This window comes from Trematomus bernacchii, unplaced genomic scaffold (assembly GCF_902827165.1).
Source record: "Trematomus bernacchii unplaced genomic scaffold, fTreBer1.1, whole genome shotgun sequence".
In the NCBI taxonomy this organism is placed as follows: Eukaryota; Metazoa; Chordata; class Actinopteri; order Perciformes; family Nototheniidae; genus Trematomus; species Trematomus bernacchii.
This window is the reverse complement of record NW_022988050.1, coordinates 14,963,677-15,026,056: the sequence shown is the minus strand read 5'-3', so window position 1 is coordinate 15,026,056 and position 62,380 is coordinate 14,963,677. Positions and strand designations below refer to the sequence as shown.

Here is a 62,380-nt window from a genome sequence, read left to right as displayed (position 1 = left end):
GATTATAAATGGCCTCATTTTATAAAATAAAAAACAATGATTTTGTGTGAGAGCTCTGGATTGAACAGTAGCTACAGTAACAGATTGGTGTAGTCAGCACACAAAGGTCGAGTCTTGGCATATACAACATGGAGGCGCGGGGGACTAAACAGTGCACCCTTGTGCGCTGCTCTTTCACTGCCCTTGCTGTGGCCTCTAACTATCTCTCACACACACTCACACACACACACACACACACACACACACACACACACACACACACACACACACACACACACACACACACACACACACACACACACACACACACACACACACACACACACACACACACACACACACACACACACACACACACACACACACACACACACACACACACACACACACACACACACACACACACACACACACACACACACACACACACACACACACACACACTGGGTGCAAACTTTTACACCAAGTACACCGGCACAGTGGAATAAGTGACGCTCAGAAGTGTTTGGGAATGTTGAAGCTATAATCAGGACAAGGTTCTTTGTTCCTTCTTTCTTTCTTTCTTTTTCCTCCCTCCCTCCCTTTCTCCTCTTTGGAGAGTTGCCTAATGCAACAGCTGCCACGAGCTGTGTGGCTGAAGATGATTGGATTTATCCTGGAGAGAGTTCACTGTGGGCCAGGTGCTGCCGTGGGAATCCTTCTCGGGAGGAAAATCTCCCTTTCACAAATCCTCATGTGGTCATCAGTCTGTGAACTGCAGGAGCCACTTCACTGACTGCAGGACATGTGTTTCTTTCCAGGCACATTCAAAAGTGATACAAATGTTGTTTTGACAAGAAAATGGTTCAAATGTTTGTTGAGATAAGCTTATCTGCTTTCTTCTGAGAGTTAGACTAAAATATCAATATCTCACATAATGTACCTATACAATGAATATGAAGCTATTGCTAGCAGCCACTTAACTTAGCTTAGCACACAGACTGGAAACAGCAGAGCAGGCGGCCGGTTAGCATAGCCTAGCAACTCATACTACAAAACTATCAGTTTTTCAGATATTTATGTACAATGCTTTGGTTTATCACTTACATTTACAACGCAATACATGTGCAGAAACGTAGACATGGGACATATAAAAATGTTACACTAATAAATTAGTAACTGGAGCTGTCAACCAAATGAAGTGGAGCAGAAGTAAATTGCTAACAAATGAAAATACTCAAGTAAAGTAAGTACTAGTACTTGTGGACAGCAAAACTGCCTCAACAAGTCTGGAATCAAACACTAGAGGGAGATATTGCAGCAGGAGTTTCAGTCTCACTGATGCGTGAATTCATCCTATCATTCTGTAAAGATGGTTTAATGTACTGTGTCATGCATATTATAACAAATTAAAATTGTTCACTAATGCCTGACATTTCTGTAGCGTAGGTGTTATCCCTGAACGAATACATTTAATTTGGACGCCAGACAGAGGAATATTTAATATAGCCAGCTGTCAAAAAATGATATGCTTAAACACGCAGAAACAGAGGGATAGCCCGGTGACCTAGCTCCTGAAGTTTGCAAAGGAAAAAATAATAATCAACCAATTCACTTTCAACATAAAATGTCTGTATTTTTTAACCCCAAATAATAATCAGTACATTAAACAAACAACTCATGTCACAGACCATTTACCAGACAAACTTAAATCCAGTAGATACAAAAACACAAACAAATAAGTCACATTAACTCTCCCAATTGAGAAATCAAGAAAATATTCGGTAGATTAACTGATAATAAAAGTAATTGTTAGCTGCTTCCCAAAGGGAAATGTTGAACTGTAAGTGTTTAAATGTTATATGACAGATTAAAGAATCACTTGATGTCTTCCATATGATATGGACTCACAGTAAAACCATCAGTAAGGCAAGGCAAGGCAAGGCAAGTTTATTTATATAGCACCTTTCAACACATGGCCATTCAAAGTGCTTTACAACAATGAAAGACATTAAGAAAATGGCATTTAAAAACAGTCATTAAAAAGCAAAGATAATAAAATAAACATTAAAAGAAAAAATACATGAATGAAAGTTACAGTGCAGTTTAAGATATGAATAGTTCAATTAAAAGCAGCGGCAAAAAGAAAAGTCTTCAGCCTGGATTTAAAAGTAGTCAGAGTTGCAGTACAGCTTCTCATCCTGCAGTACTGCAGGGTTTCACAGCAGGTGTTGTTTTTCTATTAAATATTGCATTATATAAACTACAAATCATGGCATGTGGAATAAATAAAATAATTAAACTTAATGCAGATTTTAAAACTTTGACCGACATGTTTTGATCATGCAATGGTCAATTTTAAGAATTGGGGAAGGAAAATGTTGCAATACACTTTAAGGCATTTATTTTACTTACTTTGTCTCTATGTGTCGGTTCATTTCTCCTTAATTTACTAATAGTTAACATTAGATAAAATAAAAAATATTTGTCTTAGTAATCACCTGGGGAAATGTCATGGTAATATTTATACCCGATTCATCTAAAGGAGTCTGTTATAATGTGTACAGTGTGCTGCATTAATATTGCAGTGAATTGAAGTCCCCTTGTTTTCAGCTTTTCCTCCTGCTGTTCAGTTAGTGTCGTGCTGCTCAGGTGATGTCATCCTCTTAACAGAGATGTTTGTTTTACAATGCTTCACATCACTGCAGCTGCACAGAGGAAGCAGTTTACCAATCCTTCATTTGACCAAAACCTTAAACAGATGCTTTTTATATGATGGACGACGGAGAGCGATAGTTTGTTTTACACTTGACTTTTGAATGATTGAAAGATGGACTTCAGTCTGACTGCTGCCGTTTACCTCCTGGTCATCACACGCTACATGGTAAGTTTGCAACTATCAAAAGGAAATATTGTACAAAATCTGCAACAGTTACTATAAACCGTTATTTATGTATTTGGGAAATGTCCCTAAATTATAGTTAGAACAACCGTGGGTTACAGTGATGCAGGGGGATGAAAACATGTATTACCATGAGATACTGTGCATAACGTTTTGTAGAATGTAATGAAAACTAAGGTGAGCATCAATTCAATTAACCTGTTTTTTTTTTTGTGCCCATTTTTTTTTCTTTCTATCAGGCGATGTCAACTCATCCAGAGTGTTTAATTGTTCTTTATATACAAAATAAAGAAAATGAGTGTAAACTACAGATGAACACGGATGCTTCACTTCAGCCGAGTAATACAAGTGCAGGTAACTGATCCAGGGACACAAATAAATCAAGTTCAAAGCATAATAGAAAGATTTTCTCAGTGATTCTTTTGTATTTGAATGTTAAGGTTGTGTGACGGAGTGGGACGGAGTGAGTTGTTGGCCGTCTGCCTCTGAGGGACAGATGATCTCTGTCCACTGTCCTCTGCCCTTACTGAAGCCTGACACTCCTCCAGGTAAACGTTCTATATCACACACAGACACCATCAAGTCTGCAGAGTCTAGTTAACCTTTAAAAAGGGATTCTAACAAGAAAATGATAACATTTCAAAGACTGCGTCAATACTAGATGCAATAAAAAAAGTCAGTTAAAATGATGTTAAATGAATGAAACATACATTTAAAGACACATTTTCGGCATAAATGCTACTATAATTAAAATAACAATTATTCATCTGAATGTAAAGTCAAGGTGTCGGTCTGTTGTCTGAATACTGTCCTCCTTACTTTGCATGGGATAATTATAATAATGTTTATAAGAATATATTGTATGTCTATCTCCCCACACAATACCATATTATTAACTTACTTATTTAATTTATTTCAATAATCTAAAAGATATTTTGTGTTGCAGAAATATATACAATTCACAATTTCTCTCTTATGTAGTAATTTGATTCAGTTACCTACATCTAATAGCATAACAACAATGCTTCATTTCTTTCCAAGGATTGTTTTAGAAACAATTTTTTTTATTTAAGACTTTAACATCCTAAAGTATGCTGAAACGTTTCCCTCACAGTTCTCATCACGAGGCAGTGTACAGACCGAGGATGGAGTGAGCCCAGCGTGCCGTATTATACAGCCTGTTACTATGAAGGTGAAGAGGAAGAGGAAGATGGAGACATGGGCAAAGAGGTACAGTGGAGAGAGTTCAGCATGCCTTATGATCCGATTCAAATCCCTTTTGGCAGCAGGGAACCAGAGATTCAGTCCTTTAAGTCTCTGATTAATCAATATTTCATATTTCCCTCCAGAAAAACTACTTTGATACCCTGAGGTTGATCTACAGTGTCGGGTACGGAGCGTCTCTGGCTGCTCTCTTCATCGCTGTTCTGCTCTTCTGCTGCTTCAGGTTGCTTTATTTTCACATCATAACAACTTAAGAGTAAAATCTAGTAATTAAAATGTAATAACAAAATGTTTGTGACAATATGTCTCCTCTCAGGAGGCTGCTCTGCACGCGCAACTACATCCACCTCCACCTGTTTGCGAGCTTCATGCTGAGGAGTCTCGCTGTGTTCGTCAAAGATGTCGTGTTGTTTGCCGACAAAAGCACGGACCACTGCACCGTGTCCACAGTAAGAACAGTGGGGGGGTGGGGGTCAAATGAGGGCGTTTTATTTATGAAGAGTATTTTCATTATCGGCAAATGTGTCTTTGTGTCCTACATTTTGTAGTCATCTATACAAGATGATTATTGGTCAATCTGCCAATTGTTGTGTTTTTTGAGAAATTCAAAATGGCCATGAGCCCAAGATGACTTGATGTCTTATTTCGTCTGGGAAAAGTACAATCCCAAATGATTTTGTATGGCGCAAAAAACCCTCCTATTTCAAAAGTTTTAATCTGAAAATGTTTTGCATGTTTGCCCTTTTTTTATTCAGTAAATGACTGAAACGATAAGAATTATACAATTTGCCAAGAAGGTTTTTAAATAAAAAACAATTGACTCATAACAAATAACAAAGTAAGAGAGCAAGTACTGCAAACGCCTCCAAACATTCATATAAAATAGAGTACTTGACAATAGAAATATTATAAGGGTGCTAGAAATAAGTATGTGCAAAAGCTCACAGTGTAAAGTACGTAATGTATAAAGTATAATGTGCAATGTAAAGAGATCATTGTGAAAAAGATATGCATTAGTAACCAATTGAGATTTGAAGTGTACGTTACATTTTGTGAACGGGCGAAAAGTCTATCTCATAATAGATTCTAATCATTTTTTTGTCGATTGACTGATTGAAGTTGAGTTTGCATTTAAACGGGCCTACTCTAAACAATTAGATCATTGTTCATAACCATATCGCACTTAAAACCGACCTTGATGTACAACATATTAAAAAACACTTTCGTGCTTTAAAAGGTCTCCTGCAAAATGCAAAATACACTTTTTGATGTCCTTTATACATAAATATGTGTCCCTGACAATACAACCTTCTCTCTTTTCCTCCTTACCCACACCACACAACCCGTGAGAGAAAGCATTTGAGCTCCATACTGTTTCAGATATAATCCTTGATGTGGTTTGGAACATAATATGGCGTTTAATCATGGCAGCATTTAGCTGAGTATCTGGGTAGAATTCTCCTGCATGAGCTCTCGTCTCGGCTTTCTTTATTTATTTATTTAATCTACGGACCCAGAATCAGCATTTCTTTAACAGGGCTGAAATAGAGGGGTATGAGGCATGGCTAGAATGGGTGATCTGTTCGGTATTTTGAGCAAAACACTTTATAGACATGTTTTTGTATATATCTGAGACCTATGGTATATGCCTAAAAATAGTATAATAGGAGACCTTTAACACTTTTATGCTACAACAGAAGATTTATACGATACGATACGATAATACTTTATTGTTCAGATCAAGTCTGAAATTTGACTTGCATCACAGCAGCTCCATGTGTAACATCAACATAGACAAATGTCAAGACACAATACATGAAAAACAAACAACAAACATTTAACATAACAGCACTATCACTGAGAGAAAACATGCTCAATGACCCTTGGCGTGCATTTGATCTGGGATCAGCTCTGTATTTACTGTGAGGATTGACTGATGCACAAAGGAGTGCTTCAGTCTGACCTTATTGAATCGTGGGACCCTGTATCTCCCATTAAGATGGTAGCAGTTCATATTCACTGTTCAGAACTTGGTTTGGGTCAGAGATGGTGTTGTTGGACAGCCTCACTAGGTTATTATGGTATGCCGGGTCATAAAGTCTCTGACAGGGTTGACCAACAATCTTTGAGAAGATTTTTAACAGATACATTACATTAATGTAAGGCACAACTTTTCGAAGAATGATAAATGCTTTGATTTGAAACTGTTCTGTAATGTTAAACCCTTTATCTCTCCTCAGCTCTGGTGCAAAGCGGCTGTGACGTTCTTCCACTTCTGTGTTCTGTGTAACTTCTGCTGGCTGCTGGTGGAGGGTCTGTACCTGCAGAGCCTGCTGCTCTTCACCTTCTCTCACACCACCAAGCTCTTCAGGGTCTACGCCATCATCGGCTGGGGTTTGCAGTATTTAGATTTATACTGACTGTATTCATGTTTATCCACCTGTATTGCTGATTAAGGATCTGATTTTATAGGTACTCCCTCAGTGACTCTTGTAATCTGGGCCCTGCTGAAGAATCAGCTTGATGATGAGGGGTCAGTATTGTGCAAATATCTCTCAGATTTTCATATCATTATTTGATGTTAATGGAGGGTCATTTCTGTATGTGCAGGTGTTGGGATAACCTGGAGAGCCGCTTGTGGTGGATTATCAAGATTCCCATCCTGCTCTCCATCTTTGTAAGCACATGTTCAGCACACATATCTCCAGCAAGAACTACATTCTGGGATTGAACATTTCCTCTTTTAACGGTTTTCTTATAGCAGCTTGGAAGTGACAATATATCCCCAGAGGAAGCTTTCTTGCTTTCCTTTTTAAAGGGATAGCTCAATATTTTTGGGGAAATAAGGCTATATGCTTTAATCCCAAGAGTTACACGAAAAGATTGATACCACCTGTGGTGAAAGAAGCACTCTCTTTTACTTGCAGAATAAGTAGCAAAACTATAAGGTAAACATATTCTGTCCTTACTTAGGAATGCATTCAAACATCTGAGCATAAGGAAACTCAAAGTATTCATTATGCAGAATTATCAAAACTAATATGCCCATTCCAGAATAATATAGACTAACATTTTATGAATGAGTTGATGCGTTCATTCACTTTCACACTGCTGGAAGATTTTCTTAATATGCTGCCCAGTTACTTAAAGGTGGGGTATGTAATTTATTTCAGAAACACTTTTTGTTATATTCCATGGAATGCTCTTAACATCCCGATAGCAATGAATATATTAAATGCTTTGACAATAAATACATAAAAAATGTCATCTGTGGAAGCCGTAGCGCTGTAAAAAGCACGACCAATCATTTTAGCCGGCCCGGCTAAAATAACTGGATGGCCTACCTGCCTGTCAGCCTTCCATCTGTGCACAAACTTATCCCGTGCCCTCATTGGTCATGTGCGCGTTCGTGTGTGTTGGAGGAGGGGCTCTGTAAGGAAGTGGCAGATTTTTTCCGGTTGTGTACAGACAACAAACATGTACAGTTAAAAAAAAAACTAAATTAATAACGAGTGAGCTTTTGAGATTGATTGTTATATTTGGACATGATGCTTGCTGTTTCCCCCTTTTTCCTGTCTTTATGCTAAGCTAAGTGACTGGCTGCTAGCTGTAGCTTCATATTTATAGTAGGTTACCTGAAAGTGGGAACAATAATCTTATCAAACTCTCGGCCAAAAGTTTCACCCATACCTTTAATCAAATGTGTTGATTTGTCAGACTGATTTTTTAATGGACATATTGTTTTTCATGGATAAATTATTCCTACAGAAGACATTCAATATTAAACAAATGACCATCAAATTGGTGGTACATGTCTCATAATTTTAAAGAATTTAATCCAAAACAAAATGTACATTAAATGGTCTTCAACGTTTTGTCTTCAGTAATTGTAATGTTATTTAAAATGCCTGTTTCCTTGTTTCTTGTCTAACATTTTAATTCATGGTCAACTATGCGCATTTAGCTGCTGTAATGAAGAGTCATCTCAGACTTGAACTGAGGAAAGAGTAATATTGCATCGTGTATTGAGTCTGCAGTAACTGTGATAAAATACTCAACAGGTAAACCTCGGGATCTTCCTGAACATCAGCAGGATCATCGTTCAGAAGACAAAGGCCACACATGTGAACCAAAGTGACACCCGGCTGTACAGGTAACTCTCTCCACCCTCCCATCTCTCCTCTGTCAGTGTGTAAAGTGTCCTCTGCTGTCCTCTGTCAGTGTGTAAAGTGTCCTCTGCTGTCCTCTGTCAGTGTGTAAAGTGTCCTCTGCTGTCCTCTGTCAGTGTGTAAAGTGTCCTCTGCTGTCCTCTGTCAGTGGGTAAAGTGTCCTCTGCTGTCCTCTGTCAGTGTGTAAAGTGTCCTCTGCTGTCCTCTGTCAGTGGGTAAAGTGTCCTCTGCTGTCCTCTGTCAGTGTGTAAAGTGTCCTCTGCTGTCCTCTGTCAGTGTGTAAAGTGTCCTCTGCTGTCCTCTGTCAGTGGGTAAAGTGTCCTCTGCTGTCCTCTGTCAGTGTGTAAAGTGTCCTCTGCTGTCCTCTGTCAGTGGGTAAAGTGTCCTCTGCTGTCCTCTGTCAGTGGGTAAAGTGTCCTCTGCTGTCCTCTGTCAGTGTGTAAAGTGTCCTCTGCTGTCCTCTGTCAGTGGGTAAGTGTCCTCTGCTGTCCTCTGTCAGTGTGTAAAGTGTCCTCTGCTGTCCTCTGTCAGTGTGTAAATTGTCCTCTGCTGTCCTCTGTCAGTGTGTAAAGTATCCTCTGCTGTCCTCTGTCAGTGTGTAAATTGTCCTCTGCTGTCCTCTGTCAGTGTGTAAAGTGTCCTCTGCTGTCCTCTGTCAGTGTGTAAAGTGTCCTCTGCTGTCCTCTGTCAGTGTGTAAATTGTCCTCTGCTGTCCTCTGTCAGTGTGTAAAGTATCCTCTGCTGTCCTCTGTCAGTGTGTAAATTGTCCTCTGCTGTCCTCTGTCAGTGTGTAAAGTGTCCTCTGCTGTCCTCTGTCAGTGTGTAAAGTATCCTCTGCTGTCCTCTACAGGACGCTGCTGCGCTCCACCCTGCTGCTCATCCCTCTGTTCGGGGTTCACTACGTGGTGTTTGCTCTGATCCCAGAACATCTGGGCGTGGGGCCTCGACTCTACTTTGAGTTAGTTTTAGGCTCCTTCCAGGTAACAGATCTATTATATAAATCTATTCAACAATACTGTATCTGTGGACTATTGGTAAAAGACATTTGGGCTGCAACTAATGATCGTTTTTGTTGCCTGAATTGTTTTTCTGATTATTGTTTTGATTAAAGTTTGGTCTAAAAAAGACAAAATGTATTTGATAATCTTTTTCTGAAAAAATTATTAACTGTCATATCAACAGCAACAAACAAATGTTAACATTTGGTATGAATTAATACATGCAACATCACTTTCCTAACTTTTGTTTCCTGTTACTCCAGGGTTTTATTGTTGCTCTGCTGTACTGCTATCTAAATGGAGAGGTAAGATAAGTTTGTATGAAACTAAAATCTCAACTATACTGTACAACTCAATCAGTGTCAGAATGAACAGCATTAGATCCTTTTTTATCTTTCAGGTCCAAAAAGAAATCCAGAGGACGCTGAGAAGATGGTGGCCTAACACAGAAACTAACGCCATCAATCTTCCAACACAAGAATATGTCCCCTGAAGTAAAAATATATTGTACGTTGTTTGGTGCTTATTAGTTCTCCGTTTTTGAAAAAGTCTCTTTGCTATCCAACCACATAAACCATTTATTATTTCACCTTAACATTATCTGTCTCTTTTTTTTATTTTATAAAATGCTGCTTAATTCATATTAAATTAATTGGATATAGACTATAGAGCAGGGGTGGGGAACCTAAGGCCTCCGGTCCGTATACGGTCCGCAAGACCATTTGATACGGCCCTCGAGGTAATTTATAAACACACGCAAAAATTAAAGAAATCTAGACCGCAAAAAAATTAAACAAGCGAGTGCCTGTTTTTCCTGGCCAAGGTCAGGGTCCTTGAACACAACACGAGCCTAACGTGTCATCACGTGGTTTATGTCTCGTCTGACAGGGGTGCAGTTCTATTTCGTATATGGCTTCGCCCTCTAAGGCTATCGCTATTGGGTAATTCCCCTGCGCACCCGCGCAGCACTGAAACACTTGTAGTCCATGCCCACCCGCAAGGTGGGCCCCACCCTCGGGCTCCCTTCCGGTATAAATAGGAAGGAGGCCCGACAATCTGCTCCCTCTTTTCTTCAGCACCCCGTTACTGAAGCACAAGAGACACTTCAATTACAGAGTAATCATGACTAGCAATTGTGTGAGAGATTGTCCCTCATGTGGCTCTGGATATATCATGAGCTACGACCAGCACACGATATGCGAATCCTGCCTGGGGTCAGAGCACGCGTACGTGGCTCTCAGCCAGCAGGTCGCATGCACACACTGTGCCCGTCTCCCCTTGGACGACAGGAAGCGAAGAGCGGACGCTCTCGCTGCTGCGGCCGAGGACGACGATTGGCCCGTCCAGGCTTTCGAGCCTGTGGACGGCAGCCTCATGTCCCTGGAGCCGAGTGCCGGGCAGGAGTCGGACGACTCCTACCCCGCCTCCCTCCACGGTTCACCGTGCGGTTCTCCCCTCCCTCCTCTCCCCCGGACGGGGGAGACAGAGCCGGAGCAGGGTGCCGGCTTGGCGGCCGAGCACGCGGTCCCCTTCTCCGTCACCACGGCGCTGCCGGCGATAGGTGGCATACTGGGGGAACTGCCGGAGATCATATGCAAGGCGGCCGCCTGCAGAGGTCTCCCCGTTCCCCTAGCTCAGGAGAGGTGTGCTCCGGACGACATGGCCGGAGTTTTTTCGCGGGTGCAGACGGTCAGGAGTGATCCGGTCTGGCCACGCTTCCCCACCATCAGGGGGTACCAGGAGGGGGCGGCGGCGAACCCGAGGACCCTGAAGGCTCCGGTGGCCACATTTGTTCCCCACACCAAGGTGGAGGGGTTCACAGATGCTGGTTTCCCAGCCATCCCTTCTCTGGAGCCGAGCCAAGACAGGCCAACATGATCGCCGGACGGTGCCCTACGTTGACCGCCCCCAGAGACCAGTATGTCGCCCGCCAGGCCGACCGGGTGCACCAGTGTGCCTTTCAGGTGTCGGCGGCGGCGAATAACCTCGCGCTGCTCTCCAACTCGGTGGTGACCCTGGTAGAGCGGTCCACCACCTTGGCCGCTGACGAGGCAGAGGAGATCAGCAAGGCGGCCAGCACAGCGCTCACTCTGTGCGCGTCCGTCGCTGTCTCCCAGGCGAGGATTGCCGCGTGGGTGACACAGATCCAGCGCCACCTCTGGCTGCAGCAGGCGTCCGTTACGGAGACGGCCAGAAAAGTGCTGCTGGACGCTCCAATCAGCCCGGACGGGCTGTTCGGACACCAGTTCCACGCTATGGTGGAGTCCATGAAGACGGCGGCGGAACAGGCGGACGACATTCGCCAGCATGTCAGCTGGCTCCAGCCTGCTGGGCGCCCACAGCGGCACCAACGCCCGCAGCAGCCGCAGCGTCCACACCGGCCACAGCGGCCGCAAGCGGAGAGACGCCCACAGCAACCACCTCGGCGTCAGGCTCGCCCTTCGGCGGCTGCAGGGGCTCCGTCCCACGTCTCCGCTCCCCCGCCACCCCAGTGACAGGGTCTCCCGGTGGCGAGGCAAAGGGAAGTGAGGCTCCCCCGCTCCTGGTCTGCTCCGCGAGAGCCTCCGAGGAAGCAGAGCCGGTTCTGACGTTTTGGGGGGTTGTGAGTAAAATAAAGTGTGTTCATTTTCCAACTTTTTGTCTGAGTCATCAGTAACAAGTGTTTCTCACATATCCCCCACTCTGTGTAAACCGGCTGCCACTAATCTGTTGATTAGTAGACAGCAGGGCTCGCTGCAGAAGCCTGCCGGTTTTAACCTAACGGTTAATAAACTGCAGAGCTCGCGGCATTCCTCTGTCCGAGATACGCCTCCTACACACGGTCATAATAAACCCATGAGCGCCGTTATAACGCCTTGTGTGGACAGCACTGCACCCACCTCCATTCATCCCCTGAGCGTGTACACGCCTCATGATGAGAGCCGGAGTGAAACGTAGCGTGTGGAGGCTCCCTCACAGCCCTTTCGCTCCAGGCCCACCTTGGGTTGCCTCACGGGCAGCGGCGGCGAGGGCTCTGACGTGGCTCGTCGCCATGACGACCACAACACATCTCGAGCATGTGCGCCCGCTCTCAGAGTGTTTCTCAGAGTGGCAGCACATGTGTCTGATGGACAGATGGATGAGCAGGCTGATCAAGCAGAGGGTACACCCTGCAGTTCGCCTCTTCCCCCCCCACAGTTCAATGGGATACAAGAAACACTCCTGTCATCCCAGGAACAGTGTCTTGCGCTCCATTCAGAGCTGCAAGAACTCCTGTTGAAAGAGGCTATTTCCAGGGTTCCTCAAAGGGAGGAAAATCAGGGGGTTTTACTCCCGTTATTTTTCTAATCCCGAAAAAGACTGGGGGAATGAGACCCATCCTCGATCTGTCAGTATTCCACATGCTGACGATCAAACAGGTGCTGGAATGTGTTCACCAGGACGACTGGTTCATTTCCATAAACCTGAAGCATGCATACCCATCATCCCGAAACACAGGAAATCCCTGCGTTTCTCATTTCAGGGAATATTAGACCAGACAATCGTCTGCCGTTCAGATATTCCCTGGCTCCTCGCACATTTTCAAGGTGTGTAGAGAAGGCTGGAGCCACTACACAGAGGAGGGATGAGAGTGTGGTTTTATCTGGACGACCTGCTATTGCGGGCTCGCTCCAGGGAGGAAGTTGCTTTACAGATGTTACATCTCGTATCGCATCTGTCAAAGCCTGGGTTTTTTCATACATTGGAAGAAGATCTGTCCTCTTCCCTCTCAGACAATCATTTATCTGAGAGTGGAATTAAACTCAGCCAGCATGAGAGCGCGGTTCTCGCGGTTCTCGCGGCAGAGAGTGGAGAAACTGACAGCTCTCCTCCGGCGTGTCACATCCCGCAGCGTGGTGACAGCCCTCTCCGTGATACAGCTGCTCAGCATGACGTCAGCTGGTCACGTGGTGATCCCCCTGGGTCTCCCCCACAGGAGGAGACTCCAGAGGTGGTTCATTCGCCTGCGCATCGACCCCGTGCGTCAGAGGTAAATGTGCTGGAGCTGCTCTCCGTTTTGGGGAGTATTCCAGCACTTCGCCCCGTTGCTGTACAATCAAACATGTGTTGATTCGCACAGACAACAGGTCACGGCAGCCTACCTCAATCGCCAGGGAGGAGTACGATCTGCGCAGCTTCTGAACGCAGCCAGGCGGCTGCTATTCTGGGCGCGCACACACGTTGCTCTCCATCAGAGCAATGTATATTCCCGGCGAATTGAACAGAGGGGCTCGCACTGGTTCCCGGACTGAGTGCGGGAGAAGCGGCTATCAGCGGTCCTGATAGCCCCGGAGCGCACGGGAGCGTCCTGGTTTCCATGCCTACGCTGTCAGGCAGACCGTGGGAAGTTCCGTGGCGCTGGGGCGCTCTCTCCCAGGCGGAGGGAGCGATCAGCAGCCACCCAGCCGTTTTATGCGAGGAGTACGGAGACTCAGACCTGTGTCACGCACACTGGCGCCTCAGTGGGATTTGGCTTTGGTGTTACGCGCACTAAGCAAAGCCCCATTTGAACCTTTAGATCAGGTTCCCCTTAAACTGTTATCAGCCAAAGTAGTATTACTTTTGGCTCTATCAGCGAAAAGGGTGAGTGATTTGTCTGCGCTCTCTGTGGCTCCGTCATGTCTCCGGTCCCAAGGAGATGGCAGTTCAGCTGTTTTACGCCCTAACCCGGCTTTTATGCCAAAGGTCATCATGAGCTCTTTTAGGTCAAGAGTGATCACCTTGGATGGCTTCTTTCCTCCCCCTCACAGGTCGGAGGAGGAAGCCACATCTCATCTCCTCTGTCCCGTGCGCGCGCTGTCCTGCTATGTGGCGCGCACAGCTGCTTTGCGCCGTTCCCAGCGCCTGTTTGTGCATTACAGAGAGCGCTCATTCGGGCAGCCTCTGTCTGCACAACGGCTGTCACACTGGCTGTGTGAGGCTGTGTCGCAGGCATATGTCTCCTATGGGGTGGATCCCCCGGGGAACATCAGTGCGCACTCCACCAGAGGAATTTCCTCCTCCGCGGCTTTGCACGGAGGAATGTCGGTGGAACACATTTGCACTGCTGCATCTTGGTCTTCCCCCTGTTCATTTAATACATTTTATTTGAGGGATGTCTCCCATTCCTCTCTAACACACCCTGTACTGAGTGTCCTGTCAGAGTGAGTGACGTCAGGGACCCAGCTGTGCGCCTCTCTCCTGCCTCTCGGCACGCGGAGAGCGGCCCTTTTTCCCTCTTGTGAGAGGGATGTTTCCTTTTTTCCTCTGACACATTTTGTACGGAGTGTCTTGTCAGAGTGAGTGATGTCAGGGATCCAGCTGTGCGCTCTCCTGCCTGTCTACACGCAGAGAGCTGCCTTTGTTCCCCCCTTTTGTTTATCGCTGGACAAAGTGTGACCTTAGTCTCTACTTTTTCACAGCGGCAGGTTTGTATTGTTCCCAGCCTTCGTCCCCTCATGGAGAATATTCATGTTATGCTATATTCCAGGGACTGTGATGCGCCATTCGCATGGCGCAATAGGCATGGGTTGTTATCTGAGCAGTACCGGGCAGACCCAGTGGGGCGCAGACTACATCTTGCTTCGCCCTTAACCCAATAGCGATAGCCTTAGAGGGCGAAGCCATATACGAAATAGAACTGAAGTTACCTGTAACTCCAGCTTCTATGAGTATTGGCGTAGCCCTCTAAGTTCTGGGCCCCACTGGCTCCACGAATAGCTGAAGAAAAGTTGTTTTGTGTGGGAGCAGATTGTAGGGCCTCCTTCCTATTTATACCGGAAGGGACCCCGAGGGTGGGGCCCACCTTGCGGGTGGGCGTGGACTACAAGTGTTTCAGTGCTGCGCGGGTGCGCAGGGGGATTACCCAATAGCGATAGCCTTAGAGGGCTACGCCATATACGAAATAGAAGCTGGAGTTACAGTAGGTAACTTCAGTTCTGCCGGAGAGCACCGGAACGCCGCCCCGGGACTTCACAAATTGCAGTAGGCATACCCACAAGGAGCCGTACACATGCCGCAGTTTTTGCGTGGCTGTGTCTTTAGCATAGGGTCTTTAGTTGTAAGCCCAGTGGCGATCTGTTCATCTGTCATACTGATGTTATTAATAAACAAGAATACACTTTAAAAGGGGAGTGATTTGTAAAATATCCATAAATAAAAATAAAATCTGCTTACAGTTCTGTTTCATATGGGTGTTGAGAGATGTATCCATAGATCTCTTAATGTTGCTCTCAAAGTGCACCAGATTGATGCTTTTAACTTCAACATTTAAAAGAAAATCGTTTTGCCCCCCGGACCCTCCTAGAGGAGGTTAGGTCCCCCCCCACTTAAATCATGTTGTTCACATGGATAGGATACTAAATAAATGTGCACACATCTTGTGTCCATATCTTTCTGTTTTGGTGGTCATGCCACAACCGTGCACGTGCATGCATGCGCGAGTCATGGTAAGATATCTGGATCAAGAGGTTGCTTTTTCTTTGCACAGCATGAAAGAAAGGCCAAATGAATGGGCTGTGATTTTAGTTGTTTTAAGCAGAGGTTGAGTTCAATATTTTGTACGGCCCTCGGAGGATGTTGTAAAAATTGAAATGGCCCTTGAGAGGAAAAAGGTCAAGTACTCTTAAAATAATCAGGGCATTTGCATCAGGCTGACATCTAGTGGTCAACAGACACATTACAGCGGAGCCCTCACAGCAGAAGCACACCTCACAAACTTGAACAGCGCCAGAACATGATTAGCTTAAAATGTATATTTTAAAAAGAGTGTGCAACATTTTTAAAAATGACTGCCACTATTTATGTAACCCAACTGTAACAGTTTTCGAAATGTCGAAGTTTATCAAAATGTAGAAACGCATAAACATCATTGATGGAATATAACTAAGTATATTTACTGAGCATAACTCGAGTATTTGCATTTTTGCTACGCTCTACTTCAAATCAACTAAAATGCATACTCACATAGTGTAATTTATACTAAACTACATATATTTGACAGTTATAATTATGCCTATGTTACTTTACTTTGTTCAGTCAGATGATCAATACGAAATACAAAAAAACTTGTAAATGATGATGCATCAAAGGAGTATAAGTAGTTTAAAAGGAGCTTGCCCTTTGTCAGCCGCAACATTAAAGTGATGAATACATTAATGCATCAATAATTATAATCCAGTAATATGATGTATTTCATTCTAAAATAGGCTACTCTGCATGATGATTATTTTTGGTACTTTGTATTGGATACTTAGGTACTTTCATACTCTAAACATGTTTGAATGGCTATTTGTACCCTGTGCTATTGCTAAACTTGGTGTCAACAGAACAGAAAGAGATCATGCAGTCGTAACGATTAGAAGCACTTGGGATGTTTCAATGTCTTGGGAAATGTTTGTTTCGGTTCTGATTACATTTTAGTTTTCAAAGCAGAAGACAAAAACAGGGGTAAACTAGATTGATCTTACTACAAGAAACTGGCCAATGTTGGCAACTATCTTCCAATGAAAGTAGCTGGACAGCCTTTCCCTTCAGGACACTCAACAATTATCATTATGAATGTAAACATATCCTCATGAAAGTAAACAACAATAATGGATGTTGTAAGTACTATTATACTATACTAAGTACTACTATACGTTTATTTAAAAAAAATACATGACATGCCCTAGCTTTAAAAAGTCCTTCAAAGTTACACAACAGAGAGTGTTTTTGTATTTATCAAAAACCCACATTACGATCCATTTGTTTCCAGATGTAAGTGCATAACGTATGAATATATGCTTTGCATTATTTCAATAATTAAGTTGCAAAGGAGTAAAAATACTTAATTACAAGTAAAATTCCAGTATTTATTGTGTATCTTGATGTAAGTAAGTTGTATCAGCAGACCTTTTTTGAAAGTAAAAAAGTGAAAGTACTCCCTATATGCAGATTATTTATAATATTGGCTGCACATTAGCTTTGTTAGTCAAGCTATAGCAAATGTTAACTACACTTCATATCGTTTTTGTAGTTGAATCTGTAAAATGGATAGATCAATTTGTTTAAAGTAATGTTCTGCATTAAAAGTTATTATCAGTGGTGGAAGAAATACTCAGATATTTTACCTGTACTAACACTACAGTGTTAAACAGTGTTACTAGTAAAAGTCCTGCAATCAAACTCATAAAAGTATAGAGTTTCAGCATCAAATATACTTTCAACTACCAAAAGTAAAAGTACTCATTATGCTAAATGGCTTATTTCATAAAAAGGTATGTTATATTATTGGAATTATGGGTGGAGCTCAGTTTAATGATTGTTAATACTGCTGGGAAGCTTAATCTATAATAGTACATATAATTCTACTTAGTTACTTGATCCTGTTTGAGTTCACCATTGAGTTATCCCATTGGCAGATAGCTGCATGTGTACTCAGCTACAGATCCCCATCGGAGACCCCAGGGGCCCCCAGGTACAAAGAAACAAAGCATAGGCATGGATGAATCCGCCGAAGAGCTAGAAAGTAAAACTCAAATGATATAATGTCAGATTGAGGAGTTTGATATGAGACAAATCTGAGTTTGATGAATCCACTTAATGACAAAGTGGGAACTCTTAGCACGGGAGGAGTTAAAAAAAAGTCTGTCAAAGAAGAACACAAAAATAAAGGAATCCCACCTCCCCTTCCTCGCCTCTGAATGGACTAACCCACTGGTTCACATGGCACCCTCCCCCCATGTGTGTGTGTTGTTTTGGCCTTATATAGTGCAGAGTTATCCAGCTGCTCTGCCTTGGGACCGAGAGATTAGAGTGCAGCCACACTATCTGCCCGTCTTTATTCCCCTGTTTGAATAAGAAGCCCAAGAAGAGCTGCTCTGCTCCACAGCATCTACTTCTATCCAGTCAGGCAGCACAAGAGTCAAAATGAACGGCACGATTGATGAGAACTACGAGCACGCTGCCTTTAATGACGGCTCCTTCATGTTTACCTCGGAGTCTGTGGGAGAGGGGCACCCTGGTGAGTAGAGGACCCCCTCTCTGTGCTGATGCTGCAGGATGTGAATGAGGAGTAGTGGTGTTCGACACTTTTATGTTTCACTGATCATTGATGACTCTGAGGAATGTGAAAAAAGCCTGACTGGTGCATGGAGGCACTGTACCAGAAACAAGTAGTTTGAAGAGCCAGACAACTCTGATTTAGAGCATGGATCCTGGACTTTATGGCTACTAAATTAGATTTTCTAACATCCTGGAGTTTTTCAACGAAGATAAATCGTGCATGGAAGCTACACATTATATTAAGAATTCATTCCAAATACGAGACAAGTGCAAACTATGGGTAACTTTAAACGTTGCTTTGCTTCAATTCAAACTTAGTTAACTGAACTTAACTTGAATAGTTAGTTTGAAGTCATCAAGGTCACTAAACTAAGTATATTAATACTCAACAACTCCTGCTGTTCACATTATGCTGAGTGTCAAGAGTCAGTTGGTCATTTGACACGATGAACTTACAACTGCAGCTGCTCATGTAGGAGTCACGTTTGAACAGTTATTACAAAACACTGATCCTAAATCATTCAGGGACTCAGTAGTATCATAACATCGGTTTATTGACACACAGGAAGCCAGTGCAAAGACCAGAGAACTGCAGCTGTTTGGTTGAATGGTTTAAAAACAACCAAATTCAATACATTCTGCTGAAATCACATTTTGCTGAAATCACAAGTCTCACTGGACTTTGAGTGATCTAAAGTTGACCCACTATCTTTTTAGCTCTTTAGACATGCATATGGCACTGTTACACATTCCTAGGTCATCACATTCCCATCCTATAGGGGAGACTAAAACAGGGAACTGTAGTATTAGAATATGTGATTAAGCCAAAGTGTAATTATTAGGGAGAAAAGCAGACAGAGAAAAGTAAACATGTATGCCAGTAAAATGTACCCTACTGCTATAGGGTGTTATGGTAGAACACCTTTCTCACGGTTACAAAATATAGTGCATTAACTTGACTACTGATGATGACACATGACACAGCATTAGCCCTGATGTCCAAAGCAAAAATATATATGTATTTTCTATGAAAATGTGCAGCTTATGCACAACTGATTTTCTAATTATTATTACTAACAATAAAAAAAAAGGATCAAATGACACCACAGTATTATTAGGCAACAGAAAGTTAATACACCTGTCACTTTAACAGCAGAATAAAACATCAACAAGGCAACAACACATAAATGTATAGATAACTCGACAGCGGCTGTAGCCACAAAAGCACACATTAAATCAAAAATGATATGCTGCACAGTTTGCACACACCTATAGTACAACACACATCTTTGTTGTTAGAATTACCTGTCTCATGAGTCATGTTGTTCTCTTGTCCACCATAAATTCCTCCTCACTCTGTCTGCTCCAGGTTCAGCTTCTCAGCTCGTTCATCCTCAGTCCGGCTCACTGCGCTCCTTAGAGTTTCATACATTTTATCTTAATCTTAATGACATTAATTTCACAAAACATAAATGATGTCTCTCACCGAAAGTAAACTTCTAAAGAAAACATAGCGGGTGGGCACTGGAGCATCCGTCCGGAACAAATAAGCATGTTAGCAAGCTTTAGCTAGCGCTAGCTTGCACCTGTTGCTTACGCATTATTTTTGGTGCGTTTGATTTGTGTCACTGCTTTCCCGCCAGGTGACGCTCCTCAGGTGATAACCAAGGACTGTATACAGACAGACAGACAGACAGACAGACGACTTTATGTTGTAGGCCTAATTTAAATGTGTAGTCATTTAATTACAACTTTCTTACAGGTGTACTGTAGGCCCACTTCATATTTGTTACTTCCAACCTTGGTTTATATTTATACTGTATGGTTGCAACTTTATGCACTTTCTTCTACAGTGGTGCCAGAGGTTATTTACTCAAGTAGATTTAGTAATAGCCTACCACCAACCACCCTTGTTGTTAAATACAAAAAAAGATGTCTGTAATTTAGTTCTGAAGACCTGTAAATCCAAAACCGAAAGCAAAAGATCATTGTTTAATATATATTTAATTATTAAATTAAATGTACATGTTCAAAAATATGTATTTATCTTGAAATAATAGCACATTGCTGCACTAGAAATATATTTCATAAATTAAACTATATTTTCCAAAAAATGTAATTCTTATAAACAGGAAAATTCCAATAGCTGTTAAAAAAAGTTGTCAGATGTGATGCAAGGAAAGTACAATACGCAATATGCTGAAGTGGAAGTAACTGAAGGGAAAAGAGTTTCAGTACAGCTGGTGACAGTGTGGCGGGCTTTGATTATCTGATGGAGTTACAGTGTTGCATATCACCAAGCCAGGCTATTCCTGGGGCTGTAGCTCCTAACAGGAGTGATGTGTAATCCTCTGGATAGGTGAAATATGATACTTCAGGCTCTGCCCAGATGAGAAATGTGTGACGTGCAGCAGAAGGTCGCACGAGGAAAACAACCTAGCATACAGTAGTAACAATTAACCATGTAATGACACCAATTGTTTTCCAGATAAGATATGTGACCAGATCAGTGATGCTGTGCTGGATGCTCACCTGAAGCAGGACCCGGATGCCAAAGTGGCCTGTGGTGAGTAACAATGTGTTTCTCTCCAGCAGAGGGAAGAAGAGTGCAAATAAAAAAGGATTGTATTTCCTCATATCACTACATGAGTGTATCTTATCCTCCAAATGTTAGTTAATTAGCAACATGACAAAAAAGTAAATTATGATTTTACTTTTCTGTTGCTGACGAAAATGGTTGTTGCAACTACAAAAAGGAACAGATAAATAGACAAAAGAAAGAAAAAAAATAACAAGAACTGCTTTTTAAAACTGAACAGGATAACGTTCACTATATCTCATGTCAACAGAAGGAGTTTCCAAACTTTAATGTTGCTGGAAAATGCACAAAGTTCTATCTTATCAGGATGAAAATGCGCTGTAACATACTCTGTGCTTTGGAACAGAGACGGTGTGTAAGACCGGCATGGTGCTGCTTTGTGGTGAGATCACGTCCCGAGCCAACGTGGACTACCAGAAGGTGGTGAGGGAAACCATCCGGAACATCGGGTATGACAACTCAGACAAAGGTGAGTGGAACCAAATGTTTAATCTCTGCACATGTCCCTAAACCACTTACTTTGATGCATCGCTGCATGCATAAACATGAACCAAACAATAAGTCAGTAGTTTTTTTTATATAAAAGCGAGTTAACTCTGGATGTCCACCTCCCAGGCTTTGATTATAAGACCTGCAACGTGCTGGTGGCCCTGGAGCAGCAGTCCCCTGACATCGCCCAGGGAGTTCATATTGATCGTCTGGAGAATGACATTGGAGCTGGAGACCAGGTAAAAAAAACACTACACTTTTTTTGCACACACACTCTTATTTCAATTTGGGAAACTTAAAAGATGCAAAATGCTTCTCACGGTAATACACAAAGAGACAAAAAAACACTGAATCATAGTTCATGTACAGCTTTTTTAGTTAAAGTAAAGTACAATCTTTATTCAAATTAAAAATACAATACTACACTACAAAATAACTCATATACAAGTTCTGCATTCAAGTAAAAGTACTAACATCAAAATATACCTAAGTAAACAAAAGTTAAACTACTTATGCAGAATTATATCACTGTTTTGTTAGCCATTATGGATGTATCGTAAGTAACATTAATATTTCAGCTGGTAAGATGGGGCTATTTAAACTACTTTATCTACTGCTGGGTGAGGATTAATAATCTAAATCTGCAAAGTAACTACCAATCAAAGCTGTCAAATACATCTATTGAAGTGAATATACAATATTTACCCCCAAATTGTAATGAAGTAGAAGGATAAAGAACCTCCATGTTGTAAAAGATCAATACTTGAGTAAATGTACCTGGTTACACTTTGCCACTGTGGATACAACAAAGGTATTTCATTTCATTTCAAACCTTTATTTATCCAGGTGTATCCCATTGAGATCATTGATCTCTTTTTCAAGGGAGACCTGCTCAAGTAGGTTCCACATGAAACATTAAAAACATAAACAGAACAACAAAAAGGACATCATACAGCATCATTACAGGGATTACAATTTACAATAACTATCCACATGAACAGCTTCCGATTGAGTAGCATCCAACCGAGCTTTAAAAACATTTAGTGGCACCAGATTGCTCAGTTTCCATTTCAATTGCAGACTATTCCAGGACAGTGGAGCTGCGCATCTAAATGCTATCTTCCCTAAGACAGTCCTAGCAGTTGGCACATTTAATAAAACCACAGCATGCGATCTCAGGCAGTAGCCACTTACAATTCGCCGTGAGATCAGGGAGCAGATGTAGGATGGAAGTTTCCCTAACATGGCTTTATATATAAAAATGTACCAGTGACTGAGCCTCCGTACAGTTAGTGAAGGCAAACCAGCCCTTGCATACAGGGTACAGTGATGGGTTAATGCTTTACAGTTTGTCACAAATCTCAGTGCACTGTGATACGCAGCATCTAACTTGACCAGGCAATTGGCAGGTGCATTCATATAGATCAGATCACCATAGTCCAGCACAGGTAAAAAGGTCACAGAGACTAGCCTTTTCCTGGCCTCGAGCGAGAAACAGGACTTGTTCCTGTAGAAGAAACCTAGCCTAACCCTCAGTTTTTTAAGTAGGTTATTGACATGACGTTTAAAAGTGAGACAGTCATCAAGCCAGATACCAAGGTATTTGTAACAGGCAACCACTTCAAGTTTTATTCCTTGCGTAGTTACAATATCTAAAACAGGCTCTGGTGTCTTTTTAGCTTTTGAAAAGAGCATTACCTTGGTTTTATCAACATTTAAAAGAAGCTTTAGTTCAGAGAGCTGAGTCTGAATAATGTTAAAAACAGCTTGCAATTCAACAACAGCCTCCTTAATGGAGGGACCTGCACAGTACATAACGGTATCGTCCGCTATGTACTGTGCACCTAAACTATTGATGTAGATGGAGAATAAAAGTGGACCTAAAACAGAACCTTGAGGAACACCATTAGTAATGTTTAACCACTCAGAAGACAGCCCATCAAAATGAACACATTGGGACCTTTCAGAGAGGTAGTTCACAAACCACCCCACTGCATGGCTGGTATTGATGATGACATAACTTATTATTTGTATCCTCTGGGGACAGGGTCTGATGTTTGGGTACGCTACAGATGAGACAGAGGAGTGCATGCCCCTCACCGTCGTCCTCGCACACAAACTCAACTCCAAGATGGCCGAACTGAGACGTAACGGGACCGTCCCCTGGCTCCGCCCGGATTCCAAGACACAGGTAGGATCTAAATACATACTGAAAAAAGGAACATGAACACACTGTTGCAGTGGTGAAGCAATTATCAGTCAATGAGTAAAACGTCATACATTCCATGTAAAACCAAAAACTGTCCTTCTAACTCTATAAAAATTATCTGCCACAGTAAAGATTCTCTTCCCAAAAAAACCAATGCAAGATTATTCAAACACAGATGCTATTTGCACCTGAGTGTCTATAGTCAACAATGCTATTTGCTAAGCAGGGGCAAATAGAAATAGTTTTTACCTTAAGGAGAAAATAACAAAATAAAGATTTCACCTTACTTATTCATGCTTTTCCCACAATTCCAAGTATAATCTGGACAAGACACGCAAGACTTCTAAAGTGTTTACAGTGTATACACTGACATTATGAACCTAAAAACATTGACAGATATGACAGTTAACCTGTTTATATTTTGGTTTTGCACCTTCTGACATTTACATTTTTATTCTTTCCTACTGAAACTACTGCACAAGTTCTATCTCTCTCATCATTTTTGACAATGCTGAGTACTTAATTCCACTAACTACCCTTCTTAAAAGTCAGACGCTCAACCAAAAAATAAGCTAAGCATTCAGAGCTAAATTTGATATCCAGGTTTGAGAGTAAGTCGAGCCGCTGGTTTTCACTATGTGTATCTCACTAGTAAGTGGGGCAGTGGTAGAGACCTCCAGAAAGTGCAACCAGAGCACGCTGGTATGCAACATTTGAGCTGTCTTTCCAATAACCCCTCCACCACTTTCAGCTTGTGCGTGTATCAAATCGGTTCTTTGAAACGCTCGGCACACACTCTTAAGATTTACAGTCCTCCATTTGGAAAGGCTCAAATAAAAAAATAGCAATGTTATCAATAGATAAAAAAACAGAATTCAAATCAGTTAACATGTCTTAACACTGTTAATTGTATCCCAATTTGAACATGACACAATAGTTTAAGAGTAAATTAATTAATTAAAGATTAACTTTTTTACTCATGCAAAGAAAGCAACACAAATTGCTTTAAAATTCAGCATAACAAATTCTAAAATAAAGCAGAAAAAACATACATATACACAAGAAGGAAGGAAGAAATAGTGTTGCTTTTATAAAAAAGAATTCTAAAGAAAAGAGGAAAGATTAATAACAGACAGCCAGTATTTGAAGGCCATAGGGTTTCTGATCACAATCCAAAGAATGTTCCATATTTTGGATCCTAATGGCTAAAAATAGCATTCTCAAAAAGCAGCTGTGGAGGATCATATATAGTTCAGGATCATAAAAAGATTGTGTCATATAACAGGGTGCAAGGCCAAGAAAATTGCTTAAACCAACTCAAAGAAAAACAGGTAGCTGGTGTTGGTTTTATATCTTCTCTCTCATATCTCCAGTAAACATACTAAAGCCTCTCCACTCCGATCCCCCCAGGTGACGGTGCACTACACCCAAGAGAACGGCGCTGTGATCCCCAGGAGGGTTCACACTGTGGTGATCTCAGTGCAGCACGACGACGAAGTGTGCCTGGAGGAGCAGAAGGAGGTCCTGAAGGAAAAGGTCATCAAAGCTGTGGTCCCCTCCAAGTACCTGGACGAGAACACCGTCTACCACCTGCAGCCCAGCGGACGCTTTGTGATCGGGGGCCCCCAGGTAAAAGTCTTGAAAAAGCCCACAAGCCAAAACGTGTTCCTGTTTGTACTGTTAGCGCTGCTGGAGGTGATTTTAGACACTTGTTCTGCTTTTAAATCTTGGAAGTAGGCGAAGTTGGGAAACAATTCCTTACTCGAATATAACAACAGGCAAAAATGTTGTAGGTTATTTATTATCTACCAGATCTATACATAACTTTACACAGCACAAGGATTGAATTATCTTATCTTACAGTATAATACATTCATATAACTTATTTTTACATTGAGATAGAAGAATAGTAACACGATTTTTGCATGAGCATCGGAAACAGTAGTTTGTGTGCCATAGAAATGTGAATTGTGAGTGATTTCTTTTGTCAGGGCGATGCTGGAGTGACGGGCAGGAAAATCATCGTGGACACATACGGTGGTTGGGGGGCTCACGGTGGGGGAGCTTTCTCTGGGAAGGACTGCACCAAAGTGGACCGCTCCGCTGCCTACGCTGCTCGCTGGGTGGCTAAATCTCTGGTGAAGGCCAAACTGTGCAGGAGGGTGCTGGTGCAGGTGAGAACTACAAATAAGTACACATTCACAGAAATATATTTAATGTGCTTTGCTGGAATAAATCCCATCAATACTGTATTGTATGTGGACTACCAGTCTTCAAAGTCTTACATTTGGTTGAGTGATTGTGTCTTAATTGTTATGAGGGTTCGGATGTCCACATAATTTTGTCCATACAGTATATATTGTGGTCCATTCAGGTGTTATAGGTCAAGATCTATAAAACAGATCACTGGCACTGTCTGGCAGATGAAAATCTATGTATCACAAATCATATGAGATCCTTTATATTTTCTTCCCTGTCTGTATTTTCAGGTGGCGTATGCGATCGGAGTGGCCCACCCTCTCTCCATCTCCCTCTTCACCTATGGCTCCTCTCAGCGGAGCGAGAAGGAGCTGCTGCAGGTCGTCAACAAAAACTTTGACCTCAGACCCGGCGTCATCGTCAGGTCAGCATTAAAACTGATAACATCTTATTTGTTGTAATATGCAGAGTGATAGTTGTTTAAAATGTAACTATACTCAGTGGTGATAGAAGTTAAAATAGCAATACCAAAGTGTAGAAGTATTTTATTAGAAGGATTCAAAGGGTCACATATAAACCTGAGAGGTAATGAGATCTTTAAAGGCAGAGGAAAGATGTTGTATGTTGCATGTTGTATTGAAGAAGACATACAAATAGTATTCAAGTTAACTTGTCAGGAAATGTTTACTAAACTAATAAATCAAGAGAGAAGTGGGGTCATTTTTTCCTAGACTACTATACAATCTGACTCCTTTTTACAGCCAGTGCATTGTTCCCCTGTTCCACACAGTACTTATATTATTGTACTTTGTTACTTTCCTCCTCTGACTGTTATTCAGATGGGTCATGTTTAACCTGTTAACATCTGATTTTATCTTTATTGTCGTGCAGAGATCTGGACCTGAAGAGACCAATCTACCAGAAGACGGCCTGCTACGGACATTTTGGCAGGAAGGAGTTCCCCTGGGAGGTCCCAAAGACCCTCAACCTCTAGAGTATATGTGTGTCTGTGTGTGTGAGTGTGTCAGTGATGTATAGATAGCTGTCCATGTGACCCTGTAACCCAGTAAGAGAAAATCAGAGGGATGGGTCAGGGTGGGTGCAGATGATCTCCCGTGATTGGCCGAGCTGAAGAGGTTTCATCATCTGTACTTTATGACCCTTCAATAGTAACCTGAAATAAGAGCAGGCTATTTGGTATTTTTGTCCCATAGGTTCAGTGTCAGTCACATGCCTGCAGTTTGTTTCACACATAAAGTGGTTGCTTGCAACTGTTTCTGCCCTAGAATAAGTGAATGACCAAATTTGAAGGGAGAGCAGCCATGCAAAAGTCTTTAAACACTTCTAATGTCTTAAGAAAAATAACATTTGTTATTTTTTCAGTATTGATGCATACTGTACGATGCTGGTTTTAGTATTACTCCGTATGATCTAAAGCCTTCAGGAAGATCTGAAAGTCATTACATACAGTAAAGAATGTTAATGGCGCGTTTCCACTGCGGCTAGCGGGTCCTAATTCACAGTTTTTCTGGCCCCATAAAATCGTGGTTCTAGGGCCAGGAACAACCAGGCTGAGTCGGGCTGAGTATGCTAAACTAGAGAGAGAATCGCTGGCAAGGGGGCTACAACTACAACAAGATGAACATATTTGACCGTGATTTAATTGTAATACACGTTTCAAAATGATGCCGAAGTAACAACATACTGATACTGGTTAGTAAAAACCATGAATGAATGCTTTGACAAGTCTGCAGACAGACGACAGGCGAAAAACCTTTTAAAATGCGTGTTTTCTGAATGGAGATCGGCTAAGCTAACGTTGTATATGCTCCGACCATCCACACTCACAACAACGGCCTATACAGACATATATAAACCAGGGACTGTATTCGCCATGACACAGACAGTCTGTGGTTTGTACTTGTTTAACTTTTGTCTAGTTTCTGAACAGATATGAGGAGCTGTGAGCTCTGAGTGCTAACAGCTAACGGCTGTGTGGTTTTTCTGGGGTTCTCATTGAAGATGAGGTCACGGCTCCGCCTACACTGCGTTACTATAGATACTACCCCAGTTCCTAAACTGTAATAGAAATGCGCCATAAAGTGAGCCAGTCCTAACGAGGCCTAGCCATACCGAGCGAGGCCGAGCGAGGCCGTGCAGTGGAAATGCGCCATAAGTGCCAAAAGTTTTATTTTTCAGCCTGAAATCAAATCTGTACCCTGAACATACTGTGTTGGCCCATGTTCAAGATAAAAAAGATATGACTTTAATGTTATATTCATTTCTTTTAAATCAAGAATGTATTCATGCAGACAAATGTATGGGACCCCTCAGAGGCAAGTGAGAAGACATTTTTTTCCGGTGACCGAATTTTAAAATCTGATCTAAATAGTTTTATTTTCTATGAATATAACATAAAAACAGGTGACAAGAAGATTTGCTGAAATAATATTATTATTGTTTTATTTTTATCTGGGTCATTCTTTAAAGGTGGGGTAGGTAATTTTGGAGAAACCAGCTCGAGTGCGCTAAAATTTGAAAATACACAGCCGGAAAAAATCTGCCACTTCCTTACAGAGCCCCTCCTCCAACACACATGAACGCGCACATGACCAATGAGGGCACGAGATAAGTTTGTGCACAGATGGAAGGCTGACAGGCAGGTAGGCCATCCAGTTATTTTAGCCGGGCCGGCTAAAATGATTGGTCGTGCTTTTTACAGTATTACGGCTTCCACAGATGACATTTTTGTATGGATTTTTTGTCAAAGCACTTAAGATATTCATTGCTATCGGGATGTTAAGAGCATATCATGGAATATAACAAAAAGTGTATCTCGAGCCGGTTTCTCGAACTTACCTACCCCACCTTTAAGTGTTTGTTATTGTAATACATATTCCAGCCCTCAGGAGGCAGAAGTGCACCCCCATGTTTTAAAAAGGACTGTAAGAATGAATGTTTTCTTCCAGCTGAGTTTTATTTCTCCATGCTCTTTTGCAACACAGATAAATATAGTGTGTGTTAGCAAGTTATGTCAAACCTATCCTAGGAAAACTTTTTTCACAGATGAAACATAAAAAATGAAAGAATCTTTTAAATATATTCTTACAAAATATATTTTTTCCTGTGATGTTTGTCATAAACACAGGATAGAAAACTTTTGAGACAAAAAAAAAATTGATCAACAGAATTGTTTTCTCTCACTTGCATCTCAGGGCTTCCGTGCGCTCCCTACCAAACAAAGACGAGATCAAAGAGGTTATACAGCAATATCCCAAAGAACTTAAAAATGTTAGTCTGTTAAAAGTTGTAAATCAGACCGATTTATTTGCTGCATGTATCTTAACATTTACTTTAGATATTTTGATTATAGTTGTCAGCAGTTTTAAGTGTGTTTGCTGGCTTTAAGCAGAGTGTCTGCAGGTGTTAGTTGGATAGGCTAAAGCAGGGGTGTCCAAACACATGGGCCGCTCATTAAAGGTGAGGAATATTGCCTGATAAGTTAAGTTAAATTATTCTTGATTATTGAATATGCTTTAAGAAAATGTACTTCTTACATTTTACATATTTAAGAAGTACAATATAAGACAAGCAGAAGTTGTGTGTGTGGGCTATATTCTCTTATACTTTTAGAATTTGCTGCATTCCAATTTAAAATGTAACACGAGCCGCAGTTGGCCCCCGCGCCGTAGTTTGGACACCTCTGTTCTAAAGCCTTAAACGATACAGTCTTTAGAGCTTTAAGAAGTGAATTCACAACTTGTACATTATTGGTAATAAACCAAATTACATGCAGACACTGAATCTAATCAAAATGACAACAATACATGTCCCAAAGACACTTCAAATGTTGGAGATATTAGATATTTTTGTTGCTCATTATTCCTTTTCGGTAAGAAGCTTGCTGGTACATTTCTGCAGGTTTTATTGCCATACTGGATGAACTTAAGTCTCTAAAGGTCTTAATTGATAGTTTTCATTGCTTGTTTTTTTTTCTATTTAGGAATCAACGCACAAACCTGTATCCCTAACATGCTATTATATTTCTTTTCCAAGGTACATGTATGGTTTCATGTATTTTGGTACTAAGCCGTCATGAAGTCAGACACTATAAAAGATCCGAGATGAATTAGATGAAGATTCAAATGTCAGAGATGTATCACTTTACAGTTTTACAAATCCTGACTGCTTCCTATACATTTTTAAAGAAAGCTGCAAGTTTAAGTTGATAATCAGAATAACAACATTCAGTCTAAAGTCTTAATAGTTTTTTTGGTACCACTTTACAATAAGACTACCCTTATAGGGTTTATAATTAGGTCATGAATTAGGTTGTAAACACTTTATTAATCATTAAGAACCATTTATAAACCAGTTCTAACATAGTTTTCATACATCAACACAGGCTCACTATTTGGCAAGATGACTAAGCCTTATATTGGCTACCTAGCTTACTTTGTCTTCTTCATCAGCCAGCATCCTTGGTATCTGTTGTTCACTGAGTTGATTCCCCCCATTCCATCTTGATGTTTCTTGGCAACTCTTTATGACCATTTATTTATGAGTTACTAACATTTATAGTTGCCAAAAGGGAGCCTTATTGTAAAGTGTAAAACACATTCCCATTTATTAATTTACTAATAAGGCTTAGCAGTACAGATAAATGTGGGCTCACTATTTGGCAAGCAACCGGTCACTGTTGCCCTGTTTATCTCATGGCTTATAAAAGCTTATTAAGGATTTATAAAGTGTTCACAACCTAATTAATGAATTAATTACAAACTATTCGTAAATAAGGGTAGTCTTATTGTAAAGTGGTACCGTTCTTTTTTTAGTGTTAGTAGGAAATAAATGCACAAACCTGCATTCTGAACACAATACCATATTTCCTTTAAACTCATTGTTTGAAATGAACAGCTGATTCTAGTTTTATATTAATTGACAATCCAAACTGTGAATTTCACTAATGCCTGCAAACATCTGCAAAGATTAGATTAGATGTTATCTATACTTGTTTTAAAAAGTTATAAAATCAGAGGAAATGCTGTGAATCTGCCACCTTGTGCGGCACATCTCCAATTCAAAATCTCACTCCTATGCTGTGTCATTTGTCCTGGAAAATGATGTAAATATGATTTTTGAACAATAAAACATTTGAACAAGAGGCATTACATCTTTCTTGCTTTAATTATTTTTGTTCTCTGCATACATTATTCTTGTAAAAGTATGTCTGCGTATTATCACAATACGGATAGTTTGGTCCCATTCAAACTGTAAAACTGTCATTGTTACTGAGAGCAATGATACATATCTTTGGAAAAGAGCTGATACAACAAAATATACAAAAGAGCTTTAATATGAGACAGCTACTCTGGCAATATCCCCATAAAAAGTCGCACAAAATGTTTCTTTGGATATCATAAAAAACTATAAAATAAACTGTTCAACATAGGGCAGATAAACCTGCTATAAAAATGATTATTCTTGGCACATGGTTACCTTTAGTCCATCCATTGTCTTTTGGAAAACTTTCCCTTACATTAGGCAAAAGCGGTTTATGTGACAAAAACTTCCTGAGTAAAAAACACGGAGCTCGGTGTTCTGAACGTCTAAACATTCAAACAAACTGACGGCGCTACATCTGAGGCGAGTTCAGGAGGTTCGGTCTGATGAAAGGCGACTTTGGCCAAGAATGCAGAGAGGCATTGTTACATTGAGAGAATTAAAACAAACACACGAGTGTGTGTGTGTGTGTGTGTGTGTGTGTGTGTGTGTGTGTGTGTGTGTGTGTGTGTGTGTGTGTGTGTGTGTGTGTGTGTGTGCACGTGGATCTCTGTCAGGGTTCAAAAGGCACTTGCATTATTGTGCAATGTTCTGCAGCTGTGGCCTGCACATAAATTAAGCAAAGCAGGATAAAAGTATTTGGTTACTGCTGTGTGCAAGAGCATCCATAATCAGATCCTCCATACAGTATGTGTCGCCCTTTGACCTCCAGGGATCCTGAAGCTTGTTCACACTGTGGTTACAGCATCGATAAACTCTCCGGCTGATGGTGGTTGGAGCCGCTGCTCACCTCTGTCTTGTGTCCAGATGTGGAGAAGCTGTTTACCCCTCCTCCTCCTCCTCCTCCTCCTCCGGACAGCACCATCAGTGTGTCCCCCGACATGTCCCCGAACTCAAAGGCAAAAGTCCCGTAGAAGAGCATGATGAGCATGCAGTAGATCCACTCAAAGATGGCGGAGGCATGTTGCAGGGCGAAACTCTCCTGGCAAAAGAAAACTCCACCTGGAGAGTCAAGGGTTAAGGAGAACAACGGCTGAACAGCAGGAGGGAGACCATCTGTACATCTCTCTCTCACAGGAATATAAATATCCTCACACGGGATTTATGGATGTGTTAATTTAAGGCATCTATTTTCATATTTTTTATACATAAAAAATATATTACACTGAGGGTTGACAGTTTGATTTAGGGAAGGGGTGTAAGTGCTGTTTTCTCCAGCAGGGGGCCACGTCACACAATTTACCTATCCACCATATACTGAAGTACAATTTTGAGGTGAGTATTAACGCTTTGTTACTTTATATTTCTATGTCAATATGTTTTGCAGGAAATGTTGTACTTTTTCATTATTTTTTTGTATTTCTTTGTATTTCTTTTATTGACATTGACATTTATTGAAATTTCCTATTTTAACATTAGATTTTGATCAGAATTCGTTTTTCTCTCTACTTTTTCTATGCTTCCTTTGTCTTGTTTTAAATGTCACTTTAATTTCATTAATGCTTTAGTTGAGTGGTTGACTTCAGTTTTTTTTAAAGATGTCTTTGCGCCACTAGTGCATTTATTGAAGTGCCAGTATTGAAAGGGGGCAAATAGTCCCAGGACGGATTCGAACATTCTTCTCCGCATGGTGATTTAACCCCAGTAGATGTTGTGTTCTTTTATTAAATGCCCTGTATTCTGTATCCTGCTTTTGTTTTAAAAGCACTGTGTTATTGCTATATCTGTATCTAGAGACATTTTGAAGAAACAACAGGGGAAAATTATCTCTGAAACTCATGTCTTTCGATAATCTTGTCTTCTTTTTGTTAGGGGATAGTTGAACTGATGTCACACCTCAAAACTCACCAAGCAAGAGAAGACAAATACCAATCTACATTTAACAATACCTAAAAAGACAAAGTTAGTGGACACACAGAATGAGCTTCATGTTGGCAGGATACTGAGCACCAGAGCGACGAGGGCCAGCAGGGCCATCCCCACCCGCAGGTGACCTATCCGATACTCCTCCTGGGTCTTAGCCAGTCTGTAGGTCAGAGCCGACTGCAGACACACAAACAGCATGCTGGAGGGGAAGGTCACTCCAGCGCCGACGTAATGGAGGACTTTGGCAAAATCCACCTGAGAGATAGACACAAAGAAACAGTTAAATTCCTCCACAGATACTTATTAACCTCCAGGGAACTGTTTTAGTATTAGAAGTCTTAATATGGGGAAGAATGATGAGATTTTGTGTTATAATTTAGGTCTTATCATTCAACTTTACTTCATATTCTTAAGGGAACTGAGAGAAAAAACTCAACATACAAACATTACCCGGCCTTTCATCAGTCAGCATCATTATTTAACTATTTTGGTTTCTGTCCCTTACTTTTGTTTCTCTCGTCAGCTGAGCTACACCATTTGTCATTTCTAACTTTTTTGACATTCTATCTTTACTTTTTTCAAGTAATTGCATTGCCATGTAATTCTGTTCAGACATTCATGATCCCCATGATGAATCTGAATGAGTGTATTAATCCACTGATTTCCTCGAGCGCCATGTGTTTCAAATGTTTGTTTTTTGTGAAATATCACTACAACTTTAAAATGTTTCAATTCCATTCTTAAGTCATTAACTCAAATGCATGGTGCCCAGAGGCTGAATCTTAATCTCCTGTAAATGGCACACAAAAAAAAGTATAGTTCTTTGCTTCACATCCAATCCCAGTGATGGCAGGACATTGATGATCGGACGTTGATATCTCTACAGTAGCTGAATGACTTTTGAATCATTCAGCTACTGTATTTAAAACAACCATTTCCGTTTGTTCTTTTGCAATCTGAACTGACAAGATATCCATTAGCAATCTCTTACAATGGGAACATAGGGATGACAACGTTAGCTTTAAGCTAAAAGTACCACTGTACTCTTGGTCTTGTTCTCTTTTTGATATAAAGTAATTTATTTCTTCTTTATTCAACATAAACACCTTACGTGCGTTGTATCATAATGCATATCTGTTATGAGCTTATCTCTTTCACAAAACATTTGTGTTACTTATTTAAAAGAATTACACTTGTTTTCTAACCTTAAACATCTATAAAAGGTTAACCCTCAACCTTCAAATGTAAACATCTGAATAGTTTTTCTTGTGGCTTTCTCATGGGAAAATACAAAAACAAATGACAAAAACACACAAAGGGTCACCGTGACCCAAGAACGGCACTCTGGGTAATCATCAATGCTACAATATCATGTGACAAAGAAAGTCACAGAGCAAGACGGGTCAATTTTCTCCATAAGATAAGGAACAACTGTAATGATAGCCATTTACAAAGCCACCAGGATTATCTTCATTGTCATCCATGACACAAATAGACAATTAGAGAGTTCATTTGAGCTGATAAGGAACTTGTGACTGTGATGTTCTCATCCAGCATCACAGAGACAGAGTAAGCGCATCTCTACTCCTTTCATCCTTTTTTAAATAATTCTTGAGTGCACACATTTCTTTTTATATGCAGCAGCTGGTAGGATGATGACACGGAATGAACTGCAGGTTTAGTGGACGATAGAGGTGGATGGTGGGAGGAATCACAGCTGTTGAAGCTGTGTAATTACAGGGAAGAGCAGGAAAATGTACCTTCTGCTGACACATGCTGCTTCCAGGAACATCTGACTGGAAGCGATCAGGACTCAAAGCAGGCGTAGGATTGGTTCAGAATACAAAATGTAATTGTGTGGATGATGTATGCCATTCCCTATAACATATCTGTTTACAAATTCATAAAAAATAAGTTGTACTATTATGTATTATTTACATCATACTATAAAATTGAGAGGTATAGTCTAATAAAAACATATAACAATCGCTGCTTCATTAAAGGGTCCCTATGTTCAGGTTTATATCTGTATTTAGTGCCTCTACTGTGACATGTCTCCATTCTATAATGTTCAAGAAGCTCTTTATTTTTCTCATACATTCACCCTCTGGCCGTTTCTCAATCGCGAGTAAAGCTGCTTCAGAGCCACTATTTCAAGCATACTACGTCATCGAGTGCCGCCGAAGTACTGTTCCAATCTCCAGCATACTTGGAAATCTACCGAGCCCGGCGTACTCCGTTTGGAGAAATATCGAGGCTGCACATGAGTAGACTCCGCGGTCTTAAAATCCCCACAATGCTTTGCGCACGGACCAATTTCCCCAAATCTGTGGCGGAAGATGTAAGGCGGGGCCTCTCATATGACGCACACCTGCACACTTGCTAGCCTGTTCCACTCTTTGTTTTCCAAATGTCAGGAAGTATTCTTGACTCGCTTCTGAAGCAAGATGCTCGGCAGACATGTGCTACCAAGCAAGCGTACTCGTGATTGAGAAACACCCACAGTGTGAAACCAGAGCCCAGTCTGCTCTGATTGGATGGATGGCCGGCTCTGTAGTGATTGGTTAACTGTCCCACCCTTTAGCCTTATCAGGTACAATGTGTTGGAGCGCTAGCCAATAGAAGTGTCTTGTAGTGATGCCATCATGTAATGGAAGTAAACAAAGAAGTCCAATGGAGGTGTCTTTACAGACCATTTACATTCACAAAAACCTATTCAACACACAGGAAAGAGAAAACGCCCAAAAGCATTATGTGGTCCCTTTAATAGAAGATACATTAAAATGCCAAAACCATAATATTGGTTCTAAGAGACCTTATACTTTTCACAAAAATGGGCACTGTCCATTACTGCCTTATCGAATATTAAATATTTTTTCCAAAAGAAATGCGCAGAGAATTTTCTCAGGTTACAGGTTAGCCTCCTTCCTATCAGATGTTGGGCAGCCTGTATGCAGCCTGAGAGCAGATAAATAAACATATTATCACCGCTTTTTCTTTCATCTGGATTTTGACAGCTAGACAGAAGATTACAGTGAGTAAATCAAACTGAAAATATAAAAGTGTGAAGGGCAAAACTAGGCCTCTGGTAGTTTTTAAATACATTGGGTCTTGGCTGGACTTAAGATGGAATTAAAGGTCGATGAATAGATCCAAAGAAACCAGAACTGGTTTCTGGGAATTCTGACTCATTTTAAAAACATATTTGACAAACAAATATAACTAGATTGCACTTGGAGAGCCCAGACCTCAACCAAGGCCAATCGGTTATCGAAAATGTGTGCGTTTTAACTTGTTTCCGCTGTTTTTCTGCCTAATATGACAACAAATCTTCTACCAAAATGTCCAATTAATAATTTTCCCAATTATTTCGAAACCACATGAATGCATTACAAACGCTCCGTCTCTTAACGAACTGGATGTATCCCCCCTTGATTTGTATCCGCTCTAAAATGAAATGGGTTCAAAAACATGACCTCCTTGGGGTAGGTAATAATAAACTACAGAGGATGATCCAGAATATATATGCTACTGTCATAACTACCAAGGGAAATAAAAAGGATGTTAAAGAGGTTAAAAATGTGGACAAATTGGACAAAGGACCACTTCACAAAATCTAATGCTTCTCTTCTCTTCAGCCTCTCTTAGGCAAATCTCATTCAAGATATCATAAGACTCCAATTCAACATCAACACTTCATCCTGATGTAAACATCGGCCGTCGTGTGTGTGTGTGTGCGTGCGTGCGTGCGTGCGTGCGTGTGTGTGTGTGTGTGTGTGTGTGTTTATGGCTCTGCAGATGGCTGGAGAACATTCATACAGTAAATAACTCCTCAAGGACTCCTGCCATGTTTACTCTGTAGTGAAACAGGAAGGTTTGTTATGTAAGATAGAGCAGGGGGCCGGGAGGGGGGTCCTTGCAGCCAATCAGAGAAGAAGAGGAAGAGGAGGAGGAGGACCACCTTTTACCACAAGAGGGTGAACTGGATGTTGGACCTGTAGGTTGAACTGTGATGTGTGCGCCCCAGAACGTAATTAGAGGGGCCCAGACGTGTGCAGGGGGGAATCTGAGAGGGCCTCGAATTGCACAGACCTCTGACCACACACACACACACACACACACACACACACACACACACACACACACACACACACACACACACACACACACACACACACACACACACACACACACACACACACACACACACACACACACACACACACACACACACACAAATACACAGACACACACATTCACATGTCTGAGTATTACCATATCCATATACTTAGCTTACTGGTTTGGTAAGCCCTTGACTTTATACATACAGTGTTTCCCTAAGGAGACGGTGGAGACCAAAAACCTGCTAAATAGGAGCGAATTTTGAGAGGGCAGATTTCTGATGGAGCCTCTGCTGTAAGCAAAACATAATGCAGGTATCCATTGATTGAGACCTGATAAGTTCTTCCTTTGCAAGAAAGAAGAAAGAAATCCCCAGTTAAGAGTCTTAAAAGAGCATTTTCTAACATTCCTCCACAAAAAGTTAAACTAAAAACGAGTAAATTGATAATAGTTGCCAATTAATTTTTGTCGATCGACAAATTAGACATTAAAGAAAATGTTCAACTCTGAGTCTGCATTATAACAAACAACACCTGTAAAGCTGTCAAATCAATGCAGTGGAAAGACAATACACTACTACAAGTATTAATGACATTACTGAGTACATGTACTTTGTTTCTCCTCACCACTGGACGTACACATAATTCCTTTGTGATAAAATACTAAACACATGCATGCCTTCCTGGCAGAAACCCCACAGTTGTCACATGTTGAGCAGCAGATTTAACACAAAGTACACCTGAGGCTAGGAAAACTCTCATTATGGGAAGATATGTGTGCAGGTGTGTTGCAGCATGTACATGTGCTCTAGTTCCCCTCTACAGTAAATCTCTCTTTCTTATCTCAACAGTTTCCAGCAGAAACAAGTCAGCACAAAAGGCGACCCTGACACTGAGCTTCTTCCAAAACAAATGCTGGGCGTTTATAATGAGAGTGTCTTCTTGAATTGTACTTCGACTGAGTTTACCAAGACAGGAACACAGACACACAACACAGCTTGTTTTTAAGATAATACTACCACAGAGAGGCCTGCCAGACCATTTCCAGACAGAACAAAGAGAACATCAAAAGAGATTTGTTGGAAGGTCTACAACATGCTGAGAAACTGCAGGAGGAGACACACATCAGAGGAGCCTTTAAAACCAACAGAAACACAGCATACACTGTGCACTCAACAGCCTGCTAGTTACTGGATCCATACCTTAGGAAACGCTTTTATTCAAATACTAAGACTTGTTTTCAGTATTGATACTGGCATCAATAGGATTGATTTCATCATACATTATGTTTTATGCAAATTAAAAGCTGTTTTAGTGCACTTTCTGCTTCTTTGCTGCCATTGTTTGCATGCACTGACAGCTCAAAGAATTCATATGAATATTCAATAAAGTGTTATTGCTTTGATCATGTATTTAACATGCATGGAATAAAGATATGAACAGACATCGGTAAAAAAATGAATACCTAATGTGAGCGTTGGGGAACATTTTTCAGTGGCAATATAAGAAACATCTTAATTATGCATTTAAGTCATGAAATGGTACATCTGCATTACATAATCATATTCATCATATCAAATATTTATATTGGTGGTTGAATCAATTACCCCTAGTGTTTCTTGGTATCAAATCATGATTACATGTTCTGAATCCTCTACTTTGTTGGGATGAATCCTGTTATTATTCAAACCATTTTTCACCAGTTATCTGTAATCTGTTGAAAAGCATTTATGCCTATATCTGTAAATTACCGGTTGGTTCCACAGAGAGTTCACGCAGCAGCAGGTGGACAGTGAGAGGTGCCGAGAGATATTTCATGTGTGAGTTCTTTTCACAAGGAGCCAGGATTTGCTCAGCCCTGCACCACAGGGTCTGTCCATTAGCTCCGAGTACCTGTGTGTTTGCTAAAGAGAAGCAGAGAGCCCTGCACTGTTATTAACTCAGAGGCCACTGAGTCCCTCTGCTCTCAGTTGCCATGGCACTGACCCATAAATCATGTCAAGACTTATCTCAGCAGCAAGGTCATATCAAATTGTATAACGTCTCAATATAAGCATTGCATGGAGAATAAAGAAGTATTTTAACCCTAGTATTTTCACAGTATAAAGACCATTAATACTATTTCAGAATGCCCGCTGACTGTAATTAGACAACTCCTCGTCTACTCTAAAATATCAAGGAACCACCTCGATAGGCCGAAGTGAGATAACGAGATTTTCCCATTTGTTTGAAAAAACACTATCGAAATTCTGAAAGAAACTCATTTTGGAAAATGCAGCACTGCAGAAAGGAGATTTAATGATACGTCCACCTGATTGTCTTTATAATATTGATTCTTAATCTTTTTCATTTAGCTCTTCGATTGCATGCTTTTACTTATGTTGCTATAACTTTGGAAAATGTAGACCATAATCATATTCTTCTTTTTCTATATCTTCTATCTAGCCCCGTCGCTAATGAGGCTTAAAACAATCAAGAACCTGCCTTTAAAACCTTCATTTTGTATAATTGATTTGGTGAACCTGGAGCCATTGTGCGCCAGAGGGGTGGGGGGCTAAGACACATTGGTATCTTACCTGGAAGTTTCCCACCATGATGAGCCCTGCAGCACAGATCCAGGCGCTGGAGAGGCCGGCCGTGTTGAGGATGCAGTTCTGGTGCTTCTCGATCACATGAGCGTAACGCAGCAGAGCAATCAGCATCACTGCAGGGGCAGATGGAGAGAGGAAGAAATAAGAAAGAGAAATCTCATCATGCCGTCTGGTGACCACATCTGGCTTAAATCTTCCAGCAACTTTGACAATCTGACAAACTGGATTTCAGATGTTTATAGTTACACTGTCCACCATGCATTGTCTTTGCCTACTCATTTTATATTTTTCCTCAGCGTAGAAATGTAGTTCAACTGAATGTTTAGTGTCTTATCACTGACTCTTAGGTCTACATTTAAAAAAGATATATATATTTTAAAAAGCTGGTTGAAACTCAACCTGATTCAAGCCCATGGGAATTTTGATCATTGCAGTCTTATCCGACCTGGTGTGGTATACTGTATGTGTGTAGGATGTATCTCTACAATTGCTTTACTGTAAACGTAAAATAAAAATAAATAAATAAATTACACATTTGCTAAAAGTATCAGGATGCAGCACAAAAAGGAACAAGGTCAGTGTTGCATCTGTTACATTAAGTATCAATGCTACAGATCTCGGTGTGAGCAGATTCCTGGTCAGTGTTTATTAATCTGCTCCATCAAAGCTTCACAGCAGCTTCACTGTACCACATGACCACCTGATGCTCATACCGCTCACATCTGGTACACATCACGCAGCACAGTACAGACAGCGACTGTTATGATGTCCATATTGTTACTCCAGCAAGCAGGGAACCAAGCGGCAGGCAGCTAGAAAGATCTGCTTTCTGATCTTCTCATGTAAGCTCACACCACACCTCAGAGTTAAAACAAGCTGCCTCACTAACATAAACTCAGTATTGTTTATGAAACACAATAAAAAAAAAAGGAGGGAAGCTTTTGATGTTAGGTACATTTCCAGAGTGAAAACGAGGGGTTACTTATTGTAACCCTAGTTATATAAGCACAGACGGAGCCCTCTACTGGACTCTATGGGTACTACCTCTCAACCATACCATGCAAGCATTCACCTACTGAGATATCTATAAACGTAGCCGGCCCCCGGGAAGGGCCTACCTGAATGCGCGCGCAAGCTCACCATATAAAAGGCGGCCTCGCTTCCTGACTGTTGTCCTACACCCTCTTCAGCGAGCGGCATAGGACAGACAGGGCCCCGAGTAGAGGGCTCCGCCTGTGCTTATATAACTAGGGTTACAATACATAATCCCTCGTTATATCTTACACAGGCTCCGCCCTCTACTGGACTCTATGGGTACAGTGGGCGGAGCCCTGATGCATAAACGCGCTGTCGTCCAACAACATCGGCCCATCACACTGCCCCTGACCGGCTTTTGGTTAACAGCCACTGCACCGCAACTCCTTCTCCTCCGGTTGTGACCGTGGAGAAGTGGGGGCCGCAGTTTACTTGGCTGGTAGAGCACACTCAGACACGCTTACCTCGTGAAGAGTGTGCATGAAAAATAGTGAGGAAGGCTCTCCCCGCCTGCCCATAGGCACACTGCGCACCATGTTCCCCGGGTCCCTAAGGAGCATGGGAAAACATAAGTGCATTATGTCCAGGGGGGGGGGGGGGGGGGGGGGGGTCAGATACCTACTGAGCCTGTGTAAGATATAACTGGGCAGACCCCAGCTTGGAATGCTAATGTTAGCGTTGCAACATGTCACATGGAAACATTTTGATGTTAGCAGGTGTAATGTTTACCATGTTCACCATCTTAGTTTAGAGTGTTAACATGCTAAGTTAACAGTCTTAAGAGAAACACCCACCAAAGTCAATGGGGTTCATCCTCTGGGGATCATGATTATCTCATTTTGAAGTAATCTATCCAATAGTTTTCCTGTTTTCACTCATGCTTATAATATGGCTAAAGACAAGCACGCAGCTTTTACTGATATTTTTAAGACCAAGCTCATCACTTTTTTGTAAATTGTAATGTTTTTTCTCAGGTTTATTGTGCGGTGTTTCCCTTGTGTTGTATTGATGGAAGTTTACAGAGCGGTGTATTGTGCTGTAACAAGCCTACGTGATCAGCAGCACCCCACACAACATTCATCCACCAAACCCAGTTCCTCTGTAATACGACATCAAAAAGCAAGGGCAGCGCTTTTAAAACAAACACTGAGTAAGACAAAAACGTGTTATCTAATGATCACTTAAACGTCTTCCTTTTCTAGGAAAAGCAATGCCTGTCCATTATCTGATACATTTAACTACATGTCAAGGTTCAAATACAAGACCTTAAAAGTTATTTAAGGGTCTAGAGCAGGGCTCTCCAACACGTCGATCGCGAGCTACCGGTAGCTCGCGGGCAGCTTTTCAGTAGCTCGCCGCTCGATTATCGATTATAGCGTAGTAAGGTTGCTTATTGATTTTTCGGCCGCGGCTGGACAATAACGTTTTTTTATTTTAGAATTTTTTTCTGTCACACGAATATCAAATGGTCGGTGACGCAGAGATCAAGGAACAGACGTGACAGCAGCACAGCGACAACACACACGGAGCAGTCTGCTTTCTCCACCAGCACCAGTCCAGAACCAACAGCAGAATGACCCGCTCTGAATCAGGCCCTGTCGCTGCGCCTCAGAGACACACAGGGAGGGATTTGTGTCTTTTGAAAAACACTCGTTATCGTCATGTCAGGTTTTTGGTGGATTTAATCAAGTCTTGGATTGCAGAGTATGAATGTCCTCTTGCTATTTTCAGTTGATAAATACTTGTGTAAAGTTTGTGAAGGCAGGAGGAAAGCTTCCGCGATCACCGTCTCCTCTCCGTTCCTCCAAACCCCGCCCCCTCCCTGAAAATAATGAGTGACAGGCTGATAGTGACCCGATAGAAACTTTATTATTCACTTAATCACTGATTGAGATATGATGAAGCTAACTTAATCTCATACATTCATGGGATTTATGTAACAGTAAGACAGAGAATGTAAGTGTGCACCCACATGCAGTATTTTTGTTTTTATAATGCTATTGTAAATACTCCTGCTGTTTTCAGACTCAAGTCCTGTGTGTGATGCCACATTCAAGACATTCAGTGTCTTTTTTTTAACAGAAGACCGTAGCTAGAAGCTGCAGCTAGACTGCAGAAGTATTAGTTTTTTGTTTTTGAGGATGGAACCATTTTCACACACAGATATAGGGAGGCTAGACCTATACAATTGATTTATTATGGTTTATAATTTAATGTCAAGACGAAGAAGAAGAAGAAAAAGATGGCTGAACAACTGTTCAGTGTCAATCCTGTGGAGATCTCCAAAATAATGTTCAGCTTAAGTCTCAGCAAAACTCACAACATTTCTGGAGCCTTGTAGACCCAGAAAACTATAAGAACATTCACCAAGCAGCACTGAAAATGTCTGCTTTATTTGGTTCTGTTCTACATACCTTTGTGAAGCAGCTTTTTCTGACATGAATGAAATCTAAATACAGAACAAGACCGACTGATGAACATTTAAATGACTCTATTAAGTGAACCTAAGTGGGTCCAGCATACACCTCTATGGTGGACTGCATGCAGTGCCATTCATCTCACTAACAAAAGAGTGAAATGCTTGTAAGGTGGTGATTAAGGACACTTATGTGAATGTTCAGTGATGTACTTATGATATATGTGATGTGGGCCATAATAATATGTGAGAAATCTTTGTTTTCTTGGACCTTATTTTTGATAAGCTTTAGGTATTGCAATTTCACACGTGTACAAAAGTATAGCTTAATTCAACTGATGAGGGCTATGTGAATAAATGTAAGCGATGTGATGCAAGTAGCTCTTGGCCACTTTCATTTTTTGAAAGTAGCTCTCAGATGAAGAAAGGTTGGAGACCCCTGGTCTAGAGGCATATTAAACTGAGTGCAAAAACCCCATAAAGGCTCCTCAACAATGTGTGTGAGCAGAGATCAGGCTCAAGACTTACAAGTATTAAACTGAATTTTTTATGTAGCAAAATCAAGACAATCAAATGTATTATATGGACCGAGTGTGTCACCCTAATACTGTGAGTACAGGCTTGTGAAAGTGTGTGCTATCAAACCTTGGTTGAGAAATGTTTGTATATACTACTGCGGCACCATTTGTAAATTGTATTAGGCTTTGTTATCAGCAATAACAACAGTCACCGTTTTATTAGAGCTGACAGTCCTATTCAGGTGACAGAAGAGCATAGTTTAAAGAATGTGTGCATCATCATGCCATGAGCGTGTTTACAGGGATTCTACTGTACAGACAACACCAAATAACCAAAATAAGTTATTCACTTTGTAACTAGGTATCAACACCCACTAATATATGTTCTCTTTTATTTCGGCTCCCAGTTGTTTCAGATAGCAGAATGGCATACACTGTACAAAATGTTGTAACTTCTGCTTATCACAAATGCCAGAATACCCTTGGAAGCTTTGTTTAAAGGTACAGAAGTGCATTTGGAGTTTCAAACTCCAATATGCTTCTTCAGAAGTGTTTTTCTATTGGTCTTATATCTCAGACAGGGTTTGAACTTCTTTCAGCCATCTTTTTAAAAACTATTTCTGTCACTTTTCCTAAACAACTGAGTGAAACACTATGAATGTTTTCCAGGAGAGATTCTCGGAAAAATGTTCAACTGCATAATAAAATAACATCAGATCTTCGAGTGTGGCCCCTAAAACAAACTCTGTTTTCCATTGCGGTCAGGCAACACATCGTACAAACTAGTTCTGTCTGATCTGCGGCTATACAAAACTTGGCAGAAAATCAGAGTCATGGCCGAGAGAAGCCCCTCGCTCCATTGGAAACAACATTCTTGCTCTGTGTAATGTAAAATTCCATGTTGTCAACCTCAATGTTATAAAATCTCAGTGGACCAAAGTTCACAGAGGGTATATTGTCAGAAAATGTAGAAAAGCACATAAAAAAAGAAACTGCATGCACCACCCTGAAGTAAATGACCCAAATAGATGCTTTAAAGTAGTTTTGGCAGAGCAGAGCAGTTGCCCTCATAGTCAGTGGGTGAATGCTTGTAGCTCGTAAAAATCATGGGGGGGGGTGAGGCGGGACCTGGCAGTGGATTGTGGGGAACAGAGACTTAGCTGGAGCCGTCGCAGCTGAGAAAACAAGCCCGAGCGCACAGAGCCCCGTTTAACCAAGAGTGCAAGTTGGGTAAACGTGTGTGTTGAGGCAAAAAAATAAACTACATTTCTCTGAGCACAAACGTGTGTTGATACTTACCCATAAAGGATCCAGTGCTGCATATCAGGCTGAAAAAGCAGCTTTCAGGTGGCAGGGTTCCACATTTACTGCAATGAAAACACAGAGGAGAAGGGGGGGGGGGGGGGGGGGGGGGTTGTTAGTGTGGGCTAGCTTGCACACTCAGTAGGCTAAAGTGCAAGTTCAATCAAGTTCCTGCTGAGTTCAAATTATAGCTGTGACCTCCATGTTCCTCCAATTATTTTTTGGACTTGTGTTTTTTTACAGTGCTGCAGGAATGCCTTAGAAATACTCCTAAAAAAGCAACGTGGCCTTATATGTGTTCGTCCATGGCATGTTTTCTTGTGAAATTTTTCTTGTGAGATTAAACAGGGAAAATATGTCTATAAATGGAAAACATGCTGGGTGGTTGAGGAAAGAATGACACTGAGATCTCTATCTACAGATAAAAAGCACCATTAAACTATTGGAGACATGCTGAACATGTGTGTAACAGTGGGAATCTTAAACCTGCTGTTCATTAATCTGGGATTCGCTGTAGACAGGGAGGGAGCAAAACTATCTCTTGTTTACATTTTGTGTCTCAGTGTGGCGACATTTCAAAGAGCGGTGCAGGATCCACTACACACAACAAAAAGCTCTTCTTCCTGTCGAGGTGAGGAGGTTAAAGACTGCAGGCCTCAGGCGGGCAAGTGTGGGCTTATCTCCCAAACTCTGCCCTGCAGCTGCTCCAAGACTACCAGAGCACCAAGCACAGCTCTGTTACAGGGAAACACTACCTACTGGTTATCTTTTCTTTTAACATGAGTACAAACTTCACTGTATTCTGTGTGATATGAATTTAACCAGTAGGTTAATGATCGCTTGCATAACGTTATATGTATAATCAGCCATTCTACGGTGGCTGACAGGTGTAAACGTGCTACAACGTTCCAAAATGTTTCCATTCGGAGAAAAGTGCTGCAGCTTCAGAAACAAAGCAAATATTAAAACACAAATGTTCCAAAACACATGCAAATGAAGAAACATCTTCACCAACTTGACAACACATGAACAGCAATAGGAAAACATTTACATATTTGATGAAACATGGGCATGGTTTACTAAAAGCACTGCATAAACATAACGCTACAAACACACAAACGCTGCAAATTAAAAACGCTGTAAGAGGCTCAAAACACACCGGAAACGGGACAGGAGCGCTTGTTGTCGTTCAGGATTCTAAAGTTGGCCAACTGTCCCTGTTTGCAGTCAGGCTGTGTTTTGTCAGTATCTTTGAAATGACATGGTTAGCTACATGTAGCTAGCTTACAGCAGACCTGCAATAATATCAGAAGTAAGTGATAACATTGTTAAAATGAGCCAATAAAACTTTAGAAACATTAGAAGTACATTTCCACTGGACGTCAACAAGCGCTCCGGTCCCAGCTGTGTGCCCTACTGGCCTGCCATGCTATGAATGGATCAGGCCCTTCCTGATCCAGGAAATGGTTAAACCCTACATCCAGCATGTGCTCGAGTAGGACCAAGGTGCCCTTTAACAGAAACACACCTGTTTGCTTTACTGTCTCGAAAACGGTGGAACAAGCTCCCCATTAATATTAGGACTGCAGAAAGTCTTAACATTTTCCGTCACAGACTGAAAACCTTGCTATTTTAACTGCACCTTGGCCTAAAAAGTGATAATTCTGTACTGAGCGATTACAATGGTTTGGCTAATTGAAAGCTAATGCACTTGCAGGATGCTTTTTTAGCATTTGAGTCTTTTTGGTTGAATGCAATTATTGCAAGTCTTTGGATAAAAGGGTCAGCTTAATCTGAAGTAATATAACTTGGCTATAGCTTTACCGAGTTTACTGACATAGTGACATAGGATTGTGGGAATTTGTCATTTTAGTTGCCTTCATATGGTAAGGATTCCTTCAGAGTGTATCATGAAAGAGGATTTTACCAGAAGGAATTATCATCAAAGTCTTCTCTTCAAAACAAACCTGAAAAAGGCTGGTAGAAACACTCAATAAAGCAGTTTCATGTTTAAAATACATGTTTTACTGGCAGATATAGGGGCTACAAGCTAAATGCTAACGTTGCTTAGCTTGTTTATCTGATAACATTAGGTCCAGATATCCTGTTGCAGTGCATGCAAAGCTTTTTCCTGGACATTAAACTCACTCATTGATGCAGTTAAAGTGAAGCATCAAGATAAAGGGAAACACTGTTGCTTAGATTAACACTTTGGTGTACAGTTTTTAACTTTGTATGTACAAGTCAAAGCTCGAAGCGGAAAAAACGGGGGGTTACGTATTGTAACCCTAGTTATATAAGCACAGGCGGAGCCCTCTACTGGACTCTATGGGTACTACTCTCAACCATGCTATGCAAGCATTCATACACTGAGTTCGTATAAACGTAGCCGGCCAATCAGGGCGAGCCTACCTGAATGCGCGCGCAGGCACACAGTATATAAGGCGGCCACGCCTCCTGATCCTGTCATCCTACACCCTCTTCAGCGAGCGGCATAGGAAAGACAGGGCCCCAAGGTAGAGGGCTCCGTCTGTGCTTATATAACTAGGGTTACAATACGTAACCCCCCGTTATATCTCACACAGGCTCCGCCCTCTACTGGACTCTATGGGTACAGTGGGTGGAGCCCCGATGGATAAACGCCCTGTCGTCCAACAACATCGACCCATCACACTGCCCCTGACCGGCCTTTGGTTAACAGCCACCGCACCCCAACTTCCTCTCATCCGGTTGAGACCGTGGAGAAAAATAGCATTACATCAGTGCACAATATTCAACAGATTAAGATTGATGAATGTTCTGTTGCAACCACTTAAATGTCTTTTATTTCACATTTTGTCCATGACTCATACTAGTTTTTTTCATAATCACAGGCCTGTGTGCAAAGTAGAACACAATGTTCTTGATTTCCTATTTGGGTTAAGTGTAAAAAAAAAAGCAAAAGTGAAGCACCCAATCATGGTTAGAAAAAAGAAACCCTGACCATATAAATATAACTGGTTGAAAACCACAGACCAGAGTGAGGCAAGCTGCTATTTCACCATCAGTGGATACCCGCCAGCACATGATGCACACAACATGTGTATTGTTGTATTATTATTGTTATGCTGAGAGAGAGGAAAAAGGATCATCCTCGGTTAGTTTTGTCATTGTGGCTTCAAGAAACCGCCGTCTCGATGTCAACACTGTTCTATTGTTTGGTTCATTGAGGATCACATACAGGAAACTGACATATGTACTATATAATAGGAGTTATACAAAAGCAGAATGACTAACATACGTATGCAGAGGTGGGTTCACTGACCTGATGAGTGGTATGTTGTCCAGGGTGCAGCACAGGACTGGACCCCTCTGTAGTGGGAGCTGCTCCTCACATGACTCATTGTAAAGCCTGCAAACACACACAGGGACAAGCAAATACTTTTAATCTGTAGATATTGACAGATAACGAGATTTAAAAGTAAAATATTAAAGGATCAAAGCCAGAACGTCGCATGGATTGTCAAAAACTCATGATGAGCCAAGCTAGAATCTTTTTAGTTCACTCAAGTAAAAACAAATCCCGATTTCAAGTTTCAAAGGTGCATAATGGATCTAATTTAAGCAAATGTGTGTGAAGTCTGTTAATGTTTGAGCCTTAAGATGTACTTTTGGAGCTTCATGACTCAGGATCGCAAACAACTGTAGAAAATTAACCCAAAATATGTTAGGTGAAAGGTATCTTGAATAACAGGGAAATGCTTAGCTGTCCATGTTGGTTTACAGACCTTGTAGTTAATTGTTTTGCCTTCACACACACGCTTACCGATGTATCAGAGCACATTTGTGTTTTTATATTTGAGTCACTTTTGAAGCTGAAGCGCTTTTCTCCTAATGGAAGTTTTAGCGCGTTTGCACTTGTCGGCTACCGTATATATATATAAATATATGAAAGTCAATGTTTTGGTAGCTGCACTGCAAACAGGCTGGCAGATATTGACTTAAACATCTCTGCTGATAAGGTTTTTGAAAACATCTTGACATAATCCGATTCCTTACATATTTTCATTTGGCATATTTATGTGTTTTCTGTACCAGCAGGGAAGGTACTTTTATTACACACAGGTACATTTAATCCATGTTTAAGTTTCACATTCCACAGATTATTAGGAGTTAAATTCATCTGTCCTGACTCGAGTTTGGATTCCTCCCATTTTGATGTGTTTGCATTCTGAAACGTCAGTTTACTGTAACTCCCCTCATACACCCACACAGTATGTCTCTCCCCTCATGTCAACCTTTGCCCCTGCAGCACTTCATCTTCTTCATTATCACCCCAAAGTCCTCACCTCTCCATCTCATGCCTCAGTATGTTCACATTAAGACTGACAGGAAGTGGGGAGTGAGGCCTCACGGATTTAAATAGAGAAAAAGTTGCATTGCGAAAATACAAGCCCGCCATAAATGACCTTATTCCTGAATGCTGCGCACACTCGCCAGCTGAGAAAGATTTTCCTTACACCGTTTTCACAGTTTTCACAGTGGGCATCTGCAAGTACTTATTCACAATCAGTGACTGCTTTTTGTGTGTTTTGTGGCGCATTAACAGGAAATGAGAATAAGTCCTCACTACTCTATAAAAAGCATTTTCTTTCTCTTGGTTTTGGCCCTTCACCCAAACTGAGCTGATGTGTTTCAGACCCAGTAACTGATCCTTTCTCCAACTTCAATGAACACAAAACGCTAGCATCTCGTTTTTGTGTAGATGAGGGAAAAAAAGTGTTAGAAACAAGGATGTGAATCAGTGTTTTATGATTGATCTGACCACAGAAACAGAAAGATACGTAAACTAAACAGTGAGTTATTTGCCTAGATCAAAGATGTGGAAAACGCTCGTGTGGACACCATGTTTTCACATCTAGTTGGCAGCTTCAACACTGACATATTGTCATCTTTAAAGTTGATATTGAACTTGTCAGCAAACATGTCCACATTTAGCAGTTAAAGGGCAACATGATCATTCATTTCCAGTTATGTTTCTGGTTAGCTGATGATTGTAAGTCCGATATTCTCCCTCTTTCAGCCCTGTTTTGGTCTCAACCAACTCCTTGGAAAAATATCTGTCAGAACTTTACCTGTTTAGGAATTGTTGGGGCAAAAATAAAAGTATTTTATGCAAAAAGTATTAACAACAACAACACTGCATCAGTTTGTTTATGAAAGGACTGCAACTAAATACTTTAATTATTGATATCTATTAAAGGTGGGGTAGGTAAGTTTGAGAAACCGGCTCGAGATCCCTAGAATTTGAAAATACACAACCAGAGAAAATCTGCCACTTCCTTATAGAGCCCCTCCTCCAACACACACGAACGCGCACATGACCAATGAGGGCACGAGATAAGTTTGTGCACAGATGGAAGGCTGACAGGCAGGTAGGCCATCCAGTTATTTTAGCCGGGCCGGCTAAAATGATTGGTCGTACTTTTTACAGTATTACGGCTTCCTTGTGAAAGCACTTAAGATATTCATTGCTATCGGGATGTTAAGAGCATTCCATGGAATATAACAAAAAGTGTATCTCGAGCCGGTTTCTCAAACTTACCTACCCCCCCTTTAACTGTTTAGTTTAAAAAATGTTGGAAAATAGTAAATCATGTCAATCCAGTTCCTCCAAGAGTATCCAATGTGATGTCTTTAAATGTTTGTTTGTCAGTCAATAACCTAAAGATAAAGACTTTAATGTCATGTGAAAAATAGAGAAAAAAGGAAATCTCCAAATATGATAAGCTGAAAACAGCATTTTTGAAAATGTTTCGATAAAAAGAAAATCACTTTGAAAATCAATCAAATATCAAAACAGTTGTGTAATACTTTTTCTCTCAAGATCGAATTGTTCTCTATCTTCTCCAAGCATTACATCTGATTCTTGGCTTTGTCTGGCTCTCTGCTTGAATGTCCTATTGCAACTGAATTCCTAAAAACTTACAGTACACATTAGTGAGTAATAATGTCCATGACACTAAGTGCACTACTGCCAGTACTGACATCATGAAGTAGTGTGTGTGTGTGTGTGTGTGTGTGTGTGTGTGTGTGTGTGTGTGTGTGTGTGTGTGTGTGTGTGTGTGTGTGTGTGTGTGTGTGTGTGTGTGTGTGTGTGTGTGTGTGCCTGCATGTGAGTGTGTGCGTGTGTGCCTTACGTACCAGTTATGGACAGGACAGACATGCTGGTTGTACAGGGACATTGCATATCTGTAAAAATAAAAGAAGATAAGAATCTTTGGTCAATGAACAGGAAGACACAAAATGAAGAATTTTGATATAGATACAATTGCTCAAACAAGATCTCCAGTCCTAAAACATCACTGTCAGTACTTTATTAATCTTTAGAAAATAATAAATATCTTCCACTTGGGAAAAAGTTATGTTTCACTCACGTAAATGAAGCACCTAAAATATAGAGCAGTATTCATGCTTTTCAGGGCATTTAAGTACAACATACTTTTGTACTATCAAAACATATGTCACATGAATTACCATAATTTAGCATTTACAGAATGAGGCCACTTGTGTTCGTCATACGTGTGCATGCAGAAGCAGCTGGCTGTTTTTTAACCATTTTAACCTGCACTCTGACGTTATAGGAGCTGCTGTTGATTCTCAAATCCTTTGAATGTGTTCACTCCACAATAACATCCCACCATAAGACTTAGAGCAACTTAAAAGTTACATTTGTTTTACTAAAATTAAACCTTTCTTAAAAATGGCCATTTGAAGTTGACACATGATTTTAAGCTTTGATACATTCAAGGCCGCTAGCATGGCTGTGGACTTGTTTCACGGATGTCATCAATGTTATCTGAGGCTTAAATATATCAAGACAAACTGTAAGAGATCAAGTCATGAAACAATCACATTGTGCCACAGATAATACACACACTGAGTGAACACACAGAGAACAAAACAAGCTCCTGAAGAATTGATTTGCCTTGACCTAAGAGTGATGAACTTTGATGAAAGGAGATCACAGCTTTTGGTCTGAAATAATTAACTTGGTTTTGGTTAAAATGTAGACACAGTGATTTTCCTTGATTGTTTCCTGTTATGAAAACCTCACTAGTTGCAGTTCATGCTTCATTTGTGTTTCTGGATCAACAGAGCTTTCAAAGGCACCAGCAGACAGGTGTCAATGTGTCGGAAAAACAAAGCGGGGGGGATTACAGACTCCTCTCCTACAGGGGAAAGCTTTGGAGACCTGGTGTGAAAAATTCTCGCCCCCACTTTGTCAAGGTGTGAATGGCTTCTCACAAAAGGAGACTGTGTCAATGCATTCACACCGAGGAGAGAAAGGAAGAAGAAGAGGAGAGACAAAAGACACATTGACATACTGTAGAGCAGAAAATAAACTTAACGTCTCAACATCCTTAAATCTGCAGTAGAAGTGTGTATGATGGTGTAACTGCTATGTAGCGTGCAGCCTGTCAGTGTGTCTTTAACAAGAACAGCTGCAGGGCAACACAATTTACCAAAGATTTGTGGTGTCTAGGTCTTCTGTGGAATGGCATATGTCACAATATGTCATTTTCTGCCACTAGGGGTTTGTTCATCAAAAACATAGGCAAAGACGAATTCTGGTGGCATTGTAAAGTAGTGGTTGATCACGGGAGTATGTTATTGCAATCAGCTGAATTTATATTAATAAAAAAAGACAGATTGTTCAAAGGTATCTACAATTCCTGGAAAGCTTTGGGGTAATGTAAGCATTTATTCCGTTTTATGATTCAATTATTATTCTGGGCACAAAGTAACACTAAACAATAACAAGGTGTAAGAGATGGGAGACAAACCTTTCACTGCAACTTAAGATAATTTTTCATTAAAAAGATTGCTTTAAATTGTATAAATCTGAAGGACTAAAAAAGATAGCTTTTAAAAACATATATTATTTGACACAGAAGAGACACATCTTTAATCCCAAGGCTGAGTTAAGAATAATAGTGCAATATTTTACAAATCCACTTGTTTGCTTTACTGCAGAGAGTAAGAAGAAAGATGAACACCACTCTCATGTCTTACAGTAAAAATGAACCTGCAGTTTAGCCTAGTTTAACATTAATACTAAAAACAGCAAGCATGGCTGTGTGTTGTCGTCACTGAGAGGCTGCCAGGCAACCAGCAGAGACTGTTAAACCACAAGTTGTTTTTATTACACTTTGGTATGTGTACAGATTAAACAAACCAGTGTTAATTTGTGAGCTTTTCAGAGGCTGGTAAACTCCCTTAAATCTCCATTTAATGTTAAACACACAGATCACTCTGAACTCTCACTCTGTATCCCATGATGCCTCAGTGTTCTGCATACTTCCAAATGTAAAGATGAAACTGGATGTGTTTACAATGGTTTTAACTTCCCTGGCATGCATCTTAAGCCTCTTAAGGCCCGGACACACCAAGCTGACACCAAAGAACTGACACAGACGGCCCCCGACTGTTGTGTCGCCTCGCGTCTCTGCGTCTTGGCCATGTTTCGCACTGGAACACACCGCAAAGACTTCAGCCGACGGCCAAGAAGCACGTCTGAACTGCGCATGCGTGAGTGGCAATAACTCTCCTTACCAGCAGGCGGCGGTAGTGTGTATTCGTCATTCAAAAGAGGCAACAACCGGAAGACAGACTGCGTGATAACCGAGAGAAGAAGAACAGACTGCGTGATATAAACAAACAACAAATAGCGTGTGCGTTCCATGTTCACTCTGCAACGAGAAGCTCATGGGGCTTTCCCGAACCTGTGTCGAGAGCTGGAGTTAAATTAAATCTCAGATTTGCCTTCTTAATCGTTTGTTTGGGTCCCACACTTCCGTTTCGCTTCTCATGCACTGATTCGCTAAGCTGAACAGCCAATCAGAGTGATTTCTTTGGCCGACGGCCTCCCGATTCAACATGTCGAATCGGCGGCGGAAGGTGTCGGCACGGCCGAAAAGACACAACGGTGCACGGCGGTGCAGTACACACCAATCTGAGTAGGGCGACACGACGCTCGGTGTGTAAGGGGCTTTAACTGCATAATTCTAAAGAAATGTTATGCTGTCGTGACAGTTTTCAAAAACTGTTCATGTTGTTTCTGTTGTATCTTTTGTTGAAAAATGTTAATGCTGCCCTCTTGCACAGGTCTATCTCGAAAATGAGGTTTTATTCTCAATTTGGCGTGTACCGGGTTAAAAACAGAAGGACAACAAGACTTGCAACACTGAGAAGTTAGGTTATAAATAACTATTACAGTCATTTCTCCCTTTCATCAGAGCGAGGCACACTAGCAGAGCATGGCAGCATGTTTGAAAAAACATAATCCTCTCATTCCTCAAACAAGCTCCGCTAAATGATGGATTTAAAGAGTTATTTAGCCAATTAAGATTGTAGGAGTACATTTGGGTTTATTTGAAATCAGATGAAAACAAACTGTCACGGACCCTGTCGTGTTATCTATAGCCGCGTTCACACCGGAGTACTTTTTCCCGTACTTTTCGCGTTTAGTTCCGTTAGTACCCCTTATGTCAGGTTCACACCAAAAAGAGTACTTTTACCCCCATTTTTAGTGCCTGCTGAGAGATGGTACTTTCCTGGGGGAAAAAAGTGCCCCAGTTCTGATTGGCTGGGCGAATTGCAAACCACACCCCGTAAAACTCTGAAATGTTTTGTAGAGCGTCCATTTTATTATCCTCGCATTAGCATTATTAGCATTAGCATTCGCCCAGCGCACAAACGCAGAGAGACTAACTTATGGCAACACAAAATAAAACATGGGAGCGGTGGAGATGAGGAGGTGTCGGCGTTCTGGCGATTTACTCGGAAGGCTTCAGTAGAAGCTGCTGGGAGTCCCAGCAGCTTCTACTGAAGCCAGTCCCCAACTCCGGGGACTTCCGGCCGGGGACTTCGGGTGGCAGTATACACCGTGAAGTGGTTTGCGGCCTGCCAGTAAACCCAAAGCAGAAGAAGACGAAGTGACGTCAGCGGCTCATTTGCGTAATCTTCCCTCAGGGAACTTATTCCAGTGTGAACGCGATCTGTACTAAGTGCCCTGGGGTAATAAGTGCCGGGGCACTAAGTGCCGGCACTAAGTACGGAAAAGTACTTGGTGTGAACGCGGCTTATGATTACTATACACTTTTAATTCATAATTTCAGCGGGAGGGAGGGGGAGCGGTGCTGAGGAACAGCAGAGTGTCTTAGCTAGGTTCAAGTTAGACAACTACAATTACATACAATACATGCAATTGTGTGTGTGTGTGTGTGTTCCAAGTGAATCTGCGGCCCCCTGGTGGCCAGTACATATATTATGTGGCCCCCACCACCATCCAAGTTGCCCATTCCTGCCCTAAAGGGACATGAAAAAAAAAAAGGGAGAGAAAAGAAAAAGTCGGGATAACGGGTTAGTATCTCGTGCTCATGAGAAAGTTACCGGTGCGCCAAGTAGGAAGTGGAGCACACAGGAGACAACCATTTCATTGCAGACTGTTATGTTTACGTGGGGAAATGACAGTGCATACATTATTTGAGATATATTTCGAACTCTGACTTAATTTTAAGGACATTTCGGCCAGGGGTGTAGAGCTATTTGTTTAAGCACCGGATGGCAAAACAGGAGAGTCTGTAAACCAGTCTGCTTTGATCTGTGAATTAATGTCCGTGACTCTCACTTCGACGGAAGTGTCAGCCAATCAAATCATATGCCAGTACAAGCTCTAGCCAATCAAACCGCATGCTTGTGTGTCCGGAGCGGGACATTCATGTGATTGGTTGTTGGTCGAGTTTCAGACACGCCCTCCGGCAAGCTTCAACACACGGCAGCGTGAGTCGAAGCTTCAAAAGTTGAACATTGCTCAACTTTTGAAGCGAGCAACGCGAGCGAGGCTCCCCCCCTGTTGACAGTTTACGTGGGCTGAGCTGGGTGAGATTCCCGGGCTGATTTTTAGTCCCAGTACGCCCCTGCACAGAACGGAGCTGAGCAGATCACACACACACATATCATGCGCCTTGGTGACCGGACATCTCCTTCATAAAACTAATAAAAGGGGGAGTAATCGGGCAGTTCGATGTGTGTAGAGGTGTGTGTGTGTGTGTGTAGAGGTTTGTGAGTGTGTAGAGGTGTGTGTGTGTGTAGAGGTGTGTGTGGTTAAAACGGCCTGCGGTCACTCTTTTGCTGTTCGAATGAAGGTAAACACAGTGTAGTCGGTGTTTAAAAGCTCTTTGAGTGCTGGTGCTGCTCTTCTCTGAGTTGCACGTCCCGCTGTCTCCTGGAGTGACCACACACCCCTGGCCGAAATGTCCTTAAAATGAAGTCTGAGTACGAAATATATCTCAAATAATGTATGCACTGTCATTTCCCCACGTAAACATAACAGTCTGCAATGAAACGGTTGCCTCCTGTGCGCTCCACTTCCTCCTTGGCGCACCGGTAACTTTCTCAAAAAAAAAAAAAAAAAGGTCGGGATAATGGGTTAGTTTCCCGTGCGCACGAGATACTTTCTCGTGAGCACGAGATACTAACCCGTTATCCGTTAACCTTTTTTTTTTCTCTCTGTTTTTTTTTTTTTTTTCCATGTCCCTTTAGGGGCTCCGTAGATTTCAGTATTCTGAGGTCCATTTCTTTTCCTCACGGACGGCAAAAAAAGTCAGACATTATACGATTAAAAATAATCGTGGCTTGAAATTGAGTAAGAAAATGTTTTTATGAACCACACAGCTTCCGGTCTTCCAAGACCCGACCGGACAAAAAGACGTGGTGCAGGCACGAAACATACTACCAATAGAAATACATTGCTTTTAAAATCGTTTTGTGTGACACGAAAAAAAGGGGAAAATCGTGTTGGTGAACACGAATCAATAGATTAAGGCCCCGCTCACACGGGACCGTTTGCGTTTATGCACAGTATGCGTATTCAAAAAAGTCTTCCGTTCACATGCATTCGTTTCATTTAACGTGTCTGTTCAAACGAGACCGCTGGAAACGCTGTAGTACATATGCCGGGACTGTAAGTGGCGCTGTAACTTCCGCCAAAATACACCAAAAGCCACGAAGAAGAGCAGCCCGAGCAGCCCCGCCACAATGTTGCCATGGCTACCCTTCTGTTTAAGCCCCGCGGTGTATTTAGCAACATGTAGTTCATGTAATTCTCCATGTCCACTTGTTGCTGATGGTTGTGGTAGAGGAGCTGTAGATTTTGCACTAATATCTGTAGCATGGTCAGTAGCAGTAGCACTAGCAGTAGCTACTGACAGGAGGAAGTGTGTGTGGCGATTGCTGGTATTCAGCGGGATATAGTAATTTCCTCAGCATATGGATAAATGCAACGGGGAAGTTAACTGAAAGAAACCGAATCTGTGGATATTGCATCGACCGACCAAGAAGCACGTCTCTGTGGAGAGGACGGCTCAGAAAGAGAGATATTCTCTACAAACACCGGGTGAGATCGCACCTTTGTCAATATAATGGATCAATGCATGAAATCTGACTCTGTTTATTTTGTTTAAGGAGTATATTGGGCGTTAACAATTCTGGTTTGCCTTTTATAATATTATTTCATTCAAGAACCCCTTGTGCGTTTAATTAACACAGCTATTTTTGATAGTTGCTACAGCAGTGAGCAGGAGAGGCGGGGCTATCGTTATTTTTTCAGGAAATATTCGTATAGAGGTGATTACACGGACTCGGTTGACCCCCCAGAGCGTTTCGTTTGCAAATCTATCCACCTTGGGACCCGTTATCGTTTGTGGGGTCAGTTTCTATCGGCCTCGTGTAAATAATAGGGCTATACGCACGCGAAACTATGCAGATACAAGCAGTTTTCTCCTCGTGTAAACGGCGCCTAAATGTCGTGACTATAACACGAAATGCAAGCTTTAGCTACACACTGTATTTAGCATACGGTAAGAGCTGTAACCTTCTCCTCATCTTAACAACAGTGCAACTAAATGTGTTTTTTTAATTGTCATTCTTATCTTTAGGGGTGTTTAAAACTATACTCTATTAAATCTTTGACCATAGTTGATTGTGTGCTGTCAAAAACACATTTGTGGTACACACTCACAAGAGCAGTTTATTGGCAGCATGGAAAGCAGCCTTAATGTATGCTGCTGTCGTGCAGAGCTACAGATGTGACTGCTGTGGGAGTAAAGCAGATGCAGATGAGGGGACATGCAGACCAGACAGGCCGAGAGGAATTTCAAGGGTGACTCTTCTCAGGCACAATCGTAGTATAAACAGAAGGACGTTATACTGTCTCTTTCCAAAGAAGCGACTATTTTAAATGCATGAACTTTGTACAGACAGTTTAGGTGAGCGGGGATAATAGGTAGCCTCTCTAACAAGGCTTATGTAAAGATAACCGAGGTTGAAGTTTGTCTACAGAAATACTTTTTAGGAGCAAATGTTGATGTTTATTTTCACCAATTCTGAGGTATACTCACACGACCCATATCCCAGTGATAGTGAAGACAGGCAGGCTGACGGGAAGGATCATCCACAGAGACATGATGACCACCTGCAGAGAGCAACAAACAACATTAAAACCAAATTAATCAGTTTAAAAACAATAATAATCTGGTTATGCACTTTTAGGACATCATATTATAAGACTACTATTTACTCATTAAATAAGATACAAGGTCAAATGTTGCTGTGTTTCTGTGTTTTTTATCACTTTCTGTTGTTGGATAGTGTAAAAATACTCTGTTACAAGTACAAGTCCTGCACTCTAAAATATAATTCAAAAGCAGCTGGTGAATTGGAGAAAATTGTATTACTACTTTATATAATAGTTGAACTATTTAAAACATCATCATTTGTCAAATTAAACTCAATCCTGTGGAAGAGTGGAGTAGAGGTACAAAGTAGAATTAATTTGTGAAGAACCAGAACCTCAGAATTGTAAATAGGAACAGTACTTGAGTAATGTACTATGTTATATTTTGCACCACTCATCACTGTAATTTAAATGTCTTTGAGTTATATACTGTTGGTTGGAATTTCTACCATTTCTGACATTTAATACACTGATTGAATAATGAAAATAAGGTTAAAAAAGGTTGATTGACAGTGATAATAACAGTCAGTTACAGACCTTAAGCAGGTTAAAACAAATGTGGTTGAGTACTGTATGAACCAGATAAATACACTGACAATGGGCTGCAGCAGGCTCACTGTTTACTATTACTGATTGATCTACTCAGAATAAATTAACCTGCAGACAATGCAGCCATGGAAACGCCTAAACATGTTGTCCCCCATGACCGGATTAATCTGCCCGGGGACCCAGGGGAGCTGTTGGGCCCCTCTCAGCCCCCTGTTTCTGCCCCTCTTTTACAAGCTATTCCCTGGGCTCAGGTTAGCTGTGTAGCAGTCATTCAAAACAAATCATTTGAGGTTTGACTTATAAACGGCATCTTGGACTCTCATGTCGCCTTAATGTCTATGTAACCTGAATGTTGAAAAGTCTATGCTAAATACCCAGACATTACAATTAACACCAAGGGGTCTTGGCCAACTGACATATGTGACGTTGTGATAGTGACAGCACAGAACTGAAGCTTTAGAGCTCTTAAGAGGGTTTTGAGATTGAAGAAGAGGTAAGAAGCACTGCCACAACCAATGATTATTTTCATTATGGAGTTATCAATAATTTTCTTGATTAATCAATAAATAGTTTGATTTAAGACCTCATAAAGAGAAAAAAAGCAAGTCATCAAACCGACCATAAGAAACTGAGCACAGTTTAGTACAATTAATAGGGTTTATGTTCAGTGTTGAGACAAACTTACTACTAATCTACTCTTAACTTCTTTCTCCAAGGTCAAGATGGAACTTTTATCAACATTTAAAAAACGAGACATACCTTTTTTTAAATCACAGTAAGAAACACTTTGATTTGAGAAGCTGTCACTGTCTAATTTGATAATTTAATTGTTTGTGGATTCAGTTATTGATCCATAAAAGCCTGGAAATAAAAGTGCTGCCTGCAAATCCATTCATCTGTCAGTTTTAGAAGATATATTAATACAAATAATATTTATAAAACAAAGCATCCAAGAACGACTGCATATTCCACTTGAAGAAAGGTTGGGAAATGATTTAAATTGATCATCAAAATGTACTCATATAATGAAGTGTAAGCACTTTTTTTATCTTTCTTACAAAAACGTACTCAGTAAATAGAAAAAACATAACTCAAGAGGTTGCATGTTCCTTCCTGTGGGTTTATTTAAACACACAATAAATGTTGACCACCATTCATTCAACTTGCTTGAAACTATTATCACAACTAACAACAAAAAACAGGGAAGTATTATTTTTCCATTACTTTTGTCTCCTCTGGTTTTACTGTACAGAAGCTGCTTGTTTCTCCAAGTACTTCCCAATTACTGTCATTACTTCAGGAACATCTGCATACAGAGGTGCAGTGAAGGGGGCTTTTCCTACCTTCGGTTTGTTCCGTGGAAAAAGTATTCAGGCTCTCCTCTTCATCTCAAATTGTACTGCTAGTCTGAGCTCCTCTGCATCAGCTGATCCAACTGGTTTCATTGTAAAAGGTGTGACAGATCTGATGCCGATTGATCCCCTCAGGATGTTCCTTCATCTCACTCTGAGGCTGCTCGGAGATCAGCCTGATGGCAGTGATCCTCCAAACACACAGCAGCTGGATACAGGAACTCCAGACTCCTCCCAGTAACACACACTCACATGTTCTACCATTTTAAATCCAGATATGACAGTATAAACTCATTTTAAGACATTTTTTATTTCAGGGTTGGAAAATAAACATGTTTTTGTCTTTTAGTACAACTTTATCTGAGTTTATTTACGTGTCTGTGGAGAGATGTTTGGCTTTTGTATAGCCTACTTTACTGAGTGTTTGGAAGTGTGCGTTCAGCTGCAGGTGTGTTGTGGTGTTTCTTTTCTTGTTTTGGATTATTTTGTTCCTTTTCTAGTTCTTGGAATCACATTTCACGCCCGTTTCGCAGATTAATCACACATCACTTTTGGATGTGCTCGTGTTTTTCTATTCCTGGCCAAAGAAGCTCAAAATGTTTTCCAGGAAAGCGGGATATGGTGCATTCAAGTGCCCATTAAAAAGCTCGTGTTTTTGAGCTTACAGATGGAAATTTTGAGGATGTTTGACTGGAGGTTTAATGTAGTATGGGAACGTTTTTTAAATGGTCAGATTTTTTTATTATTATTATTTCTGAAACGTTAATGGTTTATTTGGAATTAAATGTCTATACTTTATATTTTTGCACTCATATTTATTAATTGCTTGTTTAATGCCATCCTTTTTTCTATTATTTTTACCAGTTCCATCCTTATTATAAAGTGTATTCTGCTGCACTTTTCTATGACTTAATGTTTGTCTTTCACACTTTTGCACACTCCAAAATGTTGTTGTGAAATATTAAATATATTTTCCTCCCAGGAAAGGGGAAATATCTGTACTACTGTACTACTACTCTGTTACAGGTTCGTTCAGTACAGCCTAGGTCCTCACCAAAATACTTACAACTGTAAAATAACATAACGTGAACGTATCATTGATTGGAGTCACCGTTGTTATTTACTTGATGTATTTTCCGTTCAAATATAATTTCTTCCTACAGGATTTTAAGGCAACTTCACGTGGCTTCTCGCGTGCGTCACTGTGCAGAGATTCACACAGCTGCTTTCAATTAACGTGATTTTAAGTCGGAAACAAATGGCGCTACTTTACAGAGCCAGAGTTACTCATGAAGCAACAGAGGAAACCATGGCAACTGACTCATGCCGCGCGAGGGCGCCACAGGCTTTCCATTATAGGCCCAACACCTGGGAGCAGTACTACAGGGTAGAAAAAAAACATGTAAAAGTCCTGCATTTAAATCTTAGTTAAGTGAATGTACAAGAGTATAAACATTACAATTGACCTACAATACCAAAGTAAAAGTATTTCTCTCTACAATGGCCAATTTCAAAACGATCGTGTATTATTATTATTATTGGGTAGTTTTTGATGCCTTAATGTGCAGATCACTTTAATGTTGCAGATGGTAAAGGTGGGGCTAATGTCAAATGCTTTATATACTGATGTCAAATGTTTTATATTCTGTTTCTACAAAATTGCTTGTCAATAATGTCATCAATTACATCTACATGCGTAAAATCTACAGTATTCCTTAGATTTCCTGGTACTCTTCTTCCTTAGGAAACTTTCGAAAGCTTTTGACTTGTAATGTAGTTTTATATGTACTTTTACTTAAGTGAAGGATCAGATAACTTCTTCCATCAATAATGCAACAGTGGGCTATAAATCACATCATTGGGTGAGTAACTAGGCTATTCAGATTTACTTAGGTAGAAGTATCGATAATACTAGAGTAGAGATGTAGAAAGTAGAAATGCTTTGTACCAAGTAAAAGTCCTGCATTTGGATTAGTATT

General features: G+C 41.1%; 3 protein-coding genes across 3 annotated transcripts; 2 read left to right on the top strand and 1 right to left on the bottom strand.

Moving 5' to 3' along the window:
• Window positions 1-2,977: 2,977 nt before the first annotated feature.
• Window positions 2,978-9,851, top strand: ghrhr2 (growth hormone releasing hormone receptor 2). Its single transcript, XM_034120153.1, has 12 exons — window positions 2,978-3,235; window positions 3,322-3,429; window positions 3,996-4,111; window positions 4,231-4,328; window positions 4,422-4,554; window positions 6,346-6,499; window positions 6,578-6,638; window positions 6,716-6,782; window positions 8,167-8,258; window positions 9,125-9,254; window positions 9,536-9,577; window positions 9,673-9,851. Exons 1-12 carry the CDS (start codon window positions 3,124-3,126, stop codon window positions 9,763-9,765), a joined length of 1,206 nt encoding a protein of 401 aa, XP_033976044.1. The 5' UTR covers window positions 2,978-3,123; the 3' UTR covers window positions 9,766-9,851.
• An 8,195-nt stretch (window positions 9,852-18,046) lies between these two features.
• Window positions 18,047-27,497, top strand: LOC117474113 (S-adenosylmethionine synthase-like). Its single transcript, XM_034120152.1, has 9 exons — window positions 18,047-18,273; window positions 20,803-20,880; window positions 21,260-21,382; window positions 21,529-21,641; window positions 23,450-23,593; window positions 25,022-25,240; window positions 25,603-25,785; window positions 26,101-26,234; window positions 26,702-27,497. Exons 1-9 carry the CDS (start codon window positions 18,180-18,182, stop codon window positions 26,802-26,804), a joined length of 1,191 nt encoding a protein of 396 aa, XP_033976043.1. The 5' UTR covers window positions 18,047-18,179; the 3' UTR covers window positions 26,805-27,497.
• Window positions 27,498-30,974: 3,477 nt separating this feature from the next.
• LOC117474112 (transmembrane protein 150A-like) lies at window positions 30,975-60,568 on the bottom strand. Its single transcript, XM_034120151.1, has 8 exons — window positions 60,393-60,568; window positions 58,385-58,458; window positions 51,126-51,173; window positions 48,247-48,333; window positions 44,940-45,007; window positions 39,657-39,784; window positions 33,037-33,214; window positions 30,975-32,095 (listed from the first exon to the last, which is right to left on the bottom strand). The coding sequence occupies exons 2-8, from the start codon at window positions 58,447-58,449 to the stop codon at window positions 31,833-31,835; spliced, it is 837 nt and encodes a 278-aa protein (XP_033976042.1). The 5' UTR covers window positions 58,450-58,458; window positions 60,393-60,568; the 3' UTR covers window positions 30,975-31,832.
• Window positions 60,569-62,380: the final 1,812 nt, after the last annotated feature.

Coding starts and splice junctions, on each gene's coding strand:
- LOC117474112 (XM_034120151.1), bottom strand. CDS start 58,449: ATGTCTCTGTGGATGATCCTTCCCGTCAGCCTGCCTGTCTTCACTATC. Junction 51,174..58,384: donor ATCACTGGGATATGGGTCGT/GTGAGTATACCT, acceptor TTATTTTTACAG/ATATGCAATGTCCCTGTACA. Junction 39,785..44,939: donor CAGCACTGGATCCTTTATGG/GTAAGTATCAAC, acceptor CTGCCCCTGCAG/TGATGCTGATTGCTCTGCTG.
- ghrhr2 (XM_034120153.1), top strand. CDS start 3,124: ATGTCAACTCATCCAGAGTGTTTAATTGTTCTTTATATACAAAATAAA. Junction 6,783..8,166: donor CCATCCTGCTCTCCATCTTT/GTAAGCACATGT, acceptor AATACTCAACAG/GTAAACCTCGGGATCTTCCT. Junction 9,578..9,672: donor ACTGCTATCTAAATGGAGAG/GTAAGATAAGTT, acceptor TTTATCTTTCAG/GTCCAAAAAGAAATCCAGAG.
- LOC117474113 (XM_034120152.1), top strand. CDS start 18,180: ATGAACGGCACGATTGATGAGAACTACGAGCACGCTGCCTTTAATGAC. Junction 18,274..20,802: donor TGTGGGAGAGGGGCACCCTG/GTGAGTAGAGGA, acceptor ATTGTTTTCCAG/ATAAGATATGTGACCAGATC. Junction 21,642..23,449: donor ACATTGGAGCTGGAGACCAG/GTAAAAAAAACA, acceptor CTCTGGGGACAG/GGTCTGATGTTTGGGTACGC.